Consider the following 60,054-nt stretch of genomic DNA (forward strand, 5'->3'; position numbering starts at 1 on the left):
AGTAGGAAAGTTTAGGAAGCGAGTGTATACCTACAGTAGGATAGTTTAGGAAGCTAGTGTATATCAACAGTAGGATAGTTTAGAAAGCGAGTGCATACCAACAGTAGGATAGTTTAGGAAGCGAGTACATATCAACAGTAGGATAGTCTAGGAAGCGAGTGTATATCAACAGTAGGATAGTTTAGGAAGCGAGTGCATGTGTATCACAGTAGGATAGTTTAGGAAGCGAGTGTATATCAACAGTAGGATAGTTTAGGAAGCGAGTGTATATCAACAGTAGGATAGTTTAGGAAGCGAGTGTATACCATCAGTAGGATAGTTTAGGAAGCGAGTGTATATCAACAGTAGGATAGTTTAGGAAGCGAGTGTATACTATCAGTAGGATAGTTTAGGAAGCGATTGCATAGCAACAGTAGGATAGTTTAGGAAGCTAGTGTATATCAACAGTAGGATAGTTTAGGAAGCGAGTACATATCAACAGTAGGATAGTTTAGGAAGCGAGTACATACCAACAGTAGGATAGTTTAGGAAGCGAGTATATATGAACAGTAGGATAGTTTAGGAAGCGAATATATATCAATAGTAGGATAGTTTAGGAAACGAGTATATATAAACAGCAGGATAGTTAAGGAAGCTACTGAAGGAATACTATTGAAATAACCAGTATACCGACATCCTATTGAAGTAACCAGTATACCGATATTCCATTAAAGTAACCAGTATACCGATATACTATTGAAGTAAACAGTATACCGATATACTATTAAAAGAACCAGTATACCGATATACTATTGAAGTATCCAATATGTCTATATGTTGACATAACCAGGATACCTATATCTTGGGGTAACCAGTATACTGATATACCATTGAAGTGACAAGTATACCGGCATACTATTGAAGTAACCAGTATACCAATATACCATTGAAGTAACCAGTATACCTATATGTTGAAGTAACCAGTATACGATATACTATTTAAGTAACCAGTATGCTGATATACTATTGAAGTAACCAGTATGCCGATATACTATTGAAGTAACCAGTATACCAATATACTATTGAACTTACCAGTAAGCCTACATGTTGAAGTAACCAATATGTCTATATGTTGAAGTAACCAGTATACCGATATACTATTGAAGTAACCAGTTGCCGATATATTATGGAAGTAACCAGTATACCGACATACTATTGAAGTAACCAGTATACCGATATGCTATTGAAGTAACCAGTATATCTATATGTTGAAGTAACCAATATGTCTATATGTTGAAGTAACCAATATGTCTTTATGTTAAAGTCATCAGTATGTCTATATGTTGAAGTAACCAATATGTCTATATGTTGAAGTAACCAGTATACCGATATACTATTGAAGTAACCAATATGTCTTTATGTTGAAGTAACCAATATGTCTATATGTTGAAGTAATCAGTGTGTCTATATGTTGAAGTAACCAATATGTCTATATGTTGAAGTAACCAGTATACCGATATACTATTGAAGTAACCAGTATACCTATATGTTGAAGTAACCAATATGTCTATATATTGAAATTACCAATATGTCTATATGTTGAAGTAACCAATATGTCTTTATGTTGAAGTAACCAAAATGTCTATATGTTGAAGTAACCAATATACCTATATGTTGAAGTAACCAATATGTCTTTATGTTGAAGTAACCAAAATGTCTATATGTTGAAGTAACCAATATACCTATATGTTGAAGTAACCAATATGTCTATATGTTGAAGTAACTGATACACTGATGTTTGTAACTGAAATACGATTTATTACTTTGTATTACGCACCAACTCATCAACTCTAACTAATAACCACAATAATTGATATTTATGTCTGGAGAAAAGGCAGGTGAGATTGTTCTGGCCTGGTATCACACGGTGTGTTGTACGACGGGTGTTCATTAAAGATTTCCCCTGACCCACTTCCTATGGACCTAGTGGAATAAAAAAATTGGCATAGGTATTAGTCTTTCTCCACATAGGAACCACCAAGAGTTACACACTTCTCCCATCGTTTTATGCAACTATGGAGACCTCGCTTGTAAAAGTCCTCATTTTGCGTCTCAACCAGGACTTGACTTCAGAAATCAGTGTTTCATCATCTGTGAAACGTTTTCCCTTCAAAAATGACTTCATGGTTGGAAAGAGGTGGAAGTCAGATGGTGCAAGGTCAGGAGAGTAAGGAGGACGTGGAAGGGTTTCATAGCCACAGGACCGCGCTTCTGTCTGGGCAACATGAGAGTTGTGTACTGGAGCATTGTCTTGCAGGAGACGGACACCCTTGGTCAGCATGCCACGCCTCTTAAGCTTGATAGCGTCCCGCAATTTCCGCAGCAGTGAAGCATAATAAGCTCCTGTAATTGTGGTATCCTTTGCCAAGAAATCCATCTTCACTACTCCGTGCTGGTCCCAAAACACCGTGAGCATGACCTTGCCTGCAGAGGGTTGGACACGTGCCTTCTTTGGGGGTGGTGACTCCACATGCTTCCATTGCATCGACTGAACTTTAGTCTCACGATCATAGTGATGGACCCATGTTTCATCCTGTGTGATAAATCTGTCAAAAAAGTTTGCCTGGTTTTTTTGGCACATGTCCAAAAGATCCTTTGAGCAATTGACTCGTTCCTGCTTTTGGAAAGGTGTGAGCAACCTGGGAATCCATCGTTCAGACACCTTATGCATGTTCAAATTGTCATGGGTGATTTTTTCAACAGACCCTACACTGATCTTGACATCTTGTGCTAACTGGCGAACAGTTATACGTCGGTCTGCCAAAATGGCGGTCTTCACTTGATGGATAGTGTCCTCATCAATGGCTGAACCGGGGCGACCAGGAATGGCAGCTGTTTCCACAGATGTCCGACCATACTTGAACTGGCGATGCCAGTGTTTAACAACCTCATATGATGGGGCATCTTCCCCATAAGTTGCTTTCATTTCATCGAAAGTTTCTTTTGGTGTGCGACCTTTCAAATATAAAAACCTAATCACTGCTCGGTATTCTACTGGCTCCATTGTCACACCCTACTCGATCATAACACCTGTAAAAGTGGTAAGATTAATAGTTCGGTGCTGCAAATTCAGACATAACCCATAGATACATGTATCATTACACATGTGAAATTTTAACCAAATATGATAACCCTAAGTGGTTTAGGGGAAATCTTTAATGAACACCCCTCGTAGAATATTCCAGTTACATGGGGGGCAGCTTGTCAGCGAGCCAGACAAACCCGAAGCGGTGACATTATCAGCAACGTCCCAAGCCGTCGGCACCCGATCCAGTTTAGTCCTGTTCCTACCGGGGTATGCTTACTTACTTTGGAGATTTAACGTGCGCTTTCCGACTGATGCGTATTTCGCACACGGGGTATGCTGGTGTATGAGTAATTTATACATTTTAACTATGTTTTAACAAGTGTCATAGCCACTGATTTATGACTACCATTGTCTGAAGTACAGATGACTCCAAAGGCAAATTACCCTGTAGCCATGTCTCCATAACTTAATTGTCATTACGTTTTAGGCGCTAATCCCCGTTGTTAATCCTCACCAACATTTCATTGTATATTGATTGACAGCCAAACTGGGCTACTTTATCACTTCCCGTTAATTACTGTTATTTATAGTATGACATTTATTGCCTTAATTGTTCATCCCCTGAGTTGTGTCGGTACGTCACCCCCGGAAGTCCCATGTCCAGAGCAACGTCATTGTATGTCCATTGTTCAGTACTATAAATGTGCTACCATTACACAGTTACTACGGTGTTAGTCAGGCTTGGTATTCCGAGTGCTGGTGTAGGGACGACCTCGAGCAGGATGTGCCGCTCGTAGGAAACGCCCTGAGGTGAGCTGGAGCTCCGCTCACCTCTTGTACGCCTGAGCTGGAAGGTCCGCTCATCGCTGTGTTTGTGTTGTCAGAGCAGGTATTCCGCTCATTGTGCAATTGTTGTTTATTGTTTACATGTTGTCCATAAAGCGTTCCGGGACTGTGATGTCGATTTTGTCCTTTATTCCCCCAAGAGCTAATTCCCCGTCAACATGCGCGTTGACACAAGCAAGAACCTGGTAAATTCTGCAAAGTCAGGGATTAAGACAAAAGTGTGAGTATGTATCCTCCATGTCAAAATAAGCGATGTTTAGAAGTATGTGGTCACTCGAATGCAGCGTGTTTGATCCGCTCATTGGTTTGGAGGTACACGAATATCGTTGGAGGTTTTATCCTTCGTCACTTTCGTTTGTTTGTTGTTTAACACCGCACTCCGCAATATTCCAGCTACATGACGGCGGTCTGTAAATAATCGAGTCTGCACCAGACAATCCAGTGATTGATATCATGAGCATCGATTCACGCAATTGGGATACGATGACATGCATCAACCGAGTCAGCGAGCCTGACCACCCGATGCTGTTAGTTGCCTTTCACGATAAGCATAGTCGCCTCTTACCTCAATCGTCACTTTCAATACGATTTTGGAACTCCAAGAAAACATTATAAGCACCCTTCATTGTGCATTCTGTTATACATAGATATAATACTAGAATGAATATTAACACTGGATAGCCAAGGATGGGACACAAGCTGAAAATGGACCACCTTTGCTCGTGGATTTCGCCAAAGTGGTAAACATATTTGGCCATTCCACCCACATTAATCCGACATGTCGCAGGCGACAATATATGCCAACGATCACGGCACATATTGTCGCCAATCGTCACATAATATCGCCGGCGACGATATATGCCTGGGGTGCAGTGATTTGAAAGGCCATAGATATGATAGATTTTTAGATAACTTAGGATATGTTGAATGCGGACACAATTATGAAGATGCTTTACATTATCTTTTCATTTGCCCTCCGTGTTCGGTTATTAGATTAACTGTTACTTACGTAAAAATGGATATGATTTTAAAACTGTTTTATATGAAAATACAAATTTAACTGAAGATATTAATCAACGACCAGAAACCAGAAATATTTTATCTTTTGAAATGGGTAGTGTTGGAATATACCTCTGATACACTAGTTACACATCTATAGATTTGCTGTATATTTATTTATCTGTAAAACTTTGGAATATCTATGTACATGTATATATTTTATCCAATGACACTTATTTGAATATCACTTCTATTTTGCTATGTATGTTTATGAAGCTATTCTGTACAATGTCTAATGAAATGTATATAGGGAAGAGATATTTATAGGTCGTTATATCAGGGACATACAAATCAAGTCTAACATGTTTTCTATAAATGTAATGATGATGATCATCATCAACATGACCATCATCATCAAAAACATCGTCATCTCCAATTTGTTTTGTTATCTGTTTTGCACTGACGAGTGCCGACAATATGTGCAGTGAACATCGGCATATATTGTCGCCTGGGACAACATATGCCCGTCGATATAAAGCGCCGGCGGTAATGTATGCCGCGAAGGTAACCTGCACCCGGTATGAGATCGCTGCATGGCGGGAATGAATTACACGCGGCTCACTGTACGCATTACACCAACATTTGGACAAGCAAGGTCAGGTAAATGTTTCAAACATATCACAATGCAACTTAAGTAGAATTTTTTGGTGAAAATGAGATAATGACACGTTTTTCATGTGCTACCAAAGTATCAAGCTTCTTCTTCCTCTATTTCAAAATATATCTGCTTTGGGAAGTTCGAGCTCGCAATCAAAACAATCATTATTTATTTGTAACTGCAATATAACTTTGAACGATCGTCAAAGGAAGTGAACAATACATCAGAATTATTCGTAATTCATTTAGGAACAAGTATGTGTAGTTTTAAAAAGTTGAAAATTCGTAGTATATGATCAATGAGCCATACTAATGAACCACCCTCCAAAAATCACTGTCCGCATTGCACTTTTTCATTTTATAGACTGTGGGCATTACATAGGAATAAATTTCTTCTTTCGCATTTCGCATCGTAATAAACAAATATGGGAAACACTGGTCACTTGATGTGCGCCGCTCTGGGCACATGACCTGTGTCGCTCTGTCACATCACCGCCTGGATTGCTTGTGGATAAGAATGTAGAGTTTGAGTTTGTGAGCCAGTTTGTTTTCACTTTAGTCATGGGGATATTTTTTCAAAGTTAGGATCGTTAACGATATATGTACTTATAGTTTGGAGTGGGCCGTTTTATCTCTAGCGTGATGAGGATAGTGACACAGCTCATAACTTTGTGTAAATAAAATATTCAGTCTCCATCTGCTGCAATAAAAAAGTCTCGACCGCAATATGACCATCTTTATTATATAATCCAGAGTATTTCGTGAAACATGAGCATGATAGACAGTATGCCTGTAACAATCATTTCAAATCTTCAATTTCAAGAGGCCATTTCATGCAAGTCACTGTGTTGTATCCTTGGACAAGGTTATTGGCTCCACTTGCCCCACTGTGATAGGACTGAAACAGTTGTTGTTCCTACAAGTGTTCCATAGGTGATAAGTCTGGTGACTGTGCTGGGGAAGATGTTGTATGGGGGCCATGTGTTGAAACTGGGTCCGGGGAGCCTGCTGCAAGAACGGTGGTACAACGGGGTAGAGAGATTGGTCAATGTAACACTGTCCAGTGATGTGTCCTTGCAAAATCACCAGATATGTCTTGACTTGGCTACAGATGCCGCATTGACTTGGCTACAGATGCCGCATTGACTTGGCTGCTGATGCCGCATTGACAGGGCTAAACGGATGCCGCATTGACATGGTTATTGATGCCGCCTCGATGTTTTAGGTAGATTCAGGGTTTATTATCCCCCGCCACGAAGTGGAAGGGGGATATAGGAATGGGTGCCGTCCGTCCGTCACATTTCGTTTCCGGAGCAGATCCTGGAAACCGTACCATATTTCTTCACCAAACTTGGCACATAAATAGGTCTACTGGTGAACTTGTGCCTTTTGATAGTTTGGGATTTAAAAAAAATATATTTTTCGAGTTTCCATGGCAACGACTTTGATTTAGACTGAAAATGGCGGTAGTCCTCGTTTCCGGAGCTCATCTTGAAAACCGTACCATATTTCTTCACCAAACTTGGCACATAAGGTCATCTCGCAGTATTGAATACATTTCCTTTCTTGGTGGTAAGTTCTGCATTGCTAGTGTGTATGTTCCTTCAAAAGTGTCATCGACACGGTTGTTGCATTCAGAACTTCATGCAGAAACACAATTCATTACAAATACAACAGTGTAACTGATCTTAAACCTACTCAACTGTATAAACACTGCCTCCTATCCTGTATATATTCTTGTCAACCATACTCTGTACTTCACTTGCTTGATAACGGTGTTCCAACCTACACCGAAACCATCGCTCCTAATTGTAATAAAGAAGTTGTTCGTCCATATGTCTCATCCTTACTCATTACAAATACAGTTACCTATTCTATCATAAACTGCAGATGGCCAAACAACACCAGTAATAACTTTTTTTAGTGCTGCAATTAGGCCATTTACAAAAAGATAGTTCACAGGAGCTAATGCACTGCACACAACCGGATATGTCATATTGGCGGTGGATATGAATATTTCATGCTTGTTTTCTTCATTTTTAGGGGCTGAGATTTTTTTCTTCTCATAAGCGAGCTGAGATTTCTTTTTTAAAGTCACATTCAAATTCAACCGATGGAAAGAATGTTAAGATTTTTTCACTGTCACTAAAACATACCAACTGTACAGATGTAGGTGATTTTAAGACAGAACAATGAAAATAACAGTATAATAAAGCTTTTTTATATAATAAAAACCATATATAACCATACGTAAGATCCGGCAACGTAAAGATGTGTTAATTGACATTCACAGATAGCACTGGAGAGGCTCCTGCCCGAAGGGGGCTTATGATTAGAGGGGATACGCTGAATGCTTGCTGCATACATTAAACAGAAAAAGGAGATAGAGTTTCTGTCCACTTTCTGTGGAAACATATTGAAACAATTAGGTATTTTGGATAAATGAAGTTTTAAGGAAACGTTTTGAAGGGTTTTGCATTATAACAATACCACTGAACGTCTTGGAGCTTTTGTTCTCAAAAGCGATTTAAAAACAGAGACAGTTTTGAAAGTACAAGTATACAGTAAACTGCATTTCTCCAACCACAAAGATAAGTTTTTGCCTCAGATTGGTCAGGATTAGGACATACTCACATACATCATCACAAAATAGAAATAGGTAACACCAGACCCATTAGACTCCCAATTTATAAGGAAAACCTTACAACATCCTTGCATCCCCATCCTTGCATATCCCAACCAAAACAAACCCTTCATCCCCACAACTGATGCAAACTGTAATTGGGTACATTTTAGGCCAACTTGATTCTCATGGCATATATTGTAATGATGTTTAGGTTATTGCAATAAACTGTTTTTATTTATATGTGTGTTTATGTTGTATTGTTTTCCAAGTAAGGGTAAATGATACTTAGTGGTCATTTCACATCACAGCCACTGTTTCAGTCATAATACAGTGGGACAAGCAGAGTCTGTCACCTTGTCCAAGGATACAGCACAGTGACTTGCATGATATGGCCTCTTGAAAATAAGGGTTACAGACATATTGTCTCTCATGGTGATATCTTTCTGTCAAAGATTATGGCTTTGCCCAGGAAATACTCTGTTTTGACGAAGATGGTCATATTGCGGTCAAGACTTTTTATTGAGGCTGAGTGGCAGATGGAGATTGAGTTTTTTATTTACACAAAATTATGAGCTGTTTTTTTCCAAACCGTGACTGTTATTCGGCTACAGTCAAAACTCCTTGCGACGTGGTCATGCGTTGCTACTTGATGTATCAAATCAACAGCATGTTCTCCCTGTTGTACCGTTAATCTTAGCATGTTCTTCGCGACTGTCCGACGGTTTGGGTGGGTCAAATTTAAGAAAACTGTACAGCTGGGCGTTTGCTACACATGGTTTTGTAAAAATGGTCTTTTATTATATACAAATGCTTTATTATACTGTTATTTAAATTGGTCATCTCTCTGTTATGAAGAAAAGACAAATCTCAGCCTCAACAAATGAAGAAAAAATACATGACTCTACCCCAAAAAACGTTTTTCGAATCTCGCTGTGATTTTATCTCACCAGCCCAGCCCAACACAAAAAAAACTTGTTCCCGAAAATACAGCGGTGACTACCTCCCAGCTTCTTCGTGTTTGCCGCAAGAGCCCACAAGCGGACGAGGTTGTTGTAATATGTCAGCTTGCTGATTGGGTCACTTTAGCTTATTCCAATCACTCATGCAGTCGAACACTGGTTTATTGCTGAGTGTGGCGTTAAGAAACTAACAAAAACTGGTGTGTCTGCTGTGATAATTTGCTGTAGTGGAGAAAACGAGTGAGTGACTTTGGTTAACTGCCGCTTTGAACATTATTTCAGTTATATCACGGCGTGTCAGCTTGACTGAGAAGAAAACAAGAGTTGATGCAGGTCTACGACGTTTACCGCTTTGGCATTCGAACCCACGATCACAGGTGTCTGGCACGCCTAAGGGACGCAACTCTTCACATACGACTTGGCAACCCGACCCTCAACTTAGGTATGTGCTGCTTTTCTTTTTCTGTCACTACCTACACATACGATAATTGATGTTAATCCCACAATCCTGATTCACACTTAAAATGCAAACAGCATTTCTCTGCAAGGCTATACACAGCAAACTACGGTTCACCCTTGAGATTGAATTCCCACAAACCCGTCTCATCCTCAGCACAACATTCATCGAAAACCATGACAACAGTAACACACGACGAACAATAGAACAATAATGTCACAGAAAACGGTGTTTTCTCTTCTCAAGGGAGTTGGGGGATGCTGATAAACAATAAAGATGCATTTTAATATGTTTTGAAGCATTTACCTGACATTTCCTGCTCCGAATTGGCGACAAACGCTTGTGTAATGCGGACAGTGAGCCATGTGTAATTCATTCCTGTCATACAGCGATCTGGGTGTCTCCGGTTGCAACACAATTCATTCAGTTTACGGAATCTCCATCTTTCGATAAATGATAATGAGCCATGCCCTTCGTGTTGAAAGGATTATCTCCCTTGGACCAGTTTGAGCGTATTTCGTTTGCGAGAATGTTTCCACGAAAACATATTTGCATATTTGATCACATTTGCTTATCGGTCTAATAAACGTAAACCTCGAAAAGCTTTTTGTGAATGTCGACTGCTGTTATTTGCCTTTCAGAAGTTTCAACTCTAGGGCGACCATGTCGTCGTCAACTCTCTTTACTGGTTAAAGTGGCCGGGCACTATAGGCAGTCCCGGCAAGATCCATTCAAGTCGACGTCTAACGCCTCTTTAAACAATTGGTTGTCTGCCGCTTCAAATTATGGTATATCTACAACTACACCACGGCTTAAACTACAACCTCAAGCTATTAACTCGTATACAGAGGAAATGGGAGAAGCCTCTCTCTAATGATATGCACCCTTGGTGTTCCACACTTTGTCATCCCTCTTTCCTCCATAAACTCGTTTAACCAGTTGAATAATTATATCTTATTTGAAATACGTCATAATACAGCATTATTTATCCCTTTGTGTCGATGTGGGTTTTTTTAAATTTCTGGATCGTTATGAGTCCCACTATTTATTTTATGTGGTCTTTTTTCATATATTTTGACACACAATATTAGAAGCTCAATGTGTATTTTTAAAATTTAATTTGGCATAACGATGTTTGGGTCGGTCGTCGGTTTAGTAGAATAATGCAAACTTCTTTAAAGTTCAGACAATTTCAGGTTTTCCGGTAACTTGTATTAGCATTTAATGTGACCAGAATATATATAAAAACACATTATATCTATTATTATTGCTTAAAGATAAGTCATTTTTCTGAAGATGTTTGTAGTTGTATTTGGTTTATTCTTCTTATCAATCAAAGACTAAGTGGATGGAAAAATAACATTAGGAGGCTATCAGGGAATTACATACAATATCAGCCTTCATGAACCACGTATATCTGCGACTGTGGCGTTCTCGTGGGTTACATAGAGCATATAAATTGTGAGTTGGCGGACCATCTGTTATATGTTATAATGTTCACTACCCACCTCGGAGTTCGTCATCAGAAGCTTTAAGGTCATTGACAAACAGACCGATTAGTGATCAAGCATCATGAATCAACCATGGAATGACGTTTCACAGATGAATTTAGTGTGTTGCCTTGAGATGTACTTTTTTTTATCACCTCCAAAGACTCTCATCAGTTATCAACAAGGGGATAAAGAAGTGCGAACTACCTAAAAGAACAACACTCTAGCCTATAGGTATGTCAAGATTCACAACCATCTCACGTTTCTACTTCGACGTCGACACAAGAACCTCCTCCCCTATGGCCTGAGACTGAAACCCCAGCACACTGTCTCACAGGTCATTAGCCATATTAATTTCCCTTCCGCTTAGCCCTATCTGTACTGCAAAATCCCTAAATGATGTCTAAATTCTCCTCTGGTTCTGATTCTCCCATCTCGCTGGAGCTCCTATTCATGTGGATTAGTTTGTTTCTTTCAAAATTATAAATTTTCAGGGTCTAAGCGTTAGCCGAATGTGACCATTTGCAGGACGTTTTATCAAACCACCAACCCATCTTCCAGATCGAAGTTGTCCACAATGTTTTAAACAGTTTAATAACAGAACTGAAAATGAATTACATTTTTTAATATCATGTCCATTTTATGAATATTTAAGACGTGCACTTTTAATAGTGTATGTTATGAAGTGCTACCTTTACAAATCTGACTGATTTTAACAAACTTTATCAAGTCTTGTTTGCAATCTATGAACGAAAGCAATTATTTACTTCATGAACATGATATTAATGCATTATGTATATTACAATGTAAGATATTGTCTGTCTCTATATTTGTATGTCATATTCACCCACTGTCATTCACCCAATGAAGGGGCAATGAGTAGCTCTGAAACGTGTGTGTACAATTAAGAAGTTGTTGCCCATAATGATACTTTGTCATAGAAAGACATTGTTAATCATAGATAGTATACATGTGATTGAGGTAATCGCATAGTAGTCAAACACATGGTGTAAGGTGTAAAACTGGAAATAAATTAATGTGAAACCAATATGCCTGTGGCCGCCGTGTTCATGTCGCCCATCAAGGTTTTCTTGTATATAATCATTATTTGAAATTTTAGAAGGCATGTGTTCCTGTGTATATCATTTTATGATGTCGATTAGTTTAAGTGGTGAAAATGTCTGCCATGATTAACAAATGCAAACGTCGGTTAACAACACGATATCCGACACCATATAAACATTTGCATTCTCTGGTTGAGAAGGGAGAATATGACTTATCTCCCTTTGTAATATTAAAACCGAGGGGGAGCTGTGGCGAATTTTCGGTGTGAAATATTTTTGCTTCCCATGGAAGTCAGCTACAATAACAAGAAAAGCCTGACTCCAATCACATTACAGTATGTGCAATTCAGTAATAACTTTTGAAAGAATGATACTAATACCCATTCGAATGTAAGATACTGTTAATGTCTGTGGGTCCATGTCGAAATACAATGACATATTTAGTGGATAAGGAATATTTTGTCATGGGTGCATATGTTAGTGTTCACTCAGCTGATCTGAAAGAATCACTTCGGTACGGGGTTACCTGGCTGTCAGCCAGATGTGTATCCGTAGGAGCTATTGTAACCCCCAGTCACTATGCACAAACGGACACTGACAAATATGTACACTGCATAGACGTTTCTGTGTAGCGTTGGCCGCGTTGAATGGAAATAAATCGACCAGACGTCACCTCAGGAAAACAGGCGGACAGGAACTTAGGTATTGGTAAAAGTCTCTCACTCTTAGGCCGAGGTTGCATGTCATGAATCACGGATCCTGCTGATTAATTTACAATTAGAATGTAACCAGAATTCATTTTGACCCCATGATCTTTATGTGTATCTAAGGAGTACGAAGCATGATGACATATGTGATGTATATTTCTAATGTGTGATCGTGTGGCACGTTAGATTGGACAGTGAATGACAGGTTGAACTTTTGACAAATTCAGAATGGCGGCACCTCCGGAGTCCAGCTTCCTGGCGTTAATAGAGGCAGTTTTAAGCTTAGCTGCTCCCCCCATGCCAAGGCCCAAGCGGTCCACTCATCCTATCAAGGCAGGGGGTTATTCCGAGGACATCTTTTTGAATCTGACTGAGGAAGACAAAGAAGAATTTGAGTGTTCAATATGGTTTGTCCTTTATTGGCTTGGTAACATGATTATGCAAATTAATATCATGATCCTTGATAAGTCTGTTTTCTTTCAAAACGAGTGTGCATTCACTTTTTGCTTATGCCATTTTATAAACTCATTTGTCATGGATTATGTCAGATTGAATTGTTGACTTACTTTGGTTAACTTGTGGTCAGTGGACTATATTCCATTACAATGTTTTATGGTTGTCCATTAATGTAACAATACAACTATGATATGTTGATTTGAGTCAAAATTGATCTCCAGATTTGGTCACATTAGCCCCATTTATCTTGGCAAAACAGACCAGTGAAAAATATCAGACTGAAATTTTGTGTGTAAACAAAAACAAGTATATTCAATATCCCCTTTCAATGAATTTAGTACATTCGCAAGCGCACACAAACACTTATATATTCTCACACATGCACAGGTTCGCAATCATATTTGTTATTTTACACTCGAGTCTTATATTATTAATTACTTTTTGTGTATCCAACATACTTAGTTCTATTCTAATATATTTGTTACTTAATGTATTGTTTAAGTATGGTTGCGAAAGTATGTGTGAATGTATAAGTGTGTGCATCATATGTTGCATAATTAAATTAATAATGGCTTGAGTGCGCTCCTACATGAGTAATTCACAATTATATTTTGAAATGATTGTCAAACATAAAGTGTTGTCATGCACCGGTCTTACTAACAGTAAAACGTGAGGTTGTATATGTAAAGAACTTAATCATATGTGTTATTTACTTAAATATATACTTTATATATATATAGGGCATATCCTACCCATACGCATGCGGAGCATGTTTGCTCCTGTCATTTTTCATGTTAATGCCCATGTGCTCTGTTGTTTCAGCTACCAGATCCTAAAGGACACCATGCTGTGCAGCAACAAGCACAAGTACTGTCATTCTTGTATCTATGTGTGGTCAACCAGTGGGGTGCATCTCAACAGAACACGGTGTCCAGTCTGTCGAACTAACGGCTCCTATTCTCGCAACACAGAGTTGGACAACAAGATAAAAGTGAAAGAGGTTAAATGCAGTATGACTGGATGCAACTGGACTGGGAAGTTGATGTACCTGTTGAGCCACAGACACACAAACTATGACAGTAATAGTAACCCGTGTCCTGGGGACAGTATTGATGCCGAGTTGCCACAGCTTAGGAGGAGGAGTACACCACGGACACAACCCATCACCAGGACTGGTCTTCAGTTTCCCACCAGGCATTTACACTTAAGGTCGTCACTTCCATCAAACACAATGAATAGAGGTTTAAATAACTTAAGTTCACTGAGTGACAGTAACAACAATACATTGAGCAGTAGAAACACTTTTCTCAGCCGAGACAACTCAGATGGTATTGTCCATACACCAAGACCGCCTTCAACCCCACGACCACCTCAGCAGGTTGTACGCAGACTACCAACTCTTCCATCCCTGCTGCAGCAGGATTCGCCAAGGCAAAATGTACATAGTACCAACATTTCAACACCAAGTTATCCAGCACAGCCTTCTGAAGTGTCCACACGGACTCCAGTCCAGCCCTCAACTCGGACGCAAGTCAGTAATAGTCTTACTCAGATCCGAGATCGCCTTCATGATAGTAGGTCAAGACTTGACTCCTTGATGACAACCTTTGGTACTGAATTAGAACAGCGACAGCAAGAAGTTTTTGATGTTAATGCTGAACGTGAACGTCATCGTCAGGAACAGTTGCAGGAAGTTCGTGAACTTGGTCGGAGACTGGGGCAGGTTGCATCAGAGCTTAGACGCCTGCTGAATCAGAGGTCTGCTATCAGAGGGGAGATTAACAACCTTATGGAGAACTAACCTCAATGTACTTGCTCAAATTCATAGCAAATCCTCTAAAGAGAGTTACAATATAAAAGAACATTATTGTCATATATTATTGTCAGCAACAATGTATGGAGCATTGCACTATTCAGCACAATGGGTTATTGAGCCAGCTATGCGCAAACTTTAGATGCTTTGCAAAACTGTCCAAGTCTGATAGTATTTATGTTTTGCTTGATATTTATTGGGCCATTAGCTTCAGTGGTTATCACCCGCTGTATACTGGGTTGATTGGACATGTTACATTTTTTCGTATCATTGATAAAGAACGTCAGTTGACATGTGAACTGATTATATAATGACACATGCAACCCAAAAATATGTAAAGACTGTCATTTGTCCAATGCTTAAGCCTCCTCATTATATCCTTGTACAACTACATTTTGTGTTTGGAAAAAGATTGCTTGGTGAGAGTGCCTGTGTCAGTGTCATCACAAAAAGTTATTCATTCCAACCAAGTTCAGCAGCAGCTTTCAGTTGAAAACTTAAGAAGCTGAATGTTATATTTAGGCCCCTCTAAAATTACTTTTTGTAAGTTCACCTGAACTGAAAGTTGATGTAAGCCGGTGCATTATATGTCAATCTTTTTGTCCATTCAAAACCTGTATGTCATTGCAACCTTGCACAAAATACAATAAACTAACTCAATGTATTGAACAATACATCAATATTGAAAGTATTTATCGTTTTGTCAAAAAACTGCATGATGTATCATTATGAAAATGGCTGTTATAGTCCCAGTGAAACATGTCAGTTTTTTTGTTGTTTTTTTTGATATTTGTCACAAATTGGACCTTTGACTTTAATGAACAGCTATGGCTGCCAGGGCAAATATGTCGGAGATGCAAGTTTGACTGTCTACTCAGCAAGTGATTCATTTTTCAGTGTGTTTCAAATAATCCAGAAAAATTTAAGTGTGCTACAGTCACTTGAATGTATTTCCTATATACATGTTTAATTCCAGACATGAGAATTTTCCTTGGATTCCTGGAATTCCGAGATTTTTCCTCTCAGAATGATGTAAAATGCACTTTACTTGGGGGTGGGCGATTTTCCTCCAAAAACAAGTTTTGCTGTTCTCATGTCTGTAATTTATAGATATTGGTGTGTTGACATAGATGTATTGAAATAGAATGCTTTCCTTGAATCCCCATCATACATGTAAACAAAACAATAAGTGTATGTCAAATTGTCATAGCATGTTTGTGGACATTTGATCCATCTTTATCAACTTAGCCTATGTAATTTCGATTGCCTATCCAATTAATATTTATATACTTACTGGTACACACAGTAACACAGCATGTGACACTGGACATTCAAATTCTCCTGGAAGACTGTATTACCGTGATGAAGGGTTGCTATATATATGATAAATTATTGAGGGTTGTTGGCCATCAGAAGAACAATTTAAACTGTTGCTGTATAATGTCAAAGGTTTGTTAGTTCTCCAGCACAATTTCCTATATTTGTCTTCTTTGGGTACTGAAGATCTTAGATTGCATTAACTGGGCACAGCAAAATCAATCCTTTCATGAAGTCTGCTCTTTGTCATGATTTGATTGTACTTCTGTTGGGATACATTTCCCCCAAATCATATCACTATCTCTCACTCAAACATTTTATGAACGAATCAGATGGGTCCATTCCCATGACACTATAGCCTTAGATGCTTAGCTGTTATACGGATACGTCAAGAAGCGGTTGGCCACAACTCAACATCAATGAAGAGGTGTGGCTATACCTGTTAATCCTATGAAAATATCATTGCATTCATTGTTTAACAACCTTTGATCTTGATATTGTGAGTAATCTAAATAACAATGTTGGTATGTAGCCTTTGATGATGAACATCATGTTTGGGTACAATAAGCCTGTTCCATACTATGAATGTCTGGCAGGGATTATTCCCTTAAGTTGATAACTAAAGGCATCTTCTGTGTTTTTACTAATTCATGGCATAAGTTGTAGACACGGTAATCAAATAGATGAGCAGACAGAATAGCCCTGTTGCAGTAGTTTATAAACTTTAATGCCTTGATGCATCAAAATCTGCAAAGATGCTATGGCCAGTTAGTTTATTTGCCCTTTAACGTGTTGGGTGGAGAGAGGGTTTGGACATTATATTTAAGATTTACCAAATTGGATAATGAATAGTTACTCATAATAGTCTGTTAACTGACTCAGTTGATATGAAGTAGGACACACAGACCGTAACTGGTTATGCTAAGTGATCCGTATAAGATGGTCTAAGGTCACATGGCCAGGCTAAAATAGTGCACTTTTTTTTCTAGAGAATAACTGTTGATGATTTGTGTGATCGTATGTAGCTTAGCCATGGTCACTGGCCAGACAAGATGCATGGTGAGAATTCCCAGCCATCAGGTTTGAGGGAAGTTTCTTCTCAGTGTGCATAAGTGTCCTGATATTGCATGCACTTTTGAACAACCTTTAATTGTTCAAATATGGTATTTTAACCTCATTTTGAATATTGTCATCATTTAATGTAAGTTTGTGCAGAGCAACAGGTTATATTCACTGATCAGTGGAATCAGGAAAGGAACCAGGGCTGTTGTTCTGCCGGACTTCACTGATCAGTAAACCCAGGAAAGGAACCAGTGCTATTGTTCTGCCGGACTTCACTGATCAGTGAACCCAGGAAAGGAACCAGTGCTGTTGTTCTGCCGGACTTCACTGATCAGTGGAATCAGGAAAGGAACCAGGGCTGTTGTTCTGCCGGACTTCACTGATCAGTAAACCCAGGAAAGGAACCAGTGCTATTGTTCTGCCGGACTTCACTGATCAGTGAACCCAGGAAAAGAACCAGTGCTGTTGTTCTGCCGGACTTCACTGATCAGTGGAATCAGGAAAGGAACCAGTGCTGTTGTTCTGCATGACTGCCAATGAATGATCTGCCAATGTGTGTTAAACTAAAATCAAATACTTTTTTTAGCAATGTTCATTTTACATATCAGCTATTTGATTGTTTGGTTTTCTCATCATTTGTATATAGATATTTTAAAAATATCACCTAGTTTGTAAATGGGTATTATTTGCATTGTGACTACAGGTGATCAATTCAACAAATAAGCAATCAAAACAAATGTCGTATCACTTCCTCAATCAGTAATATTACAGTGCTGATGTCTATTGAATACACATGTATATTTCAGAACCTTTCCATTCTTCAATCTGGTCTTCAGTGGTGTACTTTTTCTTATATATTGTTCTGGAAAGTACATGACTAAAATGCACTGAACAACAAAAATTCCAGTGACATTGAATAAGATTTAATGCAAAGTTATGTTTTTTACCAAATCTGAATTTTTTTGGTTTGCAACAGATAAAAAACTCCTGTAAGTGTTCAAATGGTTTAATTTGCCATACTGACTTCAGAAAATGCGTGATTTCATAAAAAACATGAACATGCCAAAATGTCAATTTACAAATCAATAGCGTGTGTGTCCACCTCTGGTTGCGATGCAAGCAACACATCTTCGTCTCATGGAATGGACCAGGCATCACACAAAGTCCTGTGCGATTTCTGTCCATATCTGCTGGAGCATGTTTCGAAGTTCCTGGAGTGTCTGTGGAACACCTGGTTGACGTCAAAGGCGCCGATCCATCTCATCCCACATGTGCTCGATTGGTGAGAGATCAGGGGAGCAAGCCAGCCAGGGGATGACATTCATGTTGTTTTGTTGAAGAGAATCCCGAACAAGTCGAGCAATATGAGGCTGGGCGTTGGAATGTTGAAAGGTAATGCCTGGGCCATGACGACGCATAAACGGTAGAACTACAGGGCCAATGATCTCGTTGCGGTAGCGCTGTCCATTGAGATTTCCCTCTACCACTATCAAACAGGTCCTCTGTCTTGCTGTAATCCCACCCCATACCATAACGCTGCCTCCCCCGAACCAGTCTTCTTCCATGACACAATGATTGACATAATGTTCGCCTCGACGTTGGTACACTCGAATCCATCCATCGCTGTGGCTGAGGTGAAAAGAGACTCGTCAGTGAATAGAACTTGCCCCCACTGCATGGCCGTCCAGCATAGACGCTGTCTGCACCACTGTAGACATGCTTGACGGTGGTTTCCTGTCAAAATGGGACGTCTGGCGGGTCTTCTGGCGACAATTCCTGCACATCTGAGGTGACGACTTACAGTTTGTGAAGATATTCGTTGAAGGCCAAGGATGCTTCTTGCAGTCACCGTTGCTGGCTGAAATCGATTTCGTAGGTGTGTTGTTTGAATCCAGTTGTCTTGTCGAATATTGATTACGCGTGGCCTGCCACTCCGAGGATGGTCTCTGACTGCAATTGTCTGTTGCCAAAGTTGCCATGAACACCACATGGTGTTTCTGTGGGTGTTAAATTGTCTCGCAAAATCACGTTGACTCGATCCTGCTTCAAGCATACCAATGGCTCGCAGACGTGGCAGGCGTGGCATTTCGTAATGTTGAATAATTGTGTAATTTTGTTGTTTTTATGAATGGTTGTCAGCACGATGCTAAACAATGCATATGGAATCCTGTTAACGCACATGTTTTTATACCCATTCTTGGGTAGTGAAATGCATAGGGCTTGCATAAAAGTCAACTTTTGCAAGGAATGCATGCTTTTCTGTAGCAGTTGCGTTTTTTTGACTTGATTCCATACATGTACTACAATATTGAAAACCAAACTTTACTTGTTTAAAAAATACACTAAAATATTGGTGTCACAGGAACTTTTGTTGTTGAGTATAGCTTGTTTGGCGCTTACTATACATCAAGTGTTATCCATGGCAAGGGCAATGTTTCTCCCACAATGTACACGGTATAAGGCTTACTGGATCCATATCCCTTCGTTGGCTAAATGAGGACTAATGTCCAAGCAGCATGTTGTGTCATCTGTATTGTAAGATAATTAGATCTTTGTTTTCCCCCAAACAAAATAAGAATATTTTCATGGAATGCATGTAATGCTATTATCTTAGAGAGGAAACTAATATGTTGTTATTGTGAATACAGGAAAATATAATCATTTTGCTCAAAGTTATGTTCAGTGGACAAGATAAAATTGAAGGAGTGAACTAAAGTAGATCTACCATAATGCATGTAAAAGGCAGTTCCTGTAGTTTCAATCTATTGTGTCTAGTTTGTTGATGTGTATACATGACAAGGACAGGTACTTCTACCCTGCCACTTCACGGACATTAATGATTGCTACATGCTGTCATAATTTAGCTGGTGTGTACCATGTTAAAAAACAACAAACAAAACAAATATTGTTTATACTTGGTATTTTTCTCAAGCCAATAACAGCCCACCTCTGTGGTCTAGTGGATAGAGTTTGCCTGGAGAGAGGAAGGTTGGTTCGATCCTTGGCAACATCATTTTTTTTACATAAGATCAGATGAATGAAGACAAAACCAGGTGAGCACAAGCACCTGAAGTGTAGCAACATTTCTCATTTCCAACAAACCAAAATAGGAGTTTAAGTTATTGATGTCACAATTTGTCAGTTTTAAGTTTGACTTGTGTGTGTACATAAACTACAATCAGTATTGTGTACGTGGGTGTTAGTCATGGCCTGATACACTTATTGCCTATATCTCTGACATAGCTCTAGGCATCAGGGGCTACTTTGACTTCAACTCAATGACCAATGTGTGTATGAGACTGATAGATTGCCAGATGCCACAAGGGTCATTAATCATTAGTGCTTCAAAATATCAATTATGTTGGGAAGGGCTCACTAATTCCAAACAGTTTGTGTCACATAATTTGATGTAGAATTTAAATCAATGTATATTATGTTGACAGTGTAAATAGCTTGTCAACCATGTGTGCCAACATTGAAGGTTTAGTATTATCAGTTAGAGCAGAGATTTCAGTGTAACTCTCAAACTGTGATATCTTCTTTTGTTTTTTGTCATACAAAATGATTAAAAAAAATAAAACATTCACAAAATCAACCATGTGTTTGTCATGTTTGTCATGCCATGTGGGAAGAGACTAGCCAGCTATTGTTGTACATGTATGTAATATGGTAAGAGTGTGAATACATGTCTTCTTCACAGATCTTCACACAAGTTAAAACTCGATTTGATATGTTGCTGCAATGTTTGTTTTGACCTAAATTGGCCTGTTCAAAACACTTGATGAATTTGAAAAAACCCATCTAATGATACCCTGCCTAATAAAGTAATGTTCAATGAAAACATTAATGTCATACAAGTATCAGTGTTTAATTTCTCGATTGCTGCATTAAAAGATTCATATTGCATAGAATTTTAAAATCTTCCATCTTTTCAGTTTTGTGATTACATGCCATGAATAGATATGATTACTTCTCTTGAACTATAGACCTGTGAGTAATTTGTCTTTCATGTCCAAAATCCTGGAAAAAGCTGTGAAAGTCAGGCTTACAGATTATATGGAACAGTATGGCTTATATGATAAGTTCCAATCGGCTTACAGACCAGCTCACTCAACAGAAACTTGTCTTCTGAGAGTCATGAATGATCTGCTGGCAGCTGCTGATAAGGGCAAGGTAGGACTTCTTGTCCTTCTTGACTTATCAGCGGCATTTGACAACATAGACCATAGCAGGCTACCACGTCGTCTTGAGTCTAATCTTGGTATAACAGATGTTGCACTTGCCTGGTTTACATCATACTTGTGTAACAGAAAGCAGGCTGTTTCGATTGATGGCATGTCATCTGAAGATTCAACTCTTTGTTATGGAGTCCCCCAGGGTTCTGTATTGGGACCTCTGTTGTTTGTGATTTATATTTCTCAGTTAGGCAAAGGTACAGACACTTTTGACACTAGTCGTCTTGGTTATGCTGATGATAATCAGCTCATGAAAGTCTTCACACCTGGTGACTCAGCACAGGTGATAGCAGAATTGCGAATGTGCACATCTGCGATCCAGACATGGATGACACAGAATCGTCTGAAGCTCAACCCCGATAAGACCGAGGTCATACTCACTGGGAGTAGCCGATCTGTTGCATCAATATCCGAATCATTCTTGACTGTTGATGGAGTTGATATCCCCTTTTCTTTGACTGTCAAAGACCTCGGAGTCATCATTGACCAAAACCTGACCATGGATTGTCAAGTAAACAATATCTGCAAAAGTTGCTACTTCCACATTCGAAATATCAGTCAGATAAGACCCATGTTGACATACGATGCGGCACATCAGCTCGTGAGATCACTTATCCTATCCAGGTTGGACTATGCTAACAGTCTGCTTATTAATATCAAACAGGATCTATGTAGCAAATTGCAACGTGTGCAGAATGCTGCTGCCAGATTGATATGTAGACGAAATAAGCGTGCACATGTCACTCCTTTATTAAAATCATTACACTGGCTTCCAATAAGATCTAGGATTGAATACAAAGTCGTGTGCATTGCATACCAGTGCTACTATAGTACAGCACCTTCCTGTCTAAGTGAACTTACCCTACGCCAGCCAGCACGAGATCTCAGATCAGCACATAAACTCCAGTTTAGTGTCACTATGGTCTCACTCAAAGCATTCGGCAACAGAACTTTTGCTCACACTGCATCTGTGCTCTGGAATCTCCTTCCAGTGGAAATTAGGCAATCTCCAACTCTGGACACTTTCAAGACAAAACTAAAGACTTATCTCTTTAGATGTGTCTATGACCCTATGTGAGGCGCTATGAGCGACTACGTAGAGGGAAATGGCGCTGAAGTTGAGGGTAACTACTGGAGTAATACAGTTGAGGGTAACTACTGAAGTAATACAGTTGAGAGTAACTACTGAAGTAATACAGTTGAGGGTAACTACTGAAGTAATACAGTTGAGAGTAACTACTGAAGTAATACAGTTGAGGGTAACTACTGAAGTAATACAGTTGAGAGTAACTACTGAAGTAATACAGTTGAGGGTAACTACTGAAGTAATACAGTTGAGAGTAACTACTGAAGTAATACAGTTGAGGGTAACTACTGAAGTAATACAGTTGAGAGTAACTACTGCAGTAATACAGTTGAGGGTTACTACTGAAGTAATACAGTTGAGAGTAACTACTGAAGTAATACAGTTGAGGGTAACTACTGAAGTAATACAGTTGAGAGTAACTACTGCAGTAATACAGTTGAAGGTTACTACTGAAGTAATACAGTTGAGAGTAACTACTGAAGTAATACAGTTGAGGGTAACTACTGAAGTAATACAGTTGAGAGTAACTACTGCAGTAATACAGTTGAGGGTTACTACTGAAGTAATACAGTTGAGAGTAACTATTGAAGTAATACAGTTGAGGGTAACTACTGAAGTAATACAGTTGAGGATAACTACTGGAGTAATACAGTTGAGGGTTACTACTGGAGTAAAACAGTTGATGGTAACTACTGGAGTAATACAGTTGAGGGTAACTACTGGAGTAATACAGTTGAGGGTAACTACTGAAGTAATACAGTTGAGGGTAACTACTGGAGTAATACAGTTGAGGGTAACTACCGGAGTAATACAGTTGAGGGTAACTACTGAAGTAATACAGTTGAGAGTAACTACTGAAGTAATACAGTTGAGGATAACTACTGGAGTAATACAGTTGAGGGTTACTCCTGGAGTAATACAGTTGAGAGTAAATACTGGAGTAATACAGTTGAGGGTAACTACTGAAGTAATACAGTTGAGAGTAACTACCGGAGTAATACAGTTGAGAATAACTACTGGAGTAATACAGTTGAGGGTAACTACTGAAGTAATACAGTTGAGAGTAACTACCGGAGTAATACAGTTGAGAATAACTACTGGAGTAATACAGTTGAGGGTAACTACTGAAGTAATACAGTTGAGGGTAACTACTGAAGTAATATAGTTTAGGGTTACTACTGAAGTAATACAGTTGAGGGTTCCTACTGTAGTAATACAGTTGAGGGTAACTACTGGAGTAATACAGTTGAGGGTGTCAAGATCACAGATAATCTTGTATATTTTAATTATATGTTAGTACTTCAGATAGTTGTATTACGGTATGGTTACATTAGTATATTAAGCTTAGCGGGTTGTTTTTAGATATTGTCAGGTAATACTATGGGAACAGGTTAGGTTCAGGGAAGCGTGACTGGGTACGGCTGATAGCTGGGGAGTTAATTGGTGTAACAATAGGGAGGTCAGGGGTAGCTTGGGCTTTGGGGTCAGTTTAAATAGCGGGGCAGGGTAATAATTTGTACAGTCAGCCAGAATCAGTATGGTCATGTAAGGCATTTATTGTTTCATGTAGAATTGTATTTTAGAGGATAGAATTTTGAGTTATGTATTGTTTTCAAATGTAATTATATACACATATTGATGGTAATAGCGTAAAGCCACTGTGACAATAACCACAACATGATCAAAGTATAAACAGTTCAACTCAGTAATATGTAAATCGGAGTATTGGTGCATGGCTGTATGTATTTTGAGGTAGTGACACATACCTCAGTGACTGTAATTGCTTATATTATATTGTAGTGTCCCGGAACTGGCCGGTTAACCTTATAGTACGTAGGAGGGAAGAACCTCCGATATTACGTAGGAGGAAGTATCAACCTCCAACATCACGTAAGGAGAGAAGTTCTCCGACACTACGTAAGGAGAGAAGTATCTCCGTTTCCGTGTGCACATCGTAGGATGAACACAGCCGTGGCATCCATGTAAACAGGCACCCTTAACTCCGTGGGGACAACATCGCCTGGGTGGAAAGATCACCATTCGTTATTACGAGGAAGAATTCTCGTGTGAACTGCTCAGTAACATCAGAGATTCCAAAGTTCTGTATGGAACTGTTGTGACAGTGACAGTGGAGTGGCTTTGTATTTTTTTGGTTTTTTTTGGGGGGGTTGTGTGTTGTTGTTGTATATATGTACACACACAAAGTTTTACTATGTATTAGTTGTGTTATTCTTAGAACATCTGTATTAGTGTTAGTATTGTTAGAAGTAGACTATTAGTATTAGGATAGTGTATCGTGATAGTTGTATTGTTAGTAGTAGATAGTTGTATTATTAGTAGTAAACATTTGTACTGTTAGTATTCAGATATTAGTATTAGTAGTAGATGGTAGTAATGTTAGTTGTAGTAGAAGCTAGATTAGTAAGTTGTGTTAGTTAATTTGGTATTAGTTTAATTTTAAATATTGTTATTGGGATTTAAAATTACCTTAAGGGAGGGAATAAATCGTTATTACAACTTCATTTGTGTTTGTGGTTGATTCAATACGTGACATTTTGGTGGCAGCGGTGGGATATTTAATTATTGTCACTATTGAATTAACTCGGACCATCATTCTATGAGAGATTCGGAGTTACTTCCTTGATGGTTTATCCTTGTAGTATTTTTATGGCCAGAGGTGTGATAGGACCTCCGGCACCACTTCTACATCCTTGAGTGTACGAGTTAGAATCAAGGTTGGTAGGGTGTATTTCATTTATTGGTCAGATTAGGCTATTGTTTGGAATTTTATATTTTTGGGTTCCATACTATGCAGGAATGTACTTTTGTATAGTCTAAGTTCCTATTGGTAGCATTCATTATTCACAGTTGTCCAAGACTAAGCCTGCTGGGTTTAACTGTACTTGTACTTCATACTATCACCATACAGCTAGATATGGATCTTGAAAAGATTATCAAATTGGGTCAGAGTTTAGGGTATGAGCAAAATGATTTGAGGACGTTTGTAAAAGAACAAACTGAGTTAGAGAGAGAGAAAGAGAAGGAAAAGTTGGAAAGAGAGGAAAGAGCAAGGGAGCGGGAAATCAAGAAATTAGAATTGGAGGAGAGAAAGGAGAGAGAAAAGTTAGAATGGGAGAAAGAAAAATTAGAATTGGAGGAGAGAAAAGAGAGAGAAAAGTTAGAATGGGAGAAAGAAAAATTAAGAGTGCAATCAGAGGAGAGAATAGAATTAGCCAAGTTAGAAAAGAGTTATGCTGGAAATTATGAAGGACAGGTAGGAGAGAAACAATCAGGTGCTGCACCTAAGATGCCTAAGATGCCTCCGTTTGAAGACCGCAATGACAACATTGATGCATATCTTCAACGGTTTGAACGGGTAGCTGTAGCACAAGGTTGGAAGCCTTGTCATTGGGCAGCATATCTTTGTACGCTACTTAAAGGTGAGGCTTTGGAAGTATACTCCAGATTAAGTGTAGATGACGCAGAAGATTATGCTGCTGTTAAGACTGCGTTGCTAAAACGCTATGAAATGACAGAGGAGGGATTTCATCAGAAATTTAGGACTGCTAAAACTGAAACAGGTGAGATATTCACACAGTTTGTAGTTAGAATTGAGAACTATTTCAACAGATGGATTGAGCTTAGTGGTACTCAAAAGACTTTTGAAGGTGTGAAAGATTTATTGTTGCGTGAACAGATTTTAAATGTAACTGGAAGGGATCTTAGTATATTCTTGAAAGAGAGAAAACCAAAAGATGCTATGGAAATGGTCAGACTAGCAGAACAATTTATAGAAGCCAGAGGTACAGGTCCTGTTAGATATGGTAAGCAAGGTAGTTTTGGTCAACATGACAAAACAGAGGTCCGAGGTAAACCAGGAGAGAACAAGGCGCCAGGTGATACGAAACCCAAACCATTTATTCCCATTAAAGAAAGGACATGTAACAACTGTAGTCAAATTGGACATTTGGCAGCACAGTGTAAGAAACCCAAATATAACGTAGCAAGTATCCAAGTAAGTGAATACACCAGTAACGTATCTGCAATCCTTCCAGATGGTACAGATGTTGAGGCAAGGATACCTGAAGTTGTAGACGGTGATGCCACAACTTCAGAGAGGGTGAGTGAACCAGATGTAGCCTCAGAAAGCATGTTTACTACAGACCACAACATGCCTATTCACAAGGGAAAGGGAAATGGCAAGCCAGTGGATGTCCTGAGAGACAGTGGCTGTACTGGCGTAATAGTGAGGAGGTCAAAGGTAGAGGATGGATGGTTGTCCTCAGAAACACAATCTTGTAAGTTGGCTGATAGTAGGGTCCTTATACTTCCCGTAGCATGGATTACCGTGGACACACCCTTTTATACAGGAAAGGTAAGAGCTGCATGTATGGACACACCACTCTGTGACCTGATATTAGGAAATATTCCAGGAGTGAGAGAACCAAGCGATCCAGATCAGATGTGGGATAAGGATGATATCCAGATGGTAAGTGCTGTGGAAACAAGAGGCCAAAGAAGAGTAAGACAAGAAGGCATGAAACCACTGAAGGCACTGAAACCTGTGGGGCTGACATTGAGTCGAGGTGAGTTCATTACCCAGCAACAACAGGATTCCAGTTTGGCCAAAGTCAGGAAATTAGTGGAGGAAGGGAAAATTAGGGAGACCAGGCATAGTACTTCCTCTTACTATATTGAGAATGATATGCTCTATAGGAAGCATACCTTCACCAAGTTTGACAAGGGTAAGCAAGTTCTACAGGCAGTTGTACCAGTAGGGCTGCGTCCCCAAGTGATGAAAGTAAGCCATGAAGCATTGATGGTAGGGCACCTTGGAATCAAAAAGACTTTAGATCGGGTTATGTCTCAGTTTTATTGGCCAGGAATAATGGGTGATGTTAGAAGACATGTGCTGTCCTGTGATATTTGTCAACGCACAACCCCCAAGGGCAAGGTAAGAAGAATACCACAAGGACAAATGCCATTAACCGAAGTACCATTTGAGAGAATAGCCGTTGACCTGATAGGCCCGTTGTATCCTGTCACTGACAAAGGTAATAGGTATCTTTTGACGGTAGTTGACTATGCCACCAGATACCCAGAGGCAGTACCTTTGCCAAGGATTGAAACTGAGTATGTTGCTGAAGCTCTTTTCGAAATATTCAGTAGAGTAGGTATCCCCAAGGAGATCTTGACGGACATGGGAGCCCAGTTCACTTCAGGTGTAATGAAGGAGGTAAGTAGATTATTATCCTTGCATCAGCTAACTACTACCCCATATCATCCAATGTATAACGGCCTTGTGAAAAAATTCAACGGTACTCTGAAGACAATGTTGAAACGAATGTGTGCAGAACGGCCATATGACTGGGACAGGTATGTAGCTGCTTTGTTATTTGCATACCGAGAAGTACCTCAAGAGAGTTTGGGATTTGCTCCCTTTGAACTACTGTACGGGCATACAGTGAGAGGGCTAGTGCAGATTCTCAGAGAAATCTGGACTAAAGACATACAAAATCCTGAGGTAAGAACTACTTATGAGTATGTGTTAGATTTGCAAAACCGACTGGAAGACACTATTCATATAGCACAACAAGAACTAAAAAAGAAATCAGGTAAGTACAAAAAGTTCTTTGATGCAAAATCACAAGCACGAAAAATGAAAGTAGGTGACAAAGTGTTACTTCTGTTACCTACTGATTCCAACAAACTCCTACTCCAGTGGAAAGGACCATATGAAATCTTGGAGGCCTTTGGTATTGGCAATTACAGGATACAGGTAGGTAATAAGACTAAAACCTATCATGCAAACCTACTAAAAAAGTACATTGACCGAGAGGAGATCAAGGACACAACTGTATGTGACGTCAGCATAGCTCACCTTGTGTATGCTAGTGCCGGGCTAGTAGATGTCAAAGCGGAAGAGGTAAGTATGTTAGACATAGTTTCACCTGCGCTAGTTTCTAAAGAAACATATCAGGATGTAGACATTTCCAAGGACCTGACAGAAGAACAACAAATTGAGGTGAGAGAGCTCGTAAGTGAATTCAGGGATGTGCTGAGTGATTTACCAGGGAAGGTAGACTGTATGCAGTATAAGATCAAGTTGACATGCAATGAGCCTATAAGATCCAAACCATATCCGCTTCCACGTCACATGAGGGACGTTGTCGCCAAAGAGATACAATCAATGTTAGATATGGGGGTGATAGAACCCTCTCACTCACCATATGCTTCCCCCATTGTACTTGTGAAGAAGGCTGATGAGACTTACAGATTTTGTACCGATTTTCGCAAGTTAAATCAGGTAACGGTCTTTGATGCAGAACCAATTCCATTAGCCGATTCCGTATTTGCAAGGCTTCGACACTGTAAGTACCTAACCAAAATTGATGTGAGCAAGGCATATTGGCAGATCCCAATGGAAGAGAGTAGCAAAGAACTGACGGCCTTTATAACCCCTGATGGGTTATACCAATGGAAGGTGATGCCATTTGGAGTTGTCAACGCACCAGCAGTATTTTCCCGACTCATGAGGCAAGTATTACATAGCATACCTAACACTGACAACTACATAGACGACATCGTAGAAGGAACAGAGGAATGGTCACCTCATGTGGTAAGTCTGAGAGACATATTTACAAGGTTAAGGCAATTTCATCTTACAGCCCGACCATCAAAGGTAAAAATAGGATACAAACAGTTGGAGTTTTTGGGGCACAGGGTTGGGAGTGGCCTCATTCAGCCGGAGGGTAAGAATGTGGAGAAAATCCTAAATGTTGAACGACCACAAACTAAGAAACAGGTCAGAGCTTTGCTAGGATTAACTGGGTACTACCGGAAATTCATCCCAAATTATGCAGCCATAGCAGTGCCTCTGACTGATCTTACCAAGAAGGGCAAATCAAACAAGGTAGTATGGACAGAGAGTCAAGAGTTAGCTTTCACGACGTTGAAAACACACATGTCAAGTTTTCCAATCTTGAAACTGCCAGACTTGGAGAAAACATTCCTAGTAAGAAGTGATGCTTCTGACGTCGGAATCGGAGCTGTTCTTTTACAAGAACAGGAAGGTGAGCGGTTTCCAATACTGTATGTGAGTCGAAAGTTGGCAGAACGTGAGAGGGCGTACTCTACCATAGAAAAGGAGTGTTTGGCAATAGTATGGGCAATACAGAAGTTAGAAAGATATCTGTATGGGCGGGAGTTCATTCTTGAAACGGACCATCAGCCCTTAGTATGGATGACCAAAGCCAAGTTGACCAATGGACGAGTGATGAGGTTGGCTCTAACTTTACAACCTTACAGGTTTCTGATCCGTGCAATCAAGGGGATTGAGAATGTGGGAGCTGACCTCTTGAGACGGTGTTCGCCCTAGTCACACTGTGTGCATAGCAGTATGTAAATAATGCATTTTTCAGCATCATAGTGAAGATATGACAGTCATTACTTTTTGTGTCTTATTGTTGTCATTGTGTATATATATATAGTTTTGTATAAGTTAATGACTTTAAAAGACGTTAGGACAAAGTTATATGTGATCTTGTTTGTTATATAATTGTGCTCAGGTACAATTAACTTAAGTGGGGAGGTGATGTCAAGATCACAGATAATCTTGTATATTTTAATTATATGTTAGTACTTCAGATAGATGTATTACGGTATGGTTACATTAGTATATTAAGCTTAGCGGGTTGTTTTTAGATATTGTCAGGTAATACTATGGGAACAGGTTAGGTTCAGGGAAGCGTGACTGGGTACGGCTGATAGCTGGGGAGTTAATTGGTGTAACAATAGGGAGGTCAGGGGTAGCTTGGGCTTTGGGGTCAGTGACTGTAATTGCTTATATTATATTGTAGTGTCCCGGAACTGGCCGGTTAACCTTATAGTACGTAGGAGGGAAGAACCTCCGATATTACGTAGGAGGAAGTATCAACCTCCAACATCACGTAAGGAGAGAAGTTTTCCGACACTACGTAAGGAGAGAAGTATCTCCGTTTCCGTGTGCACATCGTAGGATGAACACAGCCGTGGCATCCATGTAAACAGGCACCCTTAACTCCGTGGGGACAACATCGCCTGGGTGGAAAGATCACCATTCGTTATTACGAGGAAGAATTCTCGTGTGAACTGCTCAGTAACATCAGAGATTCCAAAGTTCTGTATGGAACTGTTGTGACAGTGACAGTGGAGTGGCTTTGTATTTTTTTTTTTTGGGGGGGGGGGTTGTGTGTTGTTGTTGTATATATGTACACAAACAAAGTTTTACTGTGTATTAGTTGTGTTATTCTTAGAACATCTGTATTAGTGTTAGTATTGTTAGAAGTAGACTATTAGTATTAGGATAGTGTATCGTGATAGTTGTATTGTTAGTAGTAGATAGTTGTATTATTATTAGTAAACATTTGTACTGTTAGTATTCAGATATTAGTATTAGTAGTAGATGGGAGTATTGTTAGTTGTAGTAGAAGCTGGATTAGTTAGTTGTGTTAGTTAATTTGGTGTTAGTTTAATTTTAAATATTGTTATTGGGATTTAAAATTACCTTAAGGGAGGGAATAAATCGTTATTACAACTTCATTTGTGTTTGTGGTTGATTCAATACGTGACAGAGGGTAACTACTGAAGTAATACAGTTGAGAAAAACTACTGGAGTAATACAGTTGAGGGTTACTACTGTAGTAATACAGTTGAGGGTAACTACTGAAGTAATACAGTTGAGAAAAACTACTGGAGTAATACAGTTGAGGGTAAATACTGGAGTAATACAGTTGAGGGTAACTACTCAAGTAATACAGTTGAGGGTTACTACTGTAGTAATACAGTTGAGAGTAACTACTGAAGTGATACAGTTGAGGGTAACTACTGAAGTAATACAGTTGAGGGTTACTATTGAAGTAATACGGTTGAGTGTAAGTACTGGAGTAATACAGTTGAGGGTAATTACAGGAGTAATACAGTTGATGGTTATTACTGAAGTAATACAGTTGAGAATAACTACTGGAGTAATACAGTTGAGGGTAAATACTGGAGTAATACAGTTGAGGGTTACTACTGAAGTAATACAGTTGAGGGTAACTACTGGAGTAATACAGTTGAGGGTTACTACTGGTGTCATACTGTTGAGGTTAACTACTGAAGTAATACAGTTGAGGGTTACTACTGTAGTAATACAGTTGAGGGTAACTACTGGAGTAATTCAGTTGAGGGTAACTACTGGAGTAATACAGTTGAGGGTAATTACAGGAGCAATACAGTTGAGAATAACTACTGGAGTAATACATTTGAGGCTAACTACTGACGTAATACAATTGAGAATAACTACTGGAGTAATACATTTGAGGCTAACTACTGACGTAATACAGTTGAGAATAACTACTGGAGTAATAGAGTTGTGAGTAACTTCTGGAGTAATACAGTTGAGGGTTACAACTGGAGTAATACAGTTGAGGGTAAATACAGTTGAGGGTTACTACTGGAGTAATACAGTTGAGGGTAAATACTGGAGTAATACAGTTGAGAGTAACTACTGGAGTAATACAGTTGAAAATTACTACTGGAGTAATACAGTTGAGGGCTACTACTGGAGTAATACAGTTGAGGGTAACTACTGAAGTAATACAGTTGAGGGTAACTACTGAAGTAATACAGTTGAGGGTAACTACTGAAGTAATACACTTGAGGGTAACTACTGGAGTAATACAGTTGAAAATTACTACTGGAGTAATACAGTTGAGGGTTACTACTGTATCCATACAGTTGAGCTTAACTACTGGAGTAATACAGTTGAGGGTAACTACCGGAGTAATACAGTTGAAAATTACTACTGGAGTAATACAGTTGAGGGCTACTACTGGAGTAATACAGTTGAGAATAACTACTGGAGTAATACAGTTGAGGGTAAATACTGGAGTAATACAGTTGAGAGTAACTACTGGAGTAATACAGTTGAAAATTACTACTGGAGTAATACAGTTGAGGGCTACTACTGGAGTAATACAGTTGAGGGCTACTACTGGAGTAATACAGTTGAGGGTAACTACTGAAGTAATACAGTTGAGGGTAACTACTGAAGTAATACACTTGAGGGTAACTACTGGAGTAATACAGTTGAAAATTACTACTGGAGTAATACAGTTGAGGGTTACTACTGTATCCATACAGTTGAGCTTAACTACTGGAGTAATACAGTTGAGGGTAACTACCGGAGTAATACAGTTGAAAATTACTACTGGAGTAATACAGTTGAGGGCTACTACTGGAGTAATACAGTTGAGGGTAACTACTGGAGTAATACAGTTGAGAGTAAATACTGGAGTAATACAGTTGAAAATTACTACTGGAGTAATACAGTTGAGGGCTACTACTGGAGTAATACAGTTGAGGGTAACTACTGGAGTAATACAGTTGAGGGTAACTATTGAAGTAATACAGTTGAGGGTTACTACTGGAGTAATACAGTTGAGGGTTACTACTGGAATATTACAGTTGAGGGTTACTACTGGAGTAATACAGTTGAGGGTAACTACTGAAGTAATACAGTTGAGAGTAACTACTGAAGTAATACAGTTGAGGGTAACTACTGAAGTAATACAGTTGAGGGTGACTATTGAAGTAATACGGTTGAGTGTAAGTACTGGAGTAATACAGTTGAGGGTAATTACAGGAGTAATACAGTTGATGGTTACTACTGAAGTAATACAGTTGAGAATAACTACTGGAGTAATACAGTTGAGGGTAAATACTGGAGTAATACAGTTGAGGGTTACTACTGGAGTATAACAGTTGAGGGTTACTACTGGTGTAATACTGTTGAGGGTAACTACTGTAGTAATACAGTTGAGGGTAACTACTGGAGTAATACAGTTGAGGGTAACTGCCGGAGTAATACAGTTGAGGGTAATTACAGGAGCAATACAGTTGAGAATAACTACTGGAGTAATACATTTGAGGCTAACTACTGAAGTAATACAGTTGAGAATAACTACTGGAGTAATACATTTGAGGCTAACTTCTGAAGAAATACAGTTGAGAATAACTACTGGAGTAATACAGTTGAGGGTTACAACGGGAGTAATACAGTTGAGGGTAAATACAGTTGAGGGTTACTACTGGAGTAATACAGTTGAGGGTAAATACTGGAGTAATACAGTTTAGAGTAACTACTGGAGTAATACAGTTGAAAATTACTACTGGAGTAATACAGTTGAGGGCTACTACTGGAGTAATACAGTTGAGGGTAACTACTGAAGTAATACAGTTGAGGGTAACTACTGAAGTAATACACTTGAGGGTAACTACTGAAGTGATACACTTGAGGGTAACTACTGGAGTAATACAGTTGAAAATTACTACTGGAGTAATACAATTGAGGGTTACTACTGTAGTAATACAGTTGAGGGTAACTACTGGAGTAATACAGTTGAGGGTAACTACTGGAGTAATACAGTTGAGGGTAATTACAGGAGTAATACAGTTGAGAATAACTACTGGAGTAATACAGTTGAGAGTAACTATTAGAGTAATTGAGTTGAGACCTACTATTGGAGTCATACAGTTGAGAATAACTACTGGAGTAATACAGTTGAGAAGAACTACTGAAGTAATATTGTTGAGAGTAACTATTAGAGTAATTGAGTTGAGACCTACTATTGGAGTAATACAGTTGAAAATAACTACTTGAGTAATACAGTTGAGAATAACTAATTGAGTGATTGAGTTGAGACCTACTATTGGAGTAATTGAGTTAAGACCTACTATTGGAGTAATACAGTTGAGAATAACTACTGAAGTAATACAGTTGAGAATAACTACTGAAGTAATACAGTTGAGAGTAACTATTAGAGTAATTGAGTTGAGACCTATTATTGGTGTAATAAAGTTGAGAATAACTACTGGAGTAATACAGTTGAGAATAACTACTGAAGTAATATCGTTGAGAGTAACTATTAGAGTAATTGAGTTGAGACCTACTATTGGAGTGATACAGTTGAAAATAACTACTGGAGTAATACAGTTGAGAATAACTATTAGAGTGATTGAGTTGAGACCTACTATTGGAGTAATTGAGTTAAGACCTACTATTGGAGTAATACAGTTGAGAATAACTACTGATGTAATACAGTTGAGAATAACTACTGAAGTAATACAGTTGAGAATAACTACTGAAGTAATACAGTTGAGAGTAACTATTAGAGTAATTGAGTTGAGTCCTACTATTGGAGTAATACAGTTGAGAATAACTACTGGAGTAATACAGTTGAGAATAACTACTGAAGTAATATCGTTGAGAGTAACTATTAGAGTAATTGAGTTGAGACCTACTATTGGAGTAATTGAGTTAAGACCTACTATTGGAAATAATACAGTTGAGAATAACTACTGGAGTAATACAGTTGAGAGTAACTATTGGAGTAATTGAGTTGAGACCTACTATTGGAGTAATACAGGTGAGGCTTACTGTTGGAGTAATACAGGTGAGGGTACTGTTGGAGTAATATAGTTTAGGCTTACTGTTGGAGTAATATAGTTGAGATTTAGCATTGGAATAATACAGTTGATGGTATCTATTAGAGTAATACAGTTGAGAGTTACTGCCAGTAATATGTGCGTGGGGTCAAGTGACACACGGAGACATAACAGTAGATGTGCTTCTTCCAGGCTGTGTGGTTTGTCCTTGGAAACGTGCGGGAAGATTAACCCTGGCAATTGAGGGTATTACTCTTACGTAATATATATCCTATTGTATTACCCCAGGACGCATGGTGGGTCTCCCAGGGGACGTGTTCACTGACCCACACAAGCGGAACATGAGTGATGTATGTAGGCGAATCATGTATGTGCTTACTCGCCGAGGGCTGTATTAGTCGGTATTCGGGGCATCTGTACAGTACACGTTGAGGCGTGCGTTGTTGGCGATAGTCACATTGTCTTACATACATGTGTAGGGACATCTTTAAGTGGCAGTTTAGAAGCTGTGGCATCAATGAAGTCAGGGAAGACATGGATTTTATTGAAGAGGGGGTTGACTTACAGCATTGAAAGAAGTTGCGGTCCATAAGTCAACTCTGTCTTCGTGACAGGTGGAATGTCCTGACAATGATGTTCCCTTGCATCAAACGCTGGAGAAACCACAAAGGTACTCATTAATTGGACTGAACTGAAACAAGGATGTACTAGGTCTATTGCAATTTTATGTCAAGAGTAAACAGAGAATTTTGATAATTTGGACCCCTCCCTTTTTAAAAATGCTGAATCCGCATTTGAATAATATCAGATGATGACGGTGATTAATTGCAGTTTCGTGATTCTGTCGTGTTGTTGAATATTTGCAGAAAGGCAGAACTGTGCTAATAGAACTAAGTATGTATTTAGTCAAGTTCAGTTCACAACCAGGGATTTTAAACTTGGTAAGCGTAGACACGAAACGTAAATGCAAGCACATCTATGGGGCCGTTATAGAACAGTTAACTCTACTGTTAACTGGCTTTGTGCTCAATGAAAACATAAGAGTTGTCGCCCTTCTCTCCTGCGTACATACCTGTCCACCAGGTGGTGCAGTAACTGCGTCCAAGTAGTGACGGGCGCGACCACAACCGGATGATGAGAAGGCTTACTTTGTGTGTCCTGTTTGTTTTGTGACGTCCAGCAGTTCTGAGAGATCATCACGATTACCTTGCTGAGGTAAGTGTGTCCTCATTCATTATACAATAGTGTTGATTAGCTTGTTTGTTGTACTTATCTTAATTGGTTGAAGCCCAGACGCTGGTCCTTTACCTGTGAAGGAAATCCAGGTCAGCTTTTCACTCGCTGTGTATGACGATAACGGGTTCGGTGAAGGGGGACTGGTGGGGGGAGGGGTGGGGTATAAATTTAACTTGAAACCTTGTTTCAGTTTTATTTACCTGTCGCCTTAAGCATGCTCAGCTGGGTTTTTTTACATTATGTTTCAGAAGTGGAAACTTTATGTATAAACAATGCGTGATTTGTTGGTGGTTTAGTTTGTTTGAAATGTGACTGCAGTGGTACCTTCGTGGTTATTTATGTATCTTGCTTGGGATTGCAGCTCGACAAACAGTAGCACAACGACAAACCTGCAGGCGAGAAACCCAGGTGTGAACAGCATCCAGGATAAGTGTACCCGCAGAATAGGCCCTTTTGACTAGCTGCGCTCACTCATGTGAAGCCGGGCGACCAGGGTCACATTCTTGCCGAGGTCGTCTGCCTGAGAACCGTGATGGCTGACAAGCAGAAACTGTGGCTGTGGATTTTACCCGCTGTCCTGCTGATAGCACCCAGGGGGCAGTCTGTTTCCTGGACACAGATAGGTAAGACGTGACACCGTACCTGCGCGCATGTACCACATGCACATATCGTACATCGCTTAACACGTACAGACAATTATCGCCCAGTTCGCCCGGTATCCCCGTCAGCGCAACATAACGTCTTCACAACACATCTTCAAGTATAACTGACACTTATCAAACTGATCAAAGACTATAATAATCATGATAATATTCCACCCTGAGACTGGAACGATGTATACAAGCTGTATTTGATAGTTAGGTTTTGTTCTATGTAAACTTTATTTCGTGTTTTTCCACAGTACACGCATGTGCATCCAGTTGTAAGGGTGAACATTTGCCCAGGAATGGAAATGTACTGCTGGCTTTATTACCATATTTTCATCAAGGGGCGGACAGACGGACAGATAATTTGTTTTCGTTTCACCATCATTAAGAAAACATCCATCTAATATGAGTTTATACATAAAAATAATAATACAGTACCACCCATATAAAGTTATGAGAGACGATACTAAACTAAATGATATATACAGATAAAAATATTCAACAATATAACAAATGTTTTCTGCATTGTTAAATTAAAAAAACAGTTTTTTGCAGCGAAATATATTCACATCTATCTTGGGGCATCTATCTGTCAATGATATATATTTACATACCATATGCATGATCGTACCTTGAGTAATCCAAATAACATTCCGCCAACAGTCAGCATAGCACAATGACAGTGATAGGCCCTACAAATGTACAACTGTTGATAATCTTTAGTGGCATTTATTCGGTCACTAGGTCACAATAATGCAAATACTTCATGATCTAACAGAGACTGATATATTGATATCTACCTACCCAACGCACCCTGACAACATCCTAGTTTGGTACAAGTGACATACAATAATTTATGACTAACTTGTGATAAATATACCCTCGGGGACGGGCATTTTTTCTGTTTTCTATGAGTAAATCGTGAGTGAGATACCTTGGTAATGTTAATAGCTAACAGATTGACGTTGTTCAGGTCTGCATACGGCCAGTACACGAGGAGGGGGTAACTTTAGGAAGTAAAGGGGCAGTTATACGCTGATTAGCACCCCTCGGCCTTCATTAGAGGGCATTCAGCAGGACCCCAATGGGTGTTACCGCCAGGGGTAATTACGACAGGTGCGGTGGTTTTAGTCTCCCTCATTCATTTATTCCATGTTTTGGTCATGACCCCAAGTTTACCTTTGAATCTGTTCCTGGTTACACATTCCGGTGCAAGTGGCTAATGGATGTGCTGGTCGTGTTTATATGCGACATGTGAGTATGATTATACAGTTTCTGTATTCCACCCTATCCCACCCCACGTAACACTGTGACACGAAGTGGCCCAAAAACATCATTGTCCCGAGTTATTTATTTTTGAATGATAGCAACAAATATGTGTAATGGTAATAAGTTTGTGTCATACACCTGTTTTGTTTATATCTTGAAAGCATTATAAAGATTATCGCCATACAGTGAAACTTGTCTCACAGTATTGTCCAATAGCCACATGACTATTGTGGGCTGTGATCATCAAGCGTGACCAGGTGCTGCAGTCAGTCATTAAAACCCGAGCTGCATTGTGCAACACAGCCAAAGAACCGGCTAACCTAACCGGAATAAATTACCCAAAGTTGGACAGGGGCCGCCATGACACAGCTTCCCTGCACACTGCCATAGAGATGTACATTACTCCCACTTTCATCTATATGGGTAGTGTTTCCTATTCTTCAGTATTTTTTTCAAATTTTGTTTGTTGTTTAACGCCGCACTCAGCAATATTTCAGCTAGATGACGGTGGTCTGTAAATAATCGAGTCTGGACAAGACAATCCAGTGATTAACATCATGAGCATCGATTATCGAAATTGGGATACCATGACATGTATCAACCAAGTCAGCGAGCCTGACCACCCGACCCCGTTAGTCGCCTCTTACGACAAGCAAAGTCGCTTTTTACGGCAAGCATGCGTTGCTGAAGACCTATTCTACCTGGGATCTTTATGGGATCAGTAGCACGTTTGGACCGTGTGCGAATGTCCTGCCCAAAATGGTTCCAATCACATCACTAACACCATGCTCCCTTTATTGCTTGTCGTGTGACTTCCTACATGAGTATGTCGACGTACGTACCCCATCGGCGTGAAGCGTTGTTCATGCTGTCCATCACTGATTTGCCAGGCTTAAGCGAGATTATTGATAGGCTGCTATGGTATGGTTGTTGGGGTATGCTGACAACGTTCCCTTCGCCAGCAACATGGAATCTGAGACCTGCAACAGGTAATAGTTGGTATAGTAAATTTACCAGGATACCCGCCAATAGAGTAGGCCAAGAAGCAGGGAAATGTCAGTACTGAAATTTTAGAGTACTGTGAACGCGCTATAGTAATTTAAACCACGGAATCAGTAACATGCAATGTCACTTTATGGACAGCATCGTGTTTACATTTCATAATAACATAATTAAGACACCGCTAGTTTCATTAATAAACATTAATAATCATCGTTTGAAACTCGCAAACGTTATTTCCGCAGAAAAAAACAAGGTGTTTACTGTCGTCGGCTGCTCGGTTAGTCTGACCTAAACCTGTGGTTGAACCCCGGATATAAACAGATGCAACAGGCAGTAAATACGATACTGTCGGCCACAGGTCGGGAAACACAGGTCGCGTTTTCAGGGAATGTGTATGGCTAATAAATGATCCGCACATGAATGGCAGTTAATCAACCGCAACTGGTAGATTTCTTAATTGCCATGAACATGAGGCAGTTTTGTAGACATCTCTACAGCACGCTCTTCATTACGACTGGCGTATCATTACCAACTGAGTCATGTCATTGCACATCTCACTGGGGCATTTGCTGTTACTGCATACTTATATCACTATTTGTGTCACCCAGCCATTCGAAAGCTACATCTGACTGTCGCCATGGTGTCATCCCCAAAGTCAGGAGCTACATCTGACTGTCGCGATGGTGGCCATCTTCCCGAGGGAAAGGAACTAACTGACTATAAAAGTCCAGTTTCCACCCTTGCCGAACCCTGCCGAGATATACCCGAGATGTGAACACTGCCGAAATATACCCGAGATGTGAACTCTGCCGAGATATAACTAGGATGTGAACACTGTTGAGATATACCTTGGTCGTGAACACTGCCGAGATATACCCGAGATGTGAACACTGCCGAGATGTACCTGAAACGTGAACACTGCTGAGATATACCCGAGATGTGAACACTGCCGAGATATACCCGAGATGTGAACACTACCGAGATACACCTGGGACTCGAATTCTGCCGAGATATACCCGAGATGTGAACACTGCCGAGATATACCCGAGATGTGAACACTGCCGAGATATACCTGGGACGTGAACACTGTCGAGATATACCCGAGATGTGAACACTGCCGAGACATACCCGAGACGTGAACACTGCCGAGATATACCTGGGACGTGAACACTGTCGAGATATACCCGAGATGTGAACACTGCCGAGATACACCTGGGACTCGAATCCTGCCGGGATATACCCGAGATGTGAACACTGCCGAGATATACCCGAGATGTGAACACTGTCGAGATATACCCGAGACGTGAACACTGCCGAGATATACCCGAGACGTGAACACTGCCGAGATATACCCGAGACGTGAACACTGCCGAGATATACCTGGGACGTGAACACTGTCGAGATATACCCGAGATGTGAACACTGCCGAGACATACCCGAGACGTGAACACTGCCGAGATATACCCGAGACGTGAACACTGCCGAGCTATACCCGAGATGTGAACACTGCCGAGATATACCTGGGACGTGAACACTGTCGAGATATACCCGAGATGTGAACACTGCCGAGATATACCTGGACGTAAACACTGCTGAGATATATACCCGAAATGTGAACACTGCCGAGACATACCTTAGAAGTGAACACTGCTGAGATATACCCGAGATGTGAACACTGCCGAAATATACCCGAGATGTGAACACTGCCGAGATATACCCGAGATGTGGACACTGCCGAGATATACCCGAGATGTGGACACTGCCGAAATATACCCGAGATGTGAACACTGCCGAGATATACCTGGCGTGAACACTGCCGAGATATACCTGGGACGTGAACACTGCCGAGATATACCCGAGATGTGAACACTGCCGAAATATACCTGGACATAAACACTGCTGAGATATACCCGAGATGTGAACACTGCCGAAATATACCTGGACGTAAACACTGCTGAGATATACCCGAGATGTGAACACTGCCGAGAAATACCTGGCGTGAACACTGCCGAGATATACCTGGACGTGAACACTGTCGAGATATACCCGAGATGTGAACACTGCCGAGACATACCCGAGACGTGAACACTGCCGAGATATACCTGGGACGTGAACACTGCCGAGACATACCTGGACGTAAACACTGCTGAGATATACCCGAGACATACCTGGCGTGAATACTGCCGAGATATACCTGGGACGTGAACACTGCCGAGATATACCCGAGATGTGAACACTACCGATATATACCTGGACATAAACACTGCTGAGATATACCCGAGATGTGAACACTGCCGAAATATACCTGGACGTAAACAATGCTGAGATATACCCGAGATGTGAACACTGCCGAGAAATACCTGGCGTGAACACTGCCGAGATATACCTGGACGTGAACACTGTCGAGATATACCCGAGATGTGAACACTGCCGAAATATACCTGGACATAAACACTGCTGAGATATACCCGAGATGTGAACACTGCCGAGAAATACCTGGCGTGAACACTGCCGAGATATACCTGGACGTGAACACTGTCGAGATATACCCGAGATGTGAACACTGCCGAGACATACCCGAGACGTGAACACTGCCGAGATATTCCTGGGACGTGAACACTGCCGAGACATACCTGGACGTAAACACTGCTGAGATATACCCGAGACATACCTGGCGTGAATACTGCCGAGATATACCTGGGACGTGAACACTGCCGAGATATACCCGAGATGTGAACACTGCCGAAATATACCTGGACGTAAACACTGCTGAGATATACCCGAGATGTGAACACTGCCGAAATATACCTGGACGTAAACACTGCTGAGATATACCCGAGATGTGAACACTGTCGAGATATACCCCAGATATGAACACTGCCGAGACATACCCGAGACGTGAACACTGCCGAGATATACCTGGGACGTGAACACTGCCGAGACATACCTGGACGTAAACACTGCTGAGATATACCCGAGACATACCTGGCGTGAACACTGCCGAGACATACCCGAGACGTTAACACTGCCGAGATATACCTGATATGGGAACACTGCCGAGATATACCCAGCGGTCGAGTGTGACTTCAGGACTTCAGGAGGGGTGTGTGTCATAAGCTCTTGAGAAAGATAAATAAATAAGTTATGGACATGAACGGGTCAGCCGATAACAGCTATTTCTGAAGGCTATTTCTCATGTAGTTTACAAAATAGCTATGCTTGAATGTACATACGAGAGAGGTATTGCACCCCCCCCCCCCCCCCCCCCCCACCCACCCCAACCCCAACCCCCACCCCCACACACACAATGGCCCCCTTACAATGAGCACCTCCCATCACATATACTGAATATAGCGATTGCATATTGCAACAGTACAGTATTACGTTATATCAAAATAAGTTGCGTGTTTTATCTTAGCATTAGCACAAAGCTGTCTTGTTTGCTCTTGTTTGTGTCACATATTTTGTAGACAGATAACCAAGTGATCACGTGTACAGATGAATGAGGTAGGGTGTGGTCCAGTTGTGAGTAGTGCGCGATGACAACCAGGTCTCAGCGAATAAATGTATTGGAGGTAACATTAAGCAAAACAAAAGTGAAACATAAAAGTGGAACTAGTGAATGAATTCGGATCGAACGAGTATTATGCTTTTCTTCTATTTTTTTCTGTTGATATAACATAAGGAATGATGGCTTTAGTTCTATTTGTAATAGTTTGGGGAAAGGCCTATGTGGCGTATTGGTAATTGAAATAAGGCCGTTTTGTAATTAAATCAAAAGTACATGCATTTCTATCTTTTTAAACAAGTGTTTATAACATGTCATATGTGGTCTACTAGTTCTTTAAAAGTCCCGATATGTTGTTAGCAGGTTGTACAGTGATATTCTTATGAGACCCTGCAATGCATGCCATTTGTCAGGAAGTTTGCTGCAATAATGAGACAGTGCCTACGTGCCATATTATAACAGGTGGCATGCTTGATCTTGTTTCGGCCTGAATATGCTACTGCTCTCATTTACTGTGGAAAGACATTGTTTATCAAATTCAGGGAGGTAATCGAATAGTAGTCAAAAACTTGTAAAACAGGAAATGAGTTTAAAACCAGTATTGTTCATATTGTTTTAAACATGTCTGTGTTGATGAAATGTTTTGGGGAAACTATTTATTGTGAACAGAATTTGGCGAATAAGTAGTTTGCCGTCGTGCTGGTGCATCATATCAAAAGTTTTCTTGTTGGGATTTGTAACTTATGGTATGAATCTCTCACAGCCTCATATGGTGCATGTGTAATTTAGACTTCAGTGTCATTTACAACATCACGATGTCATGGTAATCTTACTCCTGGCGGACATGTCGTAGGTATAACCGATCGGGTATCCCCACGTTGCCTGGTGGTCCGCGTCTCACAAGGAAGGTCTGCATTTAAACGATTGGGAATACTAATTTGAAGACAATATGCCTCAGCTCCCTTCTGTATTATAAAGAGAATAACGACTTTTCTTCAAGGAATTTCCTTTGACATGAGAAGATTGTTTTGCGTACATGGTATTTATTTTTGACGTGGAAAAGAATGTGTTCTCGGGAAAATAATGATGGGACCCTCTTCTTTAAAGAAGTAGAGAACACTGCAGACAGTATCGTTCGGTTGTAAACTCACACGCTTAACTGAGGATAGGAGCAGATGAAGGCGCGGTCGTGTTTCGTCCAACATGTTAAAACCCCATCAAATCCCACAACTACCAACTCATTAAGCCAGTATAACAAGACACATATAGTACAATGGTGACTATTCTGGATGTACCCCGGTCCCCGTGCCCTCCACAGTGCCGCCGCCGCCACCTGGATACAAGTAGAGCTGATAACAGGGGGAAGTAGGACGGACGCGTGAGTCATTCTCACCGGACCCATACCACGTTATCTCGCGAAGGCCTACACGAGAATACTTTAAATCTACAACATGTTTGTGTTCCTTCGGTCCACGGTACAACCCCTTCCCTAAAAGTCTTATTTCCCCACGTTTCTCCTCTGTTTCTTAGTTAAACTTTCTCTTTCTCTGTAGCGTTGCCTGTTATAGTGTGACTGGGACGGATATTTTTATAGATACCTAGACGGATCGTATGCCTTGACCCCGGGCCCAACATGCTCTAAGCAGGCGAAGCACTTCACTCATTGTGAGCCTGAGTTGGTATTTCTATAGTTTCCGTGCATTGGTCGCTTTGTGAATGTGGGCCCATGTGACTTGGATCAATGACAGGAACAGTCCTCCGGGTAGCTTTAACTACGGCTATGTAGGGATGAGTTACACGATATCTCCTTGGTCAGCGAGACTCTGCATAATATGTACTGGTCCATCACACGATACCGCCTTGGTCAGCGAGACTCCGCATAGTATGTACTGGTCCATCACACGATACCGCCTTGGTCAGCGAGACTCCGCATAGTATGTACTAGTCCATCACACGATACCGCCTTAGTCAGCGAGACTCCGCGTAGTATGTACTAGTCCATCACACGATACCGCCTTGGTCAGCCAGATTCCGTATAGTATGTACTAGTCCATCACACGATACCGCCTTGGTCAGCGAGACTCCGCATAGTATGTACTAGTCCATCACACGATACCGCCTTGGTCAGCGAGACTCTGCATAGTATGTACTAGTCCATCACACGATACCGCCTTGGTCAGCGAGACTCCGTATAGTATGTACTGGTCCATCACACGATACCGCCTAGGTCAGCGAGACTCCGTATAGTATGTACTAGTCCATCACATCATTGACGTAAGAACATCAAGTGTTAAAAGTTGCACGGAAATTGGAATGGTAGGAGTGACAACAATGCAGGAAACATGACCACAGGTGTCATCCATGCAACAAACCCCCCCAGAGAGCAAAGGCGCTGTATTTTACACAACAAACACAAACACCGTATAGGTGTACAGAAGACATTTAATAACGCGGCGGATGAAAATATGGGTGCGATTCAGACGTAGCAGACCGAATTTGTTTCACAGTCAGTTTTCATTTGTTTATCATGTATGGCACAATTTTGTTGCAGTGTGTTACACAGCATGCTGTCTGGAGAACGGGTCAGTCCTGACAATGATGCCATTGCCCAGACACGGAATTCCCTTTGTTAAACCCAGTGTCACGTTTTGGTTGCAGCCAACATGGAAAGCGGAGATTGTGACCGTATAGGCCCATACACCATCGACGACACCGACATCTTGCAGGTGTATGCCAGCCCCCCACAGATCCCGGGGGGGTCAGCAACGCGTGACAGCTGCGTTATTGAGGTCCGGACAGCACCCAATCGCCGTCTTCGTATCTACGTCATGGACGTCACCATCTTTGATTGCGGAACGCTCGTGTATATCTACGACGGCGGCACCCACATGACTACACCCACTGTAAGTAGAGGGGGAGGAAATGTGAGGATTCAAATACAACTGCGCATGTCACAACGGAACGTCCTACGCTTGGTTAATATTAATATATCATCTGGTGAAGTGAAATCGATCATGTATACACACAAAATATTTTTTATGTGGTCAACAAAAAATACCGCCCTTTTGCAGTTAGGTGAAATGTGTGATTTTCAAGTACCAGGTAGTTATGTCACAAGCCGAACACCAATGAGTCCAGGACTGGCATTCTGATCATTACGTGACCATGTAGCTGTTACCGTCCTCACGTCTCCGTCCGTCTCTACTTATATATATTTATATATATATATATATATATATGTTTGTTGCTATTTTGTGTTTCGGGTTTTGGTCAAGGTCATCGCCACTGTCTTGTCTGACGCCACTGAATGGCGTATAGCTCCGTGCACCACCTGCTTGGATATAGTGCAGAGTCTATTAACATAGACTATTTAACAGAGAAAAGGCTTCCAGGACGCTGTGAATGAAATGCTTTGCTGATTAACATGCTCCGTCGATGCATGCGCAGTTGTTGGTGAAATGCGTACAATTTTCATTCCATGCTTTTGCCTTTATTCCAGATGCCAGTTTATCAAGGAATAATATTCCAGAAAGCACTTGTGGACAGTTAATAGCGTTTCTGTTTCAACTTACATGTTTTACTTTATATTTACAACTTTACAAACTTATTTAAAATTCATGTTTCTTTTTCCAAATATATTCTCGTCCCTGAATCACTTTATGTGACAAACTGGACTTGATTTGTTTAATCTGCCTCAACCGGGTACATTTGTTCTCTCTCAGTATTGGATTTTCAGTATGACTAGTTACAGTATTGCACTAGATGTTATATAATGGAAGTATATAGTACATTTGTGACTTGTCTCCATGGCATCCACACAATCCCGCCGCTCTGTTTCAGCGGACTCTTAAGTGTGAGACGGCCCCTGTGAAATTCAACTCCCGCAGCGAGGTATTGAGGATACAGCTTGTGAAACAGTCCCCATCATCCCTCAACTTCCGCTACACCATCGTCTTGACAACTGACGAAGGTACCTAGTAATCACGAACACCGTGTTAACAAGTAAAGGAATTGTGTGTGAATATGGTATATGTGGGTGGAAATACACGACGAGTCTAGAGTGCGAGGAACTGAATGAATTGAATGTCACTTTGAGCATTTGTAAAGTTATATCACGGGGTGGAAGGAAAGCACGAAGTGATGCAATTCTCAGACGAAACCCACGAACACGGTACGGTGCTGACACATAAAATCTAAAAATCAGGGTAAACATTGGCGTTCGAACGTACGGTTATTGGATTCTGGCACGTTTAAGGGAAGCAACTCTGCATTGCGAAATAGGGCGTTGTAGACAATGGGCGAGCCATTAAGCTTCGTTGTCGAGTACAGACACTGCATGAACACACTCTTAAACGTGGCAAGTTGTATTTGACAGTTTGTTCTGGCTTACCAAGTGTTTAAAGTTTGGACGTATACAAAATACTTCGATTAGTTCAGGATTTAACATGAATTTCTGAATGTGACATGAAGAAGTTTTTTCAACCACTTCTCAACATTCTTCAGAAGGAGAGGGCTTTCTTTGAAGTGTTGGTATTTCTGTGAGCTTGAAAATACAAATCCCCTCCAGGCATATCACGTCTTGCTAAGCCTGTGCGGTACGCCAGTATACTGTAGAACTAGTAGTCATTTGCTCTGGAGAAGACAGAAGTGTTACACACACCTGTGTTGAACACACGGGAAATTGTAATGGACTATGAATATGACCCATGTATGTTTCTCATATTTAGAGATTGTTTTGTTTCCCATGACTCATGCCATTCTGTTGCAGTGTAAAGCTTGATTCTTATATACACAAAACTTCGAACTTCTTGTTTCTTCTACGTTAAACCGACCAGGACTTCCTGAACATTTAAATAGATTGACGCTCGTTTACACAAGACTTTCAGTCAAGGGAGTTCCCCTCTCTAAGAACTCGTAAGCAAAAGTCTGACTATCGAACTTTATACTTTATTTATTTGTTCTATCCATACACAGATTTTGGAAATATTGCTCTTGCGCAAGACAACTACAACGTTCTCTGATCATGTTTACTATGTCCTAGGTCCCGACATCGACTTCGAACGCGACATGTCGGAATTCAACAGTTCCCCGTTGTCAGTTGGCGCCATTGTCGGACTGAGTATTGCTGGCGGGCTGCTGCTGGTTGCTGTGATTGCTATCAGCATATACTGTGTTGTGAAGCAACGCAAGAAAAACCTGGAGGCAGAAGCACAGAAGCGTCCCCCAGAGAACAACGTCTACTCCACAGGTAAATAGGCTGGTGTGTTACTCGAGCACCCATACAACATTTTGGAAACTGAGGATGAACTTAACATGCGGAATAAGTTGCGATTGGTATAACTGTGTAAAATTTCCTTAGAACATAACACTTAACTTGCTTAATGGTTTAGTTACATGTATATGCTTTTGTTGTACGTTTTTATGTTATATATGCTTTAAAATAGAGGTGTGCAGTGGTGCCTATGATTAACTGCTGTGGGCAACTTTATATATTACTATGTTTTGGGTGGTCCAGAATATTGAAACATCACTCAATGATTTTGGCGTTTAATGACCCGATGATGATGGTTTCATTTCACACAAAATCCTAGCGCTACCAGCAGCGTTTATAACTTAGTCGGGTATAAATAACGATTGTAGTTGGTATGATGGGACATATTACCAATATTACCAATAGTTTCAAGGTCCAAGTGAACTTATGACATGTCCCTGTTGTCAATGAACTAATTCTTCTCCTGTTGAAGGGAAGAATCTAGATTAACAAATAGTCTATTACACAGTACAATTCTCTCCATCCGCTTTGATTTGTCGGATGAAAGGTCGTTCTGACGTGGCCCGTAATGGGATGTCCTCAGATCTTTGTTTAGCGGCAGCGGGAACTTATATCTGATTTTAATGAGATTGCATCTTAGAAAGCAGAAGGTACAGAATAAAAAAACCTTTGATATGATATGTGGCAACACAATGGGATTCAGATTCCTTTTAGGACAGCAAAATGAAATAAATACCTCTCTTTTCATGTCGGGGGGAAAAAACTTTAAAATTGATAAGATTCCGATTCCAAGAGACCACAAAACTCCCGAGAGAAGAAACTATTGAATGTGTGTAGGGCCATCATGTGAATTCGATTTGTTCATATCATGGGAATTAGAACATTAAGTTTTTTGTTATAAAATGAGGGGCGGTGGTGTAGCCTAGTGGTTAAGGCGTTCGCTTGTCACGCTGAAGGCCTGGGGTAAATTCCACACATGGGCACAGTGTGTGAAGCACATTTCTACTGCCGTAATATTGCTGGAATATTGCTAAAAGGGACGTAAGACCATACTCACTAACTCACTCACTGTTATGAAATGAGGTCTATTTGAAATCTATTTGAAATCTGTATGAATCATCTTTCAAGAAACAGTACAGGGAAGCAAACTTTTATGTGATATGTAGCATATGTGATTGTATATACAACAAGAGAGTAGAAGAATGTTGGGAGCGTGCCTTTGACTTCCGAGTGTTCTACATAACGACTATTGCTTGTGAATGCTTGAATACATTCTATACTTCGTAAACAGCCATGTGCCTATCCCACAACCTGACCTGTGTGTACTTGTGTGTCATAGCACTCTGTGATCACAACGTATACCCAACACAGTTATGAAGATTCCCGGTCCCCGAGATACAAAGCTTCCCTTGTCTATCGTCTGGATATGTTGAAACTGTCATCAGAAACAGGATATAACTTAAATACTGCTCAAACAATAGTTTTATCAGACACGACTGCAAGAAATACAGTTTAGTGCGAGGTTCATGTCACATGCTTCGACCAGTAATTTACGTCCCTTGATCTTTCACCTTTCTAAATAATTTGCCATCTGGCGCTTTTAATGTACTATATTTAATTTTGATGTCGATTCATTTCCCCATACGTATCAATGCTAATTATGTACACATGATCGGATGACTTACCGGCCGCGTCTGGGACAGTAAGGAGGAAATACGTCCACCCAACTTCTCTGGTAAGTTTTGATCTGTTTCCGATGCCGAAAAAGCACGTAAATAAATTTGTTGTTGCATGGTCAATGTTGTTTGGTTAATTGAAAATATTTGAACTAAATGTCTGTTGTAAACAAAATCGTATGCCATCCCGTGAGCTACTGTCAACACACAGACTTTGGCTCCACACAGCAACATCGACACTGCTAATAAGATATGGACTATTATTTCATGAATTGTGTTGTGTACTATCATACACTGCACCTGTTGCCCTTCCACCCCTGCCTGGTACCCTAACAGCCCCTGTGACATGAAACCTCACTGCTACAGCCTGCTAAGCTTATTGTAAATTGCTAGACTCAATATATCGGAGAATGTACAGTGTCCATTCAACAATGATGTAACTCCATCTATCGCCTGCCTAGCGCGATTGTTGTGTGAGAATTGAGGGTATTAACTTAAGTTTCTACTGACTCCTGTTCAGTGTTTAACAGAGCAGGAAGTATTGTCACTGTAAACGGAAGTATTAACTTGTTGATGATGTTTTGTTCTTGTTGTCTTTTAGTTCCTGCTGATGACCGCCGACACCGACGGGAGAGATACGAGATGTCACGTCCCAGACGAGATTACGTGTGACCACATGTAGTCCACCATTGTACATGACGTCACCATCATTTGATCAGCCCCTATTTCATCTTAATACCGCAATCTTCAACACATGAGCCGATGACATCACCATTTCGTGTCATGATTTTAAGAAGCATATCTTGTGTGTTCAACGATGAATAAAGATTAATTTTGATATTCGTTGTGTTTGTTTCTAAGAAAGGCATCAAGAAGAAAAGCGTTAATACAGAAGCAGCGTGGAAAAGGGTGGGGTTACGAAGCAGTGTGCAAAAGAATGGAGTTGTCAAGCAGTGTGCAAAGGACGGGTTTAGTGCTGCAACAGAAGCAGCGTGGAAGAAGGATGGAACTAAAAAGCAGTGTCATGTTAAGAACTATTATTTCCGTTTTTGTGTCATTTATAGCCCGCCGTGATATAGTTGGAATATCGCTGAAAAAACAACGCCTTAGACACCATGCACTCTCACGTGTTCGTTGAAATGGTTATGTTGACTGTGTCCCCCATTAAACACTGTACACAGCTGTACTCGATTACAGGCATCATCACATTTAGTGACCAAGCTGATAACGATATTCTTCATGTGTATTCTTTGTTGTAGGCTCGTCCAAAGTGATGTACCAATCTCGCAAAGACCACAACCACAAGGACAACTACAAGAAGCCGTATTCCGGCAGCTATGACAGTCGAGAGTCCAGTAGCAACGACAGTCATAACAGTAGTCTATCTTCCGGTGATGGACACGTATTTGTGAACATGAACCCAGATCCGAAGGTGAAGGTCAGGGGTGGAGGTTATTCCAATAAAGCATTTGTGCCGTCTGAGGATGGCGGCCATGACAGAAGTCGTGACAGTACCGGAAGTGAAGACACTAGTGGAGGCTATGTTAATGGTTCTTTTGAAAGTAGTGATACTCCACAAAAAAGAAGATTTTCAAAGCATCAGGAAAACGGAAATGCATCTGGAACTTTATCACGTAATGGAAGGCGTGGGAGTGCCCGAAGCAAGTCGAACAAAAGACGAAATTCTAATGAGGACAAGAAAGGCGGACTTACACGAGAAGGAAGTCGTCGAAGGTCAAGGTCGGGCAATAGAGGTCATAGAGATTCTGGTCGCCAAAGATCAAGGTCAAATGGAGAACATGGTGGAAGTCGAAGACGATCCAGGTCAAGATCACCTCATAGTCAGAGTTCAACTCAAAGTACGTCATTCGATAAAGACGGACGCAATAGACATTACAATATCAGCGACATATCTCGACGAACCCGAGAGAGCAGTAATTCTTCAACAAGCAGTCGAGACAGTGGGGATGAACGTACAGTGTCTTACGATCCGAACCCTCCTTCACGGGGTCGCCGGAGTCGGCCTAGGGAAAGAGGAGATGACTATGGGAGTCAAGTGTGAGCTTTGTGATAATGTATGTGTATCTACATCATAACTGATCACTGTTGTGTATTCACACATGCCTGTCCCAGTGTAAAGAACTGGGTAGAACGCCGCCATAGTGCGTGATGATGTTTCCATGCTAGGAATCAAGAGACGTGTGACCCAGAGACTACATGACTGGTGTTTATTCAGTAGTGGTCCATTGCACCCAGCGTACGTTGCGTAAACGTATATTTAACTGACTGCGTTCTGGTCGGTCCCAGCCGTTCGAAGGGACCCAACACACATGTTGCATTGATTCCAGATTCGTTCTCAGACATGTGGCCTTTCATGACTGCCTCTGACTTAAAGCAGTTCGATCTTGGCAAATGTGTTCTGAAATGAGCGTGTCATTCGAGTATTTCCCAGAGCGATATTTATGTATGTATGTTCGACATTCCCATGAAGCCTTATATATACAATTTACACACACACACACACACACACACACACACACACACACACACACATACACACACACATATTCATGCATATATTCATTCATTCCGTTGCAACTGAATGGGACTATATCCAGACTCAACGTAATGTAGGTATGCTTAACAAATGTTATTTTTTTTATATCGCATTTTCATCATAACCATATCATTATGACAGAACCTCCTTTGAATCAACACTTAAATCTCCTGTACTGGAGGTGTGTGCATGTGAACATATAAACGTTTCTTTTGGACACTGGTCGATTTTTATATCACAGTGAGATCCCCGGACGTGGCAGGCGGATTCATCCCACCGTTCCTCTGCAGCATAACATGCACGTGTATGTTGTTAGCGCCCGCGTGCTAATACAGGCAGATTATTGTATGCCAAGTCCGTATTTACCGATTTTTTACATTCATAATCAGCATTATTAGCTCACCTGGCCTTCGTCTACCATTATTCTTTTTACATTTTTGAAATTTTGTGTGAATATTTTTTTATCAAGGCATCAACATTGAAATTTCAATATGGCAGCAAGGCAGCTATCTTTCATTTAAGAAAATTACAATTTCACAGTTACTCCAAAAGAAAGTTTGTTCAAGGCATCTGCTGCACCGAATGAACCTGAAACTTCAAATGTTTTTCCCACGAATGGTGACACCTGAATTTGTTCAAGCTTTGAATCCGATTTTTAATCACAGCAACACAATTGAAATACATGTAGCTAGTGATAGCCATTTTTCAGCTGTTTTTTGTTCAAAGTGTAACGTAATGCTCCTAAATTCTTCTAAATTCATTTTTGGCTCTTTAAAGATATAACATCAGCGCTCCATAGCCTAGTCAACATTTCTGAAACTTGCAGTTTGAGGAGGCAGAACTTTGGCATATGTTTCTTCTTGTGATGACTTCATATTTAGTCCAAAGCATTGCTGTTTCATCGTGTTTATGGTATGATACAACTGAAAAAAATGGTATGACATTAGAAAATTTTCCTTCGAAGGCGTATAAGACTCAGAGTTGAAGTAAATGTAACAGTTGTGCATTGGAACAATGTTCTAAAATAGTATATTCATTTGGAAACAGTGTGGCAATTTAGATACTTGTTTCATATTTATAAATACTTTGTCCTCAGTATTTATACAGAAAATATTTTAAAAACAACGCTGACAGCAGTTTTTGTTAAGTGTTTGTCTTTGTTAACATTGGAGCTGGTGACTACATGCACACGGTGCTGCAGTGCTTTGGCACCATTCTATTTTTAATTCGAATAATTTAGACCTAAATGAGGTGATGTGCAATGTTATATGATTGTGGTAATGAATTCTGAAAATATTATTCCATGCTTTACATATAATACCACTTTTTTCATTAATTGGTAACTTGAGTGTAGTCAGGGTGTGTTGTTTAAGGCGTTCCTACACATTTGAGGGGCATCTGTTGTCCAGGTAGGGAGGCTGGATAATATGCACACGGAGTGATTGTTGTCCGGTTCCGCCACACACGTACAGCTGGACAGCTGTACCATAGACACACGTGGTGTGGTGAAACACATCGCCCTCAGAGTCCAGTACAAGTGACAGCATATAGCTGGGAGGATAAATAACGGGAATCAAAATTGAGAAGACTTTAATTATACAGTGTTGTGTTATGAATAAGTGTCATTGACAGCTTCCAGTGCTTCACTAAATATTCCATTTGTTATATCGTCGCTTCCTATGTTTATGGAAAATATGATTTCTGCGTTATCAACACTCGTTTAGTTAGAGCCAATGTTAACTAATTAAATATACATTTTAGCGAAAATATTTTAACACTGAGAAGTTATATGTTTATATCTTGTTTATTGGTTGTTACAGATGTTCCATCTGAAAGGCGGCTAATGAACCGACCAGTCGTTTCTCGTCTTTATGTTGATTGAAAACTCTTATTATTTCATTTTAGTCCTTTTTCCTGATAGTTTAATTTGCGATTGTGTTACTTTAGACGTCTTTTTGTGACCGTATCTATTACTTTTAGCTACGATGTCATGGGCACTACCAACATGACTTTAATTTACAAACTGTGTTGGCTATGACCTCCTGTCACAGTAGTAGCATCTTTTGTTTGTTTGTTTTGAGGGTTTCCAAAACTAGGGTTGATATGAGTTTCTGCAAGTGCAACATCAAAGTTTAAGTTGCTCTACCTTATTTAGAGATGCAAAGTAAAAAATGGTATTTCTTCAGTGGCTCTCTTGTGGTGTATATTTTAAAGAGCACAGCCATTTCCAAAACATCAACTTTACACGTCACATACCATAGCATACTATAGACAAAAAGGAGTCATTCGTGATATGGTGTATTGACGATCTATCCTACAGGTATCCTTACTTCATATATAATTCTTGTCAATGAATCCACATAATTCGTAATAAGCTTGAGTTATGTTTGATAAACAGACCTGTTGACCATACGGTAGAAAATGCTAACAAAGGACCAACCCTTTCTTGTTGAAGGGTTTAATGGGTGTTGTGAAATGAGTGACATATTCCAAGGTACATTGTACTTAAGAACAACGATATGGCATTCATTTTCCAATTCCAATGTTTGTATATATGGTGTTATACAATGGCCCCGAATCATGAATAAACTGTACATACGTATTATTTCTATTTTATGTTGTTGTTGTTGTTGTTTATTTCATTTGAATTATGTTTACCCGTAAGTATCTCTAAGGTATTTGTACAAGGTTTGTGCGAGTCCTAGTTGGGACAGGTTTAGTAATGAGATGAGGTATAATTGATTGGCGTGACATAGAGGACGATCTCACAAGCAGGGACAGTTGAAAATAAATACAAATGCTCTCTTTGCTGGATAACATTCTGTCATCCGGTGAAGATTTGTGTCTTTGTGTTGTATTCAACAATGAATTCGCATCTTTCTCTATTTCACTGCAATATTGAAAGTGAGCAAAACTAGCAATTTAAGACGTTTTTAAAAATATGTATGCGTGCGACTCGGTTGCTTTGTAGTCCGACCAACTGCACGGACAGCCAGTGGTCTGTGATCTGAGCAGATACACAAAACACACGGGCAGAAAGTGATCTGTGATATATACATGGCACATCTGAGCAGATACACAAAACACACGGGCAGACAGTGATCTGTGATATATACATGGCACATCTGAGCAGATACACAAAACACACGGGCAGACAGTGATCTGTGATATATCCATGACACATCTGAGCAGATACACAAAACACACGGGCAGACAGTGATCTGTGATATATTCATGGCACATCTGAGCAGATACACAAAACACACGGGCAGACAGTGATCTGTGATATATACATGGCACATCTGAGCAGGTGCACTAAATACACAGGCAGACAGTGGTCTGTGATCTACATGGCACATCTGAGCAGGTGCACAAAACACACGGGCAGACAGTGATCTGTGATATATACATGGCACATCTGAGCAGATACACAAAACACACGGGCAGACAGTGATCTGTGATATATCCATGACACATCTGAGCAGATACACAAAACACACGGGCAGACAGTGATCTGTGATATATCCATGGCACATCTGAGCAGATACACAAAACACACGGGCAGACAGTGATCTGTGATATATACATGGCACATCTGAGCAGATACACAAAACACACGGGCAGACAGTGATCTGTGATATATACATGGCACATCTGAGCAGGTGCACTAAATACACAGGCAGACAGTGGTCTGTGATCTACATGGCACATCTGAGCAGGTGCACGAAACACGGGCAGACAGTGATCTGTGATATATCCATGACACATCTGAGCAGGTGCACAAAACACACGGGCAGACAGTGATCTGTGATATATACATGGCACATCTGAGCAGGTGCACTAAATACACAGGCAGACAGTGGTCTGTGATCTACATGGAACATCTGAGCAGGTGCACAAAACACACGGGCAGACAGTGATCTGTGATATATACATGGCACATCTGAGCAGGTGCACTAAATACACAGGCAGACAGTGGTCTGTGATCTACATGGCACATCTGAGCAGGTGCACAAAACACACGGGCAGACAGTGATCTGTGATATATCCATGACACATCTGAGCAGGTGCACAAAACACACGGGCAGACAGTGGTCTGATATATACATGACACATCTGAACAGGTGCACTAAATACACAGGCAGACAGTGGTCTGTGATCTATACATGACATCTTAGCAGGTGCACTAAATGCACAGGCAGACAGTGGTCTGTGATCTATATACATGACACATCTGAACAGGTGCACTAAATACACAGGCAGACAGTGGTCTGTGATCTATACATGACACATCTAATAAGGTACACTTAATACACAGGCAGACAGTGGTCTGTGATCTACATGACACATCTGAGCAGCTGCACTAAATACACAGGCAGACAGTGGTCTGTAATCTATACATGACACATCTGATAAGGTACACCAAATACACAGGCTGACAGTGGTCTGTGATCTATACATGACACCTGTGAGCAGATACACTAAATACACGGGCAGAGAGTGGTCTGTGATCTATACATGACACCTCTGAGCAGCTGCACTAAATACACGGGGAGACAGTGGTCTGTGATCTACATGGCACTTCTGAGCAGCTGCACTAAATACACAGGCAGACAGTGGTCTGTGATCTATACATGACATTTCTGAGCAGGTTCTCTCAATACACAGGCAGACAGTGGTCTATGCTCTATTTTCATGACACATCTGAGCAGGAACACTAAATACACAGGCAGACAGTGGTCTGTGATCTATACATGACATTTCTGACCAGGTACTCTAAATACACAGGCAGACAGTGGTCTGTGATCTATACATGACATTTCTGACCAGGTACTCTAAATACACAGGCAGACAGTGGTCTGTGATCTATACATGACACTTCTGAGCAGGTTCTCTCAATACACAGGCAGACAGTGGTCTATGCTCTATTTTCATGACACATCTGAGCAGGTACACTAAATACACAGGCAGACAGTGGTCTGTGATCTATACATGACACTTCTGAGCAGGTTCTCTCAATACACAGGCAGACAGTGGTCTGTGCTCTATTTTCATGACACATCTGAGCAGGTGCAGTAAATACACAAGTGCCGGTGTTAGGTGACCTACATGACTCATCTTAGCAGTTACGATAAATACATTACAGCTTAACTGTTGGTTTTATCTTCATTGAAGTAGGTCGGGATTTTCTCCTTGCCTACTCTGCTCTGAGGGAGAACATAGATTAAACGTACGCCTACATCACGCGAATGCGTACGTGTTCCGTGACCTGTGTTCGGTGGCGTTTGTGGGAATGGGTTATCCTGATGTCCTCTGTTGAAGTCCCTTCTCATAGATTCCTTTACATTCTAATCTTATATAGTATGTTCTCCGAAAACATGTTAAACATGCCAGATAAATTCGATATTTGCTCATTCATCCATGCGTTATTTAATCCAGGGAGCATATATCCTTAGATAGACTCCCTGAGTGGGGGATGATATTAAACAATCATGCGACCGTTCAAACATCCAGTCAATTAATAGGGAGAAGTTTGGATTGGCGAACGTTTTGAAGAAGCGGACGAGAATTAAAAGAAAAATCATGTCATTGAAGTGGATACTAGTATATGGATGAATCAAAGAGTCTAGTTAGTTCTATATCGATTTCCCGCCTTTATAATAGTTCTGAAATAAATTCCAATGGTCGCCGTGATTATCACTTAAACTCATACCTGACATAGTTTAGAACACTTTAGTACAACAAATGAGAACTCCTTTTGCTATACACATTAGAAGATAGTTATAGATGCACTCGTTCTGTTATACATATTAGTACATAGTTGATGCATTCATTCTGCTATATAGGGGACACGGGTGGCCCAGTCGTCTAAGGCGCCGCGATTCGCTGTGCAGATTATGTTTCTAGGTTTGTTAACACCATACCCGTGCTTGTGGGTTTCACCAAACTGGTAAACGTCTGAGACCTGCATAACTTCGAGCTTTCCTCCCACATTAAGCCGACAAGCCGCGAGAAAATTGGAATACTGTTAAAAGCGGTGTAAAACCCAACTCACTCACTCACTCACTCATTCTGCTTTACACATTAGTACATAGTCACAGATGCATTCATTCTGCTATTTACATATGTACAAAGTTATAGATGCATTCATTCTGCTATTTACATATGTACACAGTTATAGATGCATTCATTCTGCTATACACATTAGTACATAGTTATAGATGCATCCATTCTGCTATATACATAAGTACAAAGTTATAGATGCATCCATTCTGCTATACACATTAGTACATAGTTATAGATGCATCCATTCTGCTATATACATAAGTACAAAGTTATAGATGCATCCATTCTGCTATACACATTAGTACATAGTTATAGATGCATCCATTCTCCTATATACATAAGTACAAAGTTATAGATGCATTCATTCTGCTATATACATAAGTACAAAGTTATAGATGCATTCATTCTGCTATACACATTAGTACATAGTTATAGATGCATCCATTCTGCTATACACATTAGTACATAGTTATAGATGCATCCATTCTGTTATATACATAAGTACAAAGTTATAGATGCATTCATTCTGCTATACACATTAGTACATAGTTATAGATGCATCCATTCTTCTATACACATTAGTACGTAGTTATAGATGCATCCATTCTGCTATACACATTAGTACATAGTTATAGATGCATCCATTCTGCTATATACATAGGTATATAGTTATAGAAGCATTAATTTCCGGAAAACGCATAAGTACATAGTTATAGATGTATTAATTTCCGGAAAACACATAAGTACATAGTTATAGATTCATTCATCCTGCTACTCGGGTACCCGGGTCGGGTGGGTACTGTTATACATATTGGTACATAGTTATAGAAGCATTCATTCTGTTATACATATTGGTACATAGTTATAGAAGTATTCATTCAATTAAACATATTGGTACATAGTTATAGAAGCATTCATTCTGTTATACATATTGGTACATAGTTATAGAAGTATTCATTCAATTAAACATATTGGTACATAGTTAAAGAAACATCCATTCTATTATACATATAGGTACATACCGATCATTAACAATCTTTAGTGATTGCTTCTGTTTGGGTACACAAATTGATGACTGCTCTATTCTCAGTTTTGTCAATTTCAGTAGTGTATCTCGGGGTTTCAAGAAGTTAGTTTTACGTATGTCACTTGACAGAGGCACGCCAGATTGTGAAAGATGACTAAACGATCACAGGTAAATACTAACATACGTCTCGCGTAAACACAACAGCCTGGAAACGCCACGACAGCCGTGACGGACAAGCCACTTGGGGCCATTGGACAGCCGTTTCTGCAGTAATTGAAGTCAAATTTGCACACGATGTGAAAAGAATGCTAATGATGCAAATGAAATGTGTACGTTTTATTTCGCTGTATTTTGAACAGTAATATTGATCTGGATATGTCTTTGCGCGCGCGTGTGTAGTTAGTATAGCCATCAGTAGGAACTCTACAAATATTGTATGGTCCGTAATACTGACCATGATTTGACCCTTGCACGTGGATCATCC

At 40.3% G+C, this 60,054-nt stretch overlaps 2 protein-coding genes across 5 annotated transcripts; both read left to right on the forward strand.

Annotated features, from left to right (window-relative positions):
- The first annotated feature begins 9,445 nt into the window (after positions 1-9,445).
- On the forward strand, positions 9,446-18,551 carry LOC124146414. 3 transcript variants are annotated; one of them, XM_048401512.1, is made up of 3 exons: positions 9,446-9,596; positions 13,100-13,279; positions 14,151-18,551. In XM_048401512.1, the coding sequence occupies exons 2-3, from the start codon at positions 13,101-13,103 to the stop codon at positions 15,127-15,129; spliced, it is 1,158 nt and encodes a 385-aa protein (XP_048257469.1). In that variant the 5' UTR covers positions 9,446-9,596; position 13,100; the 3' UTR covers positions 15,130-18,551. The 3 variants fall into 3 exon arrangements, with proteins under 3 accessions (XP_048257469.1, XP_048257468.1, XP_046372645.1); XM_048401511.1 differs by lacking the exon at positions 9,446-9,596 and adding an exon at positions 10,871-11,335; XM_046516689.2 differs by lacking the exon at positions 9,446-9,596 and adding an exon at positions 12,632-12,867.
- Positions 18,552-36,374: 17,823 nt separating this feature from the next.
- On the forward strand, positions 36,375-55,093 carry LOC124146415 (hornerin-like). 2 transcript variants are annotated; one of them, XM_046516691.2, is made up of 6 exons: positions 36,375-36,525; positions 36,908-37,169; positions 45,631-45,875; positions 46,813-46,942; positions 48,014-48,220; positions 51,180-55,093. In XM_046516691.2, the coding sequence occupies exons 2-6, from the start codon at positions 37,079-37,081 to the stop codon at positions 51,980-51,982; spliced, it is 1,476 nt and encodes a 491-aa protein (XP_046372647.1). In that variant the 5' UTR covers positions 36,375-36,525; positions 36,908-37,078; the 3' UTR covers positions 51,983-55,093. The 2 variants fall into 2 exon arrangements, with proteins under 2 accessions (XP_046372647.1, XP_046372648.1); XM_046516692.1 differs by lacking the exon at positions 51,180-55,093 and adding an exon at positions 50,522-50,760.
- Positions 55,094-60,054: the final 4,961 nt, after the last annotated feature.

This window comes from Haliotis rufescens, unplaced genomic scaffold, assembly GCF_023055435.1.
Source record: "Haliotis rufescens isolate VD_foot unplaced genomic scaffold, xgHalRufe1.0.p SCAF_22, whole genome shotgun sequence".
NCBI lineage: Eukaryota > Metazoa > Mollusca > Gastropoda > Lepetellida > Haliotidae > Haliotis > Haliotis rufescens.

What these genes read in the sequence shown, in the direction of transcription:
- LOC124146414 (XM_048401512.1), top strand. Translation starts at nt 13,101, where the DNA reads ATGGCGGCACCTCCGGAGTCCAGCTTCCTGGCGTTAATAGAGGCAGTT. An exon ending in GAATTTGAGTGTTCAATATG is followed by an intron (nt 13,280 to 14,150) that starts GTTTGTCCTTTA and finishes CTGTTGTTTCAG; the next exon opens with CTACCAGATCCTAAAGGACA.
- LOC124146415 (XM_046516691.2), top strand. Translation starts at nt 37,079, where the DNA reads ATGGCTGACAAGCAGAAACTGTGGCTGTGGATTTTACCCGCTGTCCTG. An exon ending in TGTTTCCTGGACACAGATAG is followed by an intron (nt 37,170 to 45,630) that starts GTAAGACGTGAC and finishes TTTTGGTTGCAG; the next exon opens with CCAACATGGAAAGCGGAGAT. An exon ending in GAACAACGTCTACTCCACAG is followed by an intron (nt 48,221 to 51,179) that starts GTAAATAGGCTG and finishes TCTTTGTTGTAG; the next exon opens with GCTCGTCCAAAGTGATGTAC.